The following is a 72,089-nucleotide window of genomic DNA, read 5'->3' as shown; positions in this document are numbered from 1 at the left end:
AAAGAAAGTTATCAACAATACTAGAGATTATGAAATTCTAGAGGTAATGCTAGGGATGACAACAAGGCGAGGCACAGACAGATTTGATCCTTCCTATTCTTGCCTCTGCAAAAGACAGGATGGGTACAGATATAAAATTAAAGAAGTAAGTTTAAAATTTTAATACTTATTTCATTCCCATCAAGCTTTATTGGATTCGGTATACCAAATAATTTACTATAGTTTTTTTTATAATTTTACTTTACTTATGAAACCTATGAAACACAAAGAACCTTTTGTTTTCTCAAGGATTCTATTGAGTTTGGAACAAAAGGAAATTAATTTGTGAAATTTATGTAGTGATGAGATTAAGAATAGATATATCTTTCATTTAAAAATTTCCATACTAATTGGCCGTGCTATGAAAGAAAGTTATCAACAATACTAGAGATTATGAAATTCTAGAGTTAATGCTAGGGATGACAACAAGGCGAGGTACATTCATATTCTTGTCTCTGCAAAAGACAAAATGGGTACGGATATAAAATTAAAGAAGTAAGTTTAAAATTTTAATAATTATATTCATTCCCATCAAGTTTTATTGGATTCGGTATATCGAATAATTTACTATAATTTTTTCTATAATTTTACTTTACTTATATATTAAGTTTTAAATTGTATTTTATTCAAACAATATATAAATTATCATGAATAACAAAGAAATTAAAGTTAAAAAATTAAGAACTCAATTATATTTTTAAGTTTATTATTTAATTATTTAACTATTAACCTAGTTGATTTATATTTTAAAAAATTATAACAATAAAATCTTATATTGTGACAAAAAAATTATAAAAAAAAATGTAACAACCACAATACAAGTACAAGTATAATTTAACATTCATCTCTATTCCCACTTAAACACTTCAGGTAATACCCGTATTCATATTCGTACCTAATCAAAGTAGATATTTCCCATCAAAGTTAGAATGATTTTAGAGCGAAACTCACAAATACAAGATTATTTATCATGCCTAGTTAATGCTAGCAAAAGAGATTATCCATTATATACCATAAAATATTAATAATATAACTTTTATTTAAAACTAACTTTGTTCGTTAGTCTGATGATTGTTATACATTCTTAATTTATATACTTAAATTACATAATAATTATCTAATTTCTTCTAAATTTAATGTTTCTTTTGACTTAAAAAAATAGGAATTTAATTTCTCCCGAGATTTTTATCCTGAGAATGCTAAAGTTATTGAATTTACACATTAACCAATAATGGGGCATTGTTGTTCACTAGAAATCTGATGACACCATCAAGATATGCTGTTCTATAATCAGACCTAAAGGACCCTCTTGATGGAGGGTATGATTCTGCCAATGCGCCAGTCTCAATGGCAGTGGAAACTTTGATTTGGTTTCCAAGGCCAACACTAGAAATAGGTCTTTGGATATTTTGCATTGCAAGTACTAGAAACCGTGCAAATGAGTCCCAAGGCTTCACTTCGTTTCTCATTGAAAAGTACCTAAATCTAACATTGCCAAACTTTTTGACGTTGTCTTGTACCCATCTGTTTGCGTTGTCTTGGCTAGATGCTACTCTTTGGAGGTCGATGTTAGGGAGATCTAGCAGCAACTCAATGCTGGAACCTCTTAGAGCTTGGAGGACTTGTTGGTTTCGATCATAGATTCTCATCCTTCGGAAATCGTACTGTTTAGAAAGGGACACTACTTCTTGTGGTGATGGCAGATTGTTGCCAACTCTTCCGTAGCATACACCAGATGGAACAAAATGGCACTAAAATGGTGAATTGATAATGCTACTTCTTATGCATCAAGGAAGTCTAGCTAAATTGATTAATAGTGTGTTTGAATTCATATTTAGGTAATTTGATTGATCAAACACAAAACAAATTACTGATTGATCAAACACAAATTCCAAATACTATTCCAAACATGCACTAAGTAATGTATATGAGTTATTATAAAACTTGTACTTACACTTTATGCATAGGTTGAACTAGGTTGTGATACTTTATATTCAAACTTATTCATTATTAAAAAATAAATTTTTAACAACGATTATTATTAACATTCAATATCAGTTTGAAATTAATGTTAAAACTACCGTCGTTAAAAGTATCATTTTTTAAATCAATTATGAAAAATGATATTGAAATTCACTATACAACATCAATTCTCCCCAAAATTGATACAACATCAATTCTCCCCAAAATTGACCTCGCATAGTAAGAAATACACAAAAAAATGCAAAAAAAAACATTAGTTCTAAAAAAAATCAATGTCTTATAGTACTTGATGTTATATCGTGCATTACAACATCGATTTTACCATAATCGATGTTGATTTTGCATTTTTTTATTTTTGTTAACATTACCCAAACATGTAAATTGAAAACAAATGTATGGGCAAGAATATTGTAAGTAAAATAAAATAATAATAATAATAACAATAATAAATACAAAGAAATATGCTTAAATTTATTGAAGGGCATCACTGCAATGGGAACCAATTGTTCATCTATATAAATCTACCACACTACTTATTAATTCAACACTTTGTGTATCCTGAAAGACAAGTAGATCACAAGCTTCACTTGTGTATTGTACTTGTCAACAGACCTATACAACTTGCCACGTGATTTGGAAGATGTTCAAATCAAAATTGTTTATAGTTTTAGCCTTTTAGAACAGAAAATGTAAAATTTTAAAGGAAAAACGACATTGTTGTTAGCACTCAGTCATTCCACACAGTTTTACTCCCTACAAGATTCCATGTATTATTTTTATCCTGCGTTTATCCTAGTCTCGTGATACTGGGGAAAATAAGAATGAGGTAAGGGCGTTAAGCACTCATACAAGATTAAGACATCTATCATTTGCTCCACTCTTAAATAGAGTCAGAAACAACCTAATAATGATCTAGATCTCAAGAGGTAATAACATGTGCATATTAACATTTTACTCAAAAATCAAAATGTAGATTTGAAGGCATTTATAGAAAATGACTAAACCACAGGAAAATTTTAGTTAATAATTGACGTCCAGTTATTTTAAACACCACATTTGCAATAAATTTTAGGGTAAATCTTTAGCATTCTAATATTTTAAGAAACTTCTAATATTTAATAATTTAGAAGTTGCTATTTGAGTGTTGTATATATAAAGCACTACGCCAGTAAGAAGAAACTATATGTTAAAAACAACATAAAGGATTAGTGAAACCCAACAAAAGCACTGACCTAACTGATACGGAGTAATTCTCATAAATTTGAATCAACAGGACAACTCCCCCAGATATATGCAACCAAAAACAATTTTATGATAATCAAATTAATTCATTTCCAGAAATGCCTTACAATTTATAATTTTCACCAATAAAAAATGGAATATGGGAAGAAATCAGACATACATCTCATATATCCTACACTGTTTTCGTTGTTCACCATCGTGCCTGAAATATTTTCCTGAAAACGGAAGACCAACCAACAACTCAGAAACTATGAAAATAAATTCTCAGCATTAATTTGGCATAGTTTTCAGGGAAAAATAAATGGTGTCCTAGTTTGTGGGTGAAGGTCCGATAGGATTTAAAGGAGGCAGAAGTGGAAAAGGAGAAAGAAGTAGGTTTTTGTCCAAATCTCACTATGAACAAAAAGACAACAAAAAATTATTATGTCTTAGTCTTTGAATACGAAATGACTTAATAAGAAATAAAGAGAAAAATGGGTATAATCAATAATCATTTGATTATTATTTATATTTTATTCAAATTCATTTTTTCACAATTCTCTGCCCAAGAAGTGGGGTTTCACTGTCAAGAAATTGAAGAGTGCAGGATAATGACAAGAAATAAATTAGATAATAAAAGAAGGAAATTGATAGTACATACTACATACCGATTAATTTTTGTTTGTATACTTGCTATTTTATATATAAAGCACGGGAAATAAAAAAAAAACTAAATATATTTATGTTAAGAAATTAAGGAGGAAAGTTTTGTTCCTCTCATATTTCCTACTCCTCAATAAACAATTTCATAATTTTCTTCAAAATATTTACAAGCTACCATCACACACTAATTAAACAGAAACTGAACAACAGAAGAAATCTACAATAATAATAAAAACTTGAACAAATTTTTTAGGGTACTAGATGAACATTCACCAACTTTTTTAGGGCAAGTTTTAGTGATTATGTAATCCCAACCATATATATGGTGAATATCCCTACTCAAGTTTTCAACAACTGACCCTTCAAGCTTGGAAAGTCTAGATAAATTGTTTCTTCAAATTGCAAGATAAAGACTCCTCTCTCATATAATTATTTGAACTTAATTACTATAAAAATTGAAATTAGTTCCAGAACAATCTATATGTAAATTTTAAAAATTTCATCATCAAAATTTAGTGAACCCAGAAGTAGTGAAGGAAAAAACAATTTTCTATAATCATAATTTAGTCACTAATTCATCCAATTTTAGGTGCTTATCCTTTTCCACAAGCTTCTTGAAAAACCAAAAGGCACATCCAAAACATCCAACCAATATCAAACTTTTACACCACCAAGCTATCAGCAAATATAGCACCTAATAATTAGAACTTGATAAAAAATAAATAAGAATTCTGCACAAAGGGGTATCCTAAGCCCAACTACATCAAGATATGTTCATCAAAGTGAAGAGGACATACAAGAGGTCCACTACTCATATATGATGACATGGAAGGCATTTTTAGCCTAGCCTTAAGCCAAAACAACTCCTAACCTTAATCATGTCAATCACCTCAGCAAAATCCAACTATGCTCAATGGAAACATATTTGATTTCAATGTTAACAAAAGCTTCCAGCACTCCGTGACTTTGTTTCCATGTGCCAAATCATAGATCGACCAAAATAAAATGGTATATTCTATTTTGTACGTAGTAGAACCGTATTAACCCAACCAAATAGAATATTTGCCAAATGTTGTAAGACACATTACAAGAAAATAACAGATGTTGTGTAGATCCTACATTCTTCTTTTTACAAATTAAAATCACTCACACCTAAGATTATGATCATGGAAAACAACTTTTCTTCTAGATAGATTTTATTTTGAAGGTATTGTATCAATAATTATCAAACACTATTAGTACTTCTAGAAAAAGAAAATAAGAAAATAAAAACAAAAATGAGTTTTTTCTTTTCTTAGAAGTGTTTCTAGAGAAATTTATCTAAATATGACCTCAATAAAATCATATTCTAAAGTTATTTTTATTAAGAGAAACATTTACCATCACTATTCTCAAAAACTAAATGGGTCAAACCAACTCTTGATGGCATCGATTTCAAACAAATATTTCTACAGGCAGTGTTATTAAAAAGCGGCCATGGCAGAATGGTGTCGCGGAATTTCGAAAAAACATCACCAAATAGCGGAGGCATTGCGGGTTGCATATGGCGGCGCCATGGCGGCCGCCATAGCATGGCAGTCATGGCAGAATCGCGTTAATGGCGGAATAGCAGGTTTTTTTTTTAAAACATGCGCGACAGGGGTTGGGCTGACCCGACCCAACCCTACCCGAGTTTCTCCTGCAAAAGGAAACTCGGAGCGCGAGAACAAAGCCACGAATAGAACAGTACCACAGTCTTTAGCGGCGCGATCAGCAGCAGTCTCCAGCGCATGAACGGTGGCGACGGCGACTCACACGACACCCGCACACGACGTTCTCGAGCACGACGACGGCAGCAGGCCAGCAACATGACGCACGACACATGCAAGAGACCCAAGCAAGAAGCACGTGAGAGAGGACGCAAACGACCGAGCGACGTCAACGGCGACAGCAATGTTCTGGTGCGTTTTTTTTTGTTGTTTTTTTTTCTATTTGACACCCGTTTTTTATGTCTAGAGCTTTTTTTTTCTTTTTCTATTTGACACCCTTTTTATTTTTGACACCCATTTTTATTTATTTTTTCTGTTTGACACCAGATTTGAACTCTTGAATGAGTTTATTTGGTGTTGGTACTTGGTTATTGTATGAACTCATGAAACTTTTTTAGTTTATTTGAATGCAATCCATTGTTTTATTAATTTTTTATTTATATTTATGTATATTTTTTTTTTGTCCGCCATGACGTCCGCCATTTTCTGCTACGCCATCCGCCATATTTTTATGGCGAATTTTTGGCTTTCCACCATGAACCGCCATCCGTCATTAACAACATTGTCTACAAGCAATGAAAGGTTAACCTACACATTTTAGGAAAGTGAACTCCAAGAAGCAATATGGAACTGTGACAGTAGTAAAATCTTGGGTTTAGACGGTCACAGTTTCAAAATCTTTCAAGTTTTGAGATCAAGTCAAAAGTGATATCTGCAACATGATGGCTGAATTTTACTCTAACAACAAACTAGTGAGGTGATGCAAGTTGCAACTCTTCCTTCGTTTGCTTAAATACCAAAAAAGGAGAATTCAATTCAAATAGAGAAATTTTGACCAATCTCCTTACTAGGTAGCATCTACATGGTTTTAGTGGAATCATAAAATTGATAACTGAAAAAAGTTTCTTTTGGGGATACAAGATTGAGGAGGAACATATTAAAAATTCTACAGTATACATATGATGGTCCTCTGATTGGTGACAACAGTACGGTGAATACAAGGACAATCATATTTTTTAGTTTGTGTAGGGGCTAAAGGTAAATTTCTACAAGAACAATTTAGTTGGTATTAATTCAAACTCAGAAAAAGTGACAGAAAAGGATAATTATTTTGAATTGCAAAACCATTGATCTACCTAATTAATTAAGCACTTGAAAATCCGTTAGATAAGATGAACATGTTATCTTCTTAGAACAAGTATTTTGTTTTGGAGATCATATCACTAGATATCCTCAATTATATCCTTTCAACTGGTCTTCCAATATACTTTGTGCCTATCTACAAAGTTCCAAATACGGAAATTCACTCTCCTACTACGATTATGGGGAAATTTAAATATAGCACTAAATGTATAAGGTAAGGGCATACGAGTTTCAATTGTTTTAAACAATAACCAAAGAAAGAAACACAATTGCATCAATGCAGGACAACGAACCTGGTTGAATACCTAATTTATAATGTGGGACTGCAAGGTGTACTGATTCAAAGAGTGCATATTCTATAAATATCAGCTATTTGGAAGACCATTAAATTTGAACATATATTTTGTTTTTGTTTTTTAATTTATTCTTTAAATGTTAACAGAAAAAAATAAACCATGAATCAATTGAAGCCAGTTTTAAAGAATAACATGGCTGGTGTACATGTGGTGGATATTTCATACTAATAACATGATAATTCAAAAAATAAATAAATTACTATAATGACTAAACAAGTATATTAAGTGCAGTCCAGTACTTTATGTGAGAAATGTAGGAAAAAGCTAGTGCTAGCTCTTATAAATATGCTACTGTTAAGGGTATTTCTTCCAATTATAGGTCATGTGTACAATGCTTTAAAACTCATTGAACGAGGCATTATACATATTGACTACTTATGCATATGTCCAAGAAATTTTCTATAAGGAGTCAATATGTGCAATTTGGTAAGTTATAAGCACAAGGTTTTCATTATACGAGAGTTATATGCCATATAGAGGGATGATCTCTTAAATTTAATTAAGCAGCATGGGCAGCAGCAATAACAACAAGAAGAACAAGCTAGCCAAACAACACAATCAGATTGCAAGCATTATATATGAAATAAACTCAACTTCTTATCACAATCTTATTCCAATAAAGAAATGTCTAACGAGGCTTAAGGGAACTAGAAGGTACTGAAACAAATAAAATTACAAGTAACTCTTCCAATTTGTTAATTGATTAGTACTTACATGCATGTGCTTGCAGGTCCAGTAATGGTTGTCTTCAAGACACAACGCCTCTACCATAGCTGAAAGTTAACTATGATAAACATGTAGTACTAGCTAGTAAAAGAAGAAAGAGATTATATAAAGAGCCTGCAATTAATTTGTGAATAGAGCTTACCTTTTTTACTCTCTCATCCAACTTGTTTTTGCTCTCTGGTTAAGTTGTATATGCGTCAATATAATTTAGAGAAATTAAAGAAATTTTTGAAATCCACATATCACTCAACTTCTCAACATAGCAGCCAAATTTAGAGAAATCAAATGCCGTGCCAATTTATGCAACGGGTGTGGTCATGTTCTTCTGCGACTGCTGGTAAACCGTAGCACCGATCTCGATGCTCCACAGTGTGACGTTCTTCTCCTGCGGCGCCAAAGGCTTCTGAAAGGTTTGAAAGTAAGTTCCATTGGGCGATAAAGCCGCGGCGATGGCATTGGGGACTTCAAAAGCCCAAATCTCTTTGGCGGTTCTGCGATCGTAGACGCTAATCAGCAAGTTCGATTTTGTCGCCATGAGCTTGGATCCGTCGTCGCTGAACTTCGCGTTGATGCATTTCACTTTCTGGATGGTCTAGAGAGACAAGTCTTCTAGTCCTCGAACTGAGAGAGCAAAAATGGAAATCAAAAGTTAGAGAGAAAGAAATTGAATCGAAATGTGTTGTGTTGTGATAGTGAATACCTAATATCTCGAGAGGTGGTGAGTGGTTATTTGATGCCATTGGAAGCGGAACGACGGAGAAATTGAAAAGCCACAAAGCGAATCTAATAGCAAACCTGGTTCGAGAGACATGGTGACGCGGTGGCGGTGACGCGGAGGCGGTGACGCGGTGGCGGTAACGCGGTGGCGGTGATCAACAAGAGAGTGGCAACAACGGAGAAGCGAAGGTTCGAGAGAACGAGAGGGTTTCAAAGTGAGCCAACTTCATAGGTTTAGAAATATTAAAAACCAACTAACAGCTGTTTTTAAATAAAATATCTACTCATTTTCTTATTTAATTTTTTATAATTGGTAAAATCATAGATGATAAATTTAATACTACATGTGTGTTCAATGGCCATTTTAAGGTTAATATTCTATCTATATATTTTTTTAATTTTTAACATTTTTTTATTGTTACAATTGATACACTTTATTTTATATTTATTATTATGTATTATATTTTTATATTTTATAGTATAATAATAATAATCTCTATTTTTAATTTTATTTTATAGTGATTAAAAATATTTTATTAACTTTTTATATAAAAATCAACTATTTTAATAATTTTTAATTTTTTATATTTTAAAAAATAATTAGCCAATTTGCCAACTTGAGAGAGAGAGAACCAATTGATACCGAGTGTCATACTTTTACACTTGCTCAACTTAAAGAACTTTTTTTACATACAAAATTAATCAATCATTGAATTGATGGTACTATAAATTAAACCAAGTTTATAAAAATTTATGTAAATAAAAAATCAATTACTACTTCATTACCCAAAAAAATACCTTATTTCCCTATAATTATATTAAAATTAAGAAAGATAGCTATATATATCATTGCTATAACATACAATAAAAGTTCAATTTATTTGAAATTTCACGATCATAAAGATAATATATATCAAATGTTTTAATGATTGGACTTATTAGTTTCTTATTGTATAAAGAAAAGCAACTATTAAGTGGTGTAAGAGTAAAACATTAACACCTCAAGTAAAAGAACAAATAATATTAAAGAGAGAACAAAATTATATTGTTTTTAGTTACACAGTTCAATAAATTTTTATTAGATAATTTTATCTCGAAGTTTATCATTGGGTAAAAATTCTTATCATATAAACTATGTGTACGAAATCTTATATTAATATAAAACTATTTAATAATTCATTGATATTAATAAAAAAATGTTGCTATATGTACTTTTAAAATATAAAAAAAAAAACTCTTTAATCATTGTTTATAAATATTTAATTTGATAAAATTTAACCCAGAAAAGTAATATAAAAGTTCTTCCCCATGTACAAAAAAAAAAGTAATATAAAAGCTAATTCAACGATTTGAATCAAATAAAAATTACATCACAATAAAGTAATTTATAGTGTAGTAGACTAATAGTTTATATGTGTGTAACTCATGATCTTTTTCTTGTCTCTATATGTCAACGTTATAGTACAAAAAAGTAGTACAACTTTTCTAAATTAAGTGATGTTATATATAACCTTAATTAAACAGTGATGCAAAAGTGCCCAGCGTGGAAAATAAATAAGACTGTTGTGCCCGTATTAGTGATTAGAAGCATAAACAGGAGGAGTATTGAAGTCATGGAAGAACTTTTTCCAGATGAATGGGATTGAGTCATTGATAATTAAAGAGAACAAAATAGGTTAAGGAAGAAGAAGTTATGCAATACAAGGGAATGACAATTTAGGCTCCAAAACTAGTTCGTATATATAGATAAACTAGTATGAGAGCTTTTATAATGTTAGTGCAAACTGATTAAACTTTTGAATTTTTAGTTGTATTTTATGTTTTCTACAAATCATTATGTTTTATATCTATTATTTATAAATTTGTAGAATTAGAAGTAAATAATACAATTAGAAGTCATTTTGGTAACATTTATAATGGAAGTCTCAAATTTTTTGAAATTAAATGAAACAAATGTACCAATAACAACATGCAAAGTTTTCCAAAAATTAATTACCTCCAAAATAATCAGAAATTAAAAGCATCCCAAGTATGCAGTTTGCAAGAAATAATATGAAAAGAAATACATGAAAGTCAAATGTAATAAAATTAGAAATATATACATGTTTGTTATAATAAAGATGTTCAAATAGCTAATAACTTTACAAAATTATAGAATTATAATCTAAAGCATCAATTATAGAATTATAATCTAAAGCATCATATGTGGTATCATAAACCACCAAGAGTTATAAATAATAGTTAACAGAGATTCTTACAAATGTTTTTTAAATACTAATCCAAAATAGAGCAAAATTGTTTTTTGGATTTGAAAACTCAAAAATAACTTCTTGGCTAGCTTCCAAATTTTATTCGGCTGCAAAATACCTTCATCCATAACCTATTTTTGAATTTTTCCTCCAATGATTATAGATAATGTTGCATTGTGTCGTCCCTTCTAGATTGACATGCATGAAATTTGTATTTTTCATGAATGAATACATAAACCTTGACATGTCCTTAAATTAAGATTAAGTTGATATGAGATATATTAAATATACATAGTATTGAATCCAACATTGTTTCTAAATTTTTTATGGATTACAAATTCGTATGTTTATGAATATTTAGAAAATGAAAGATTTAGAAATAAATCAAAAAGTGTTGGACGTATAAGATTTTCTCCCGGTAATCCTTTGAAGTGATTGTTTGTTCAGCCATGTATTGGGCCAAAATGCATTAGTGAGATAGATTTGTTTGAGGCATTTTCTAGTTGCACCATCAAATTTATTGATACACCCAGATCTAATACACCAAATACAAAAAATGCCCTTACGCATAGATTGGCAATCCATTTTCGTTCATAATTGTATAATCATGGGCTTTGGTAACAATAATTTATATTGGTTAACAAATTTTTTTCTTGCACCCAACATATCATTTTATATACGCTGCAGCTAAAGGAAAAAACCAAAAATACACTTATAAATTGTGGATACAAATTAGTAAATCCAAGGCTATTTTTTTAAAAAAAAGTTATGGTATAATTTTTTTCTATTTTTATGTGGGTGGAGACAATATTGAAGGAATGCAAAGGACAAAGGAAGAATTGAAAAAAAAAATGAAGGAAATCATGTGTTAGTGGAGATTTAGAATTTTCTCCAAAAGCATCCACTATAAAAGATATATATGATTGTGTCTTCTCGTGAAGTTAGTAAAATGAAAATAAAAAATTAGAAACATAAGTGACATTGTTATATACACACTTCTAATATAAATCAGGAAACATTGTATGTAATCAAATCAATGATGTTAAAAGGACTTGAACATTTATATATTAATAAGAAAGGTTTTATATAAAAATGGTCAAGCATAAATGAAGATGAAAATGTTCAAGCAATGAATAATATAAAGTATGAAACTGTTATGAACACAAAATATGTTGTTGTGTCAACCTGTTATGCACCCACCTATTGTTCTTAGACAAAAAATTAAAATTTTTAGGTTGCAAGTATCAGTTTTTTGCTTCACATTCACAAAAGTCCTAAACTAATATACTAATGTTGAAATTTTTTTAACAACTTAATGAATAAACAAATGTAAATAATATCTTAAATTCAGAGAATTTTGGAATTAAGTTTGCATGTAGTGATCCTTTAAGTATAGAACACAACAAAAAGACATAGACTACATATATCTAATTTTGTGAATATTTTCTTTATTAGCTCATATTGATGTGTTTTGTTTGACCCTTTGATCGTATGCATATATTTTTAAAATTGACTCCAATTATACTACACTATTTTCATCTATATTTCATCTATAATATCAATAATGAAGAAGTCATTGTCCTATCTATTCATGTGTTACAACCACTGTCCTATGGCAATATCTTGGATGAGTTGCATCCTCACAATTTTTTTACGTTTACATTACTAAAAAATTTTACAACTGTTGAAGTTCAAAATCAACCAACATCTTGTTCAACTCAAATTGATGTGTTTTTAATTTACTTTTTGAAATTTATATCCATACTTTGCCAGAAACCATAATCCATTTGATTACTGTGTTATTAACACTGTTGTTGTTATTAAGACGGGTAAAAATCATTTGTAAACTAAAGTTGCCACCCATTATGAATTTTTGGTTAAAAAACAAATACATTGCTAAACAAATAACATTAACTTTAAAAATAACATTATTTAAAGTCGCATAAATTCCAATCAAATTTGACATTAACATAGTACATTATGTTAACCATCATCAAATATTGTCTATAATTTGATATCAAAATACAAAACATAAACTAAAGCAAAACAAAATAGTCATCCCTACATAACTCCACTCCTGCAGCAACTATAGTCCACTGAACTGAGATCAAATATTCTCAACCTTGATCCTTTTCTTAAAAGATTTTAGTGGCCAATGCATTTCTGAACATTAACTCTGCATCAATTCAAAACCGTCTGTCTTCCCTGTTGGTCTAGAATTTTCATTAGTTTTAACATTTTCAAGTTGTAAACTTTCAAGTTGCTTATCTGCACCTTCCATGTTTTCTGGTCATGACTGTATTTGAGTTCCAAATATTGTTCCAAAAGGAATCAAATCTCCAAAATTATTGTTATGAGCATCATTTTCCTTATGTTGGGTTGCAAACTCACTTCATTCGAAGTCAATTCTCCTATACCTAATTAGAAATAGTAATTGTGATTAGTGGGGGTTAACTCTTCAGAATCCTTTGATAAATCAGTTGCTTCTTTTTCACAACATTGTGAATCATTTTCAAAAACATCTATAAACAAACACAACATAACCAATCTAATCAGTATATAATCCAAGTTAAGGTAACACAAGCTTCTTTGAAAACACATGCTACGAATATAAGCATTTAGATTAGTCATAAAGGACTTGAGATTAGATCAAAGGTGTGTCATCAACCAAACCTTCTTTGAACAACTCGATAATAGATAAATCAATACAAATTTACTCTAAAAGTTTTCTCCAATTGTGAGTTGCATCCACTATTAACCTCAACTTTAAAAAGGAAAGACATATTCACCAAATTAGTGATTTTCCTTGGAAAAGTTCCAATAAGACTTCTCTACAACAGAAAATTGCATTGCAATGATGATATTTCAAATGAAACAACAATCTAATATATATTCATTACCTTTTAACAAAATCACTAAAGTAACTATAAATTTAACAGACCTTCTAGCATGTTTCAAACATATTAGCACATGACTTGTTAAAAAGGATGGTAACATCCCAATCATAAATCACAAAAGTCACAGAATCTGATTCATCAATAATATGAACCTTAATACGATACCTAAAAATATAATATAATCAAAAGACATATAATTATTTATTGGTTCATTCTACAACAAATCAAACTTTACATTTAGTTGGAAAGTTATACAACTAAAGTCAAAGTAAAAATTTTAAATAAGTTGCACAAACTTTACCTCAAAACAACATTTGTCACATGTTTATTGCATTTTTTCACAAAAAAAATCTTTGAATCAGGGTACACTGATTTATTGCATGTGCAAGCAGTATGTCACCATTCCTCATCATCTACAACATGTTTCACAATACCAAAAACTGCAAAACATGTATCCTATCATTTGAAAAAAAAATAAGTATCATAAATTACTCATAAATAAAATCAATTTTTAGTATGTCAATAATTTTTACCTCAAAGAAATCTTTAAGACCACCAATCGTTGTCCTGATTGTATTATGTAGAAAATTCTTTGACATACTTAATGCAGTGGAATCAGTTATCTGACTCAGATCTAGAGAGGGTGACTCAAACATTCTTGAAAAAATATGAACAACAAACATGCACAAATTAAATGAGACAATATAAAATGTTATCATTATTATGCACTTATGTATTTTTAAGAAATTATCTTGTTGTCAACTCCTTTACATCTTCACATTTAGCATTGAACACAACTCTTGTTCCACACATACAATTTTGAAGATGTATTTTGTCTACAAATAATAATTTTTAAATATTATTATAAATAGAAGATAGCAGTTTGCATATTTTATTTCACAATAACTCTTTTACAATTAAAAGATAGAATTCAAATACATTGGAAACACTTCACTTTGGCTAGATGAACTATTATAACAGCATTTTCGACTACTCCAAATGCAAGAAATGCATTAAGTTTATCCAAAAATGGACCAAATAAAGTACACTTTATGCATGCTAAATCTGTTTTTCAAAAAATATGACAAACAACAAATACTTATTATTTAATAGAAAGAGTAAAATACCATAGAATAGAATAGAATTGTAAATACCAACACTAAAATACCACTTACCCATCATCCTCTATTTGGATGACATTCATCTTTGTTTTCCTTCTGTTTCTCTTCATTTTCTCTTAGTCCCAACACCCATCAAAATACCCATGACATCTATGCAAATGAAACATTTAATTTAATTATTTGCATTCAATAAAAACCTTACCAACTAAATAATAAGTGTCATAACCACCACAAACAATGTCTTTTATATGTACAAAATCATACACAGAGTCTGAAACACTTGCATTGTCCACCAATGCAACCTTAGTGGAGCACTGAAACACAATTTTGTACTTGTGGTGGGTGATTCTATATATACCTCTATTCTCACAGTAACACCAAAAAACTGAATAGAGTTTCTCTTTTTGTAAGGTTTTGTCAAACTTATAAATGAGAGTTCGCTTGATAGAACCATAAACTCTATTTCCCTACATTCAAAATAGACAGCAAAAATTTTACAATATTATAAATATCACAAACAAAAAATTGTAATTTTTGAAATGAACATACCTTTGAGTCCACCAGCACCATCTCCATGGAAAATGGTATTTTGCTGTTAGATGTTTGTTTATTAGCCGAAACATCTTATACCATCCACAAACGAACAACCCTAACCATGATTCTCCAACTCTCTTTCCCATCATTGATCTCAAATACTAAGTTATATTTGTTTATCATTTTCTAAACTATAAAACAATAGAGCTTAAACTAAAACAGAATATATTTATAATGCAATTAGATTTTCATCAAATTTCAACAAATGCAACAGAACTCACAAACAAATTTTTACAAACTAAAACAAAGTATATTTATACATGAACATATAACAGAAAGACATGCTTAGAATTCGGTGAGAACACAAACGAATTTGAATTTCAAATTCAAATTAAAAGATGAACATCAACATTCACCTCTTCAATAAAACTCCATTTGCATGCATCAAAAGATTACGCTAGACACCCAAAAATTATCATTTGTTGTGTGTTTTTAATATGGCACACACAAAGGGTCTCTTGCATGGTACTTGTTATATGGTGTTGTTGATATTGTGCTTTATTTTTTTACCAAACGTAGTCAATAAGTTACATCAATTTTTGTGCACGACCAAAATGTGATATGCATGCAACAGGAAGCATTGCCGTGTTGTTTTGTGGCAAATTTACGGAGGAGGGATGGTTTTAGAAACTATTTACTCAATAGGGTCTGATTTATAAGAAATTACGGGGGGGGTTTGTTTTCTACGTGGGTGCCGCCATTGACACTGGCGGGAAGCTTGAACCGCCAGTGGCAATGGCGGGATAGGGGCTGACTAGGAGAGAGGGGGAGGGGTGCCGCCAGCAGCAATGGCGGGATGGGAGAGAGAGAGGTCCCGCCCTTGGAGCTGGCGGGACAGGTGAGAGAAGGGTTGCAGGCGGTACCGCCACTGTTGGTTGCGGGACAGGGGGAGAGAGAGGCTTGTGTGTGGGTTACGTGAATGAATGAAGGCTTGGTCTGCACCTTTTTCTGAAAAGCCTGCACACCTATGTTCACGTGAATGAAGGCTTGGTCTGCACCTTGCAAGCAATAGCTTTCAGGTTCTGAAAAGGCTGCATATATAGCATCTTAACGTTAAAAAAAATTTGAACGTTGGGGGTGGGGTTTAAGTTTTGGGCTATAAAAAAAATGTTGAAGTCATTATTCTTTACGTTTACGTTTACACAGCTTCCTTAGTTTGCTTTCTCTTTCTTTCTTCTTCTGCAGTTTGAGAGATTATTGTGTTTGTGTTCTTCTGTGCATTCATCTTTCAAGTGTGCTTCAAGTGCCCTTAAATTCCTGGTATGTATTTTCAAAGTAAATATGCTAATATATATTATAAGTTTAAGTTAGTTAGTATTATAAGTTAGTTAGTATGTAAATAGTAGGTTAGTTATTATTAACAAAAGTTCTAAGTTTAAATTAGTTTGTATGAGTAGCTATTGTGTTATTATTTTTTACTTATTAATAAATATTCCAATATTAGATTAGTTAGTATGAAAATATTATTTGGTTAGTTAGAATTAAAATTTTATTTAGTTATTCTTATTGTATATATTGTTAGATGTTATTTGGTTATTGTGTATAATATTTTAGTATTAGTAGTAATTGTTATTTGGTTAGTTAGAATTAAAATTTTATTTAGTTATTGTTATTGTATATATTGTTAGATGTTATTTGATTATTGTATATAATATTTTAGTATTATTAGTAGTAATTACAGCATAGCATAGAATATTATTATTAATTTTTTTTATCAAAGAATGAGAATTTTATTATGAATTCTAGAAATATCTGTAAAATAAAATATATTCTAACTCAAGAAATATAAAATTTTCTAAAATAATTATTCTTTCTTATCAACTTGTTTCAATTATTTTTGTAAATTTATTTTATTTGTGTACTACATATATAATTAATTGTATTCTTAATTATTCATAGAATTAAAATATATGATGCAGGGGTTGACAAACTAATTATTCTTATGAGTTTTAAATAAGAAATTATTTTATAACTTAATCTCTAGTAAAAAAAATTGTATGAGTAAGTATAATTGAAAATAATATATATATTTGTTTAGTTAGTATAAAAATATTACGTGTATATATATTTAGTTGTTGTGTATACTCTTAAATTTTATACATGTGATATTAGCTTTGTAGTATTAGGTATATATTTAGACGGATGATAGTTTAGTCTAATAAATATATATACATGGATGATACTTTAGGATCAAATAAGTAATATTAGATTTTTTAGTATTAGGCACAAGTTAATATTATCTTTAGGTATATATTTATAAATTTTAGACACACCTAAATTTTTAGTTTTTGTAATATTAAATATTTGACACTTAAATAAATAATTGTAATATTAGACACTTGACACACGTAAATCTATCTTTTTAGTATTATAATTTTGTATTTTAAATAAATGAGATCATAATTTAATATTATTTGAGTTAATTATTGTTTAGTTAGAATGATATATATATTATTTGTTAGTTTTAATTTGTATGTTATTATTATTTGTTTTAGAAAATTTAAGTGATTAAATATATGATACATAGTACATTATTATTATTATTTTTGTATATATATTATTGAAAAGATTTTTTGCATTTCAATATTTGTTTGTATTATAAATAATTTGTTAGTCTATATTTTATTCAATTATTTATTTGTTAATTGTAGAAAAAAAATTACTAATAAATTAAAGTTTTCTTCACATATATTTTAATTTATGTATAGAATATATTAAAAATTGCCGAGTTTGATTTTTTACAAATTTATTGTTATATATTTAAAGTTTACTAATAAATTAAAGTTTTCTTCACATGTATTATATTTTATTTTGCAGCAGCAATGACATCTTCATCATCATCTTCATCACACATTAACATTAAATCTGGCCCCATCGATACTGATGTATTATGGATGCAACCTAAGCATGTTTCAGAACATGTTTGGAATGGGGAAGAAGAAAGGAAATTGCATATCAGACGAGTTGTCCCCACGTATCAAGGGGAAGAACAAATTCCAGAACAAATTTTTCCTTTTCTTCAACAATCTGGTTTCGGGTGGATTATCAAGATGGGTTTCTTAAAAATAAATGCCTCACTAATTAGTGCTCTGATAGAAAGATGGAGGCCGGAAACACATACGTTTCACATGAGATGCGGAGAGTGTACTATCACTCTACAAGACGTCTCTGTGTTGTTAGGTATAAGTGTGGATGGTTTACCATTAATCAGTCCAACAAATCTTGATTGGGCTGATTTATGTGAGGAATTATTGGGAGTCAGACCACAAGAAGGTGAAATTAAAGGTAGTGTAGTTAAATTAAGTTGGCTGGCTCACCATTTTGATCAAATTAATAATGACGACGACGAAGAACAAGTAGGAAGGTTTGCCCGTGCATGGATACTGAGATTTATTGGAGGTGTCTTGTTCGTTGACAAAACCAGTAACAGAGTTTCGGTAAGGTACCTTCAATTTTTACGTGACTTTGAAGAATGTGGCAGATATGCATGGGGAGCTGCCGTACTTAGTTTTCTATACAGAGAGATGTGCAGTGCCACCGATTATAAAACTAAATCAATCGGAGGTATGTGCATCTTACTACAATTGTGGGCATGGGAACGATGTCCCACCTTGGCTCCAAAGAGGACTCCTTCCCACATAGAAAATACACCACTAGGGCACAGGTCAGTCATTTTTAACAGCGTCTTTCATTTTAATAGAATAAATGGTTTTAGGGTATATTAAATTTTATTCTTTGTAGGTGGCTGCGACGTGGAAACCAACATATCGGCAATGATGATGTGAAAGTTTTTCGTCGCAAGTTCGATATTATGAAACGTCATGAGGTAAGAACCATGCTATTGTATTTGTAAAATAAAAAATTATATGTCTTATTTTACTACAATGTTCACAACTATGTTGTTATATGCAGTTTGTGTGGGAGCCTTACCCATCAACCGTTATGTCATTCTTGCCTCCCGTTTGTTTAGTCGGAAGTCTCGCGTGGTACGCGGTGGTGCCACTAATTTGTTTCCAAGTTATTGAGTGGCACCAACCGGACAGAGTCTTGAGACAATTTGGGATGCAACAACCAGTTCCAGAGTCTCCTTCACAACCCCTAAACATTCATGGCATAACATTAAAGGGGAAACATGACGAAAATTGGGGGCAATTGTTCGCCCCAATGATTCAGCAGTGGAATAATCGGCATGCATTTAGGGTCGACGCTTATCCCCGACAAGAAGGCCTATTGAGTTTTAACTCGGACTACATGGTCTGGTATATGCGAAAGACAAAGATGTTTGTTGACCCAGAAAATGCAAAGACGGCTACATTGGTATTTTTTACTTTTTTTTCAAATTTTAAGTTTAACTTTTATTTAATGATGGCCATTAATTTTGTTACCGTTACAAATGTAGGGTGAAGTTGCAGAGGCATTACAATACATGGTGTCTCCTCAAGGGAGGAAAACATGCACATTTGATGATCTCGTGCCTTATGTGGAAAAAATTACAATTTTATCCGAAGAGCAAGAGAGAGTCACTGAGCCAGTGTCACATGGTCCCGCATCAGAGCGTCAATTTCCCGCACAACAGTTTCACATGCTTCAGTCAAGTATTGAAACTCAGGGGATAGACAGAAGAAGGGACACTGTTGAAGCGGAAGAATATTCCCAACAAATGGCGGAGCGTGGCCATGGAATGTATTACACGCCACAAACATTTGCTGAGTATCCGACACAGATGTATCAGTATCCTTTTCAGGGTCATGACACTGATACTTCTGCAACCCAGCAATCGTTCGGTGGTTTTGCGGAAACACAAGCTCAATTTTCATGGCCCACAATGACCCATTCACAGCAATATCATGGGCCAATTCCAACACCTAATGCCCCGTTAGGAACACAGTGGAATGTACCGGGACAAATACCTAATACAAGTGACTTATTCGGTGTTGATTTGCGTAACGCATTTTCTGCGGAGGCTGACGAAGAAGAAGCGGGGAGGCATCGGGGCAGAAGAAATCCTGATCGCCAAGCACGAAGATGGAATCGACCATGTGGCACATCCTCACGGCATCACGGACACCAAAATGAATGATTTGCATGTCTCTGTTGATTAAGGCTTTGTTGTATATTTGTAATTTGACATTCATGGCGTAATGTATGATATTCAGTTTATTAAGGCTTACTTATGGATAGAATTTATGTCGCGTATCAAACTATAATAATCAATGAACCCTAAACCAAATAACAAAGGTAGCCAAAGGGAAAAAACTAATGTTTCTAAGTAACGATGAATTTCAATGTGAACTAAACCCTAACCCATAAAACATAAAAAGTATCCCATGACCCTTAAATATGAAACACTAACCCTAACCTATAAAATATAACCACTTAGCCCTCAATTGTTCCGAACTAAACCCTAATCCTAAAATAAAAACCTAACCCTAACCCCTAAACATTAGCCCTAAGTCAAAAATGTTCAGCACTAAACCCTAACCAAAAAATAAAAATAACATAAACCTCACCCATAAAAATTAGTCCAAAACCCTGCAATTTTCATAACTAAACCCTAACCCTAAAATAAAAAAAACCTAAGCCTAACCCTATAAAATAAGAATTAAACCCTTACCCTTAAAAAAAGTTATTTTATTTCAACTTCTAAATGTAATTGTATTTCCCTAAACATAAAATATTAGAACTAAACCTTCAAATAAATAACTTTGCCCTAACCCCTAACCACTAAAAAAATAAGAAGTAACCCTAACCCTTCAAATTCAAAAACATAACCCTAGACCTAAACTAAAAAAAATTAGCCCTAACCCATAACATATAAGAAGTAACCCCTAACCCCTAAAAATAAATAAGAACTAACCCTAACCCTTCAATTTTAAAAAACTTAGCCGTAATCCCATAGTTCTAAACACTAAAACCTAAGGCTTAGACCCTAAACACTAAACCAAAATACTTAGACACTAAACCATAATGACTAAGTCCATAGTTTGTCATTGTAGATAGTTAAAAAAACTAAGGTAGACAAAATACTTACACACTAACGTTTCTAACTAACGATCAACACCAATGTCACTCAACCTCGATTGATCCACTCCATTTATTTCAACTTCTAAATGTAATTTTATTTCATTAGAAGCACACATTCAACAAAAAGTAACTGACGATTTCATTGAAGACCAACAAGTAAATACATTGAACAAAACCTAAAGCAATACAAGATCGTCATGTAACATACATAAATCAATTAAATGAATTACTCCCACGGTCAGATTGCATTGGACATCGACGCCTATTGTGCCCTTCAGCTCCACATCTACTACATTTTTGTCGGTGGTCAGATGGTTCGACCCAATCCATCTCATTCCTTATCCTTGTTGATTTTGGCCGACCTTTCGCACGAATTGTAGTTGGGTCAGGGATTAGTGTCCATGCCTCATCAGAAGGAGGAATTGCCGCTTCATTCCCAAGAGGCCACCACTGTGCGGAGTATGCTTTTAAGATGTGTTCATTGGTGTAAACAACATCTATATATTGGTAGTAGTTCATGCTCACGTAACCACAAGCTGCAATAATGTGTGAACATGGATAGTGAAGCGCAGAATACCTTCCGCATTGACAATAATGGTCATTCAAGTTAACTACCCATTTTTGTCCGCCACGTTGCGTTATAGGATTGAAGGTCTCCTCAACTTCAAACCTTGTCGAGTGGATATCGTACACGCGAACGATGTGCGAACAAGCTTGTTCTTGATTTTTCCGAAGTTCTGTAACAAGCTTAGAACAATAAACTTGGCCTTCTCTTAATTTTCTTTGGGCTTGGCGACCACGATCAACAAAGTACTTTCGGCACCTACTATATGTTGACTTGACCAACGCTGTTATTGGAATGCTGCGACAATCTTTCAACACCTTATTCACACATTCTGATAGGTTGGTTGTCATGTGACCATATCGTCGTCCAGATGTATCGTAAGCCATGCTCCATTTTTCCTTTGAAATGCGATCAATCCATCTTGCTATGGCTGGACTCAGTTGACGAAATTTTTCTAAGTTTTGATCAAACACATGCTTGCAAGGAGTGTACGCTGCATCAAATTTGTTATCATCAAAAGTTGTACGTAGACATCAAACTCAAATTAAATTAATGTATAAAATCAACCTTACCCAATTTCTTGAACATCTCTTTTTGTTTCGCGTTGTTGAATTTGCGATTGAAATTGCTGGCTATGTGTCGGACGCAGTACACATGATAACCGTGGGGAGGTTGCCAACCAAGATGTTCGTTAGCGACAACAGACTTTATACTCGCGTGACGATCAGATATTAGACAAATTCCATTCTTATCTGTGACGTGTTCACGCAAGTGGGCCAAAAACCATGACCATGTTGTTAGCGTCTCGCCTTCGACCACGGCGAATGCTAGAGGAAGAACACCACCATTTCCATCTTGCGATGTGGCCATTAACAGGGTCCCACGGTATTTTCCGTATAAATGTGTGCCGTCAACTTGTATGATTGGCTTACAGTACTTAAAAGCCTCTTTGCATTGACCAAATGTCCAAAATACTCGATGAAACTGACGATGTTCGCGACTTACCCTATTACCAACAATAAAATCGTCATGTAGTATTTGAAAGTATGAGCCAGGAGAATGATTTTGCATGTGTGTTAGCCATGACGAGAGTTTCGCATACGACTCTTCCCAATCGCCATATTCAATTGCAATCGCCTTTTGTTTGGCCATCCATGCTTTTCTGTATGAAACCTTATAGGAAAATTCACTATTTATCCTTTCTTGAATCAAAGAAATTTTTATTGATGGATCTTCTCTGATCATGCCTGTAATTCAAATACTAAAATAAAATTACAAATTAAAATAACAAATAACACAAAAGTAGGATAATATGAACATAAAAAACGTACCTACTACGCAAGTCGCAATTAAATTTGAATCAAGCTTCTCATGGTCTTGTGTCATAGTCATATTTAGACATGTGTGCGGTCCACCCCATTGTGTCACTTTCCATGCATCAGTTTTTTTGGATAAAATTGCCCTCATATAAAAAGGGCAAGGAGACTCTTCGGTGTTGTTGGGGCAACAAACGATATATTTGTGTGATTTCGTTTCAACAACCTTAAAAGTTTGATGCACCTTCATCACATATTGTTTCAGTGCATTTTTTACCGCATCTTTACTGTCAAAATCCATGCCAACATATAATTCTTGTCCAACATTAAAAGTCGTTGGCATGTCCAGACCACAAATGTCCTCCTCGTCCGGATGACTCCAATTGATATTATTATAATGCATAGCATCATTCCAAAATGGATTTTGAATTTGTGGTACACCTAATAATTTTAAAAAAAAAATCATGTCAACAAACTACTCCTATTTAGTTACCATTAAATACAATTCTCATAAAAAGATAGATGTATTCAACTAATTTTGTATCTCACAAACATTTACCTTCGGTTGGGTGAACAATTGAAACTGGTTCAACGATGTCAGTGACTTCATCGTCTGTATCAGATATTCCATCATCACTATCATCTTCATTGAACGACTCTTCAACGTATGAGTTAGATGCAAGGTAATCGTCATCATCATCATCTTCATCATCATGTAAATTACTTATATTTCTTGGCAGTTCCGATTCATGATGAGATACATTACGTCCACATGACGTAACAGAATTTGCAGCATGAAACATCGAACCACCAGCAACATCCTTTTCTACATACAATTCTAAAACTGACATTTGTTGTTGTTGTTGAAAACTTTCGATCATAGTTTCAACATCTTCGTCATCACAAATTTGCAATGCAACATATTTTCCTGAAACTAAAAATCTACAACTTATAGTAGAAATAATTTCATTATTTTCTAACTTTACCTTATCTCCAATTTTTTTTTTCAAAGCATTGAAACTAATTCCGCGTTTAATCTGAATGACCTTTTTACTGCCTTCAAATATTACACCATCACTGTCTTCATATACTCTTCCATTGAAATACAACACTGTAATAATTGAATTCATGATATACCTACATCATCAAAATTAATAATAATTAATCATAACAATAGGAGTTTTAAAATAAATAATTACTCATACTAATTTTATAATAAAAATTCTAATTAAAAAAATTAATTCACTTAAACTTTGCCTTCAAATATTAGTCTAACAAATAAAATCATTACTTCAATTAAATATCAAATATTTATTTGCTTCCTCTATTAAACTTAAACTTCACATTCATACTTTATTCTAAAAAAAAGTACTCTAATTAAATAATTTATGGAAAATTCCAATTTTTTTCAAAAAAATTCCAGACAAACACAAAATGGAAGGGTTATAAATGAAAGGATTACACTTAAAAAAAAAATTCAGACAAACACAAAATGGAAGGGTTATAAATGAAAGGATTACACTTAAAAAAATTTCAGACGAAACATGGCCAACACGCCTAGGCGCCCCCATATTTGTATCTTCGAAGTCGTTTTTCAGTACTAATTAACGAGAACAACTTACTTAACTCAAATGACATATATTCGGTAATGAAGGATATATCATATATATATACATATGACAAAATTAGTAGGAAAGTATACTATCTATATATAGGAATGGAGGACACAGATAAATAAGGCGTAATTTTTCCTCCATCTCTACTTAATAGTCTCAATGGTTAATTAATTAAATTACATGCGTGTATATGTAAGGCAAAAAATACTCGGTGAACAACTAATTTGAAACTTAGTGAGACAAGGAGATAAAAGAAATATATACAATTCAAGTATAATAACTAATATGATATATGTGATAAAAACAAAGAGATACAAAATTAGTGAGTGTTAAAGAATTGATTCAACTATATTTTTTAATTTTCTGCACTAGTGATTGCTTGGAGAGAAAAAATATTCACCTACTATTTTTCGAAAATTGGACAAGTATTAGACCTGATCTAGTATAAAATAATCTAAAAATCCAAGTAAACTTCTTTTATGATTATTAAAAATCAATAAATTACTAATAAATATAGTCACGAAAAATTGTTATTCCCATGTTAGTAAATTTAAATGACGGGACTTTTAAAATTGGTAATATTTTTCTTATTGTTTTTATAATTAAAATTACAATTTCTTTTTGTTAACTTATATTAAATTTTATTACAAGTAAAATAATACTTCTTACTCAGACCAAACAACAAAATACTTAAGAAATAGCATGTAATTATTTTTTGTCTTAAATTAAATTATATGTCAAATAATAATTCAGACGCAAAAACCATTAACAAAAAGGCTTACAAATAATTACTACTAATATTTTTTAAATTTAAAATGTAATTTACAAAATTAATACACTTAAATTTGAGCTTCAAATTTCATTCTAACCATAATATTTGTTACTTCAAAATAAAAAATTTGTACATCATAAATAAACAAAATGATAGAAAACTTTAGTTAAATAAATATAAAACATCCTTACTTACTATAGAATCAAACTTCAAAACTGCTTCTTCCTCTTTCACAATACTCTCTTCGTTCTCAAATCTATGCAAGTGCAGAGTGTGATTCAAGTTTGCTCTATTTAAAGAATTTTTTTAGCAAAAAGCAAGGTACACCATTATTAAAGTAACTCTGTATGGAAGTCACCTCCTACATGCGTAGCTGATGCGTAGCTGATTAAGCTGTCATGCATGCATGTCATTTATGATTTCTCTATCCAATATAGTGCCCTATTCTCCTCCCTAGTCTGCATAAAAAAAAATTCAATGCATGTGAACCGTAACTGCATCAGGCTTGAGTCTCATCATTCAGCATCAATTCCAAGCTTCAGTCCCATCAAATCTATGCAAGTGGAGTGGTTTAAAATTATTATTATTATATAGAGAACTGTATGTTTGGTTTATGGGAAAAAAAGTATAAGAAGAGAAAAATAAGGAAGGAAAAGGAATACAAAATATATAAATCCTTTTTTTTTCAAATTGTATGATAAGAAAGAAATAAAAGATAAGAAAATTAGTATTGTTCTCTTCTTGTTTAGTTGTATAGAAACAAGAATAAAAAATGTGTTCAAAATTATAAAAAAAATTAAAACTAAAAAGATAAATCAAAATGAGAAAAAAAATTGTTTAATTTGTGCATGAAAGAGTATATTTTTTTTGTTTTCCATCTTCTTTGAACAGAATAATTTTTTAGTTTATTCCCACAAAAATGTTTTCAGTCTTCTAAATAAATAAAAAGGTAAACGATGAAAAAGATACCCTCACCTTTTTCATGATTTGGCTTTTCCTACTACTTGAACATTTTGGAAAAACAAACATTATTATCTCTCTATCTCTCTTTATACGTGTGTCTATATGAATGCTGTATATAATAATATGATAAAGATGTATTAAATGAAAAATGAGAAAAATTAATTTTAATCATTACATTATAATTATAAAAAGTTGATGCTTAAGATTAAAACTTCAATTTTTAATACATGATTATGAAAGTGAGAGAGTAATAAAAGTTTACATTACGTGAACATAGCCTTCATTCACGTGAAGATAGCTGCTGCAGGCTGTTCAGAGGTGCAGACCAAGCCTATCCCGCCTTTCGAGCTGGCGGATCCTCTCTCCCCCTGTCCCGCAACCGCCAGTGGCGGTACCGCCTGCACCCTGTCCTGCCAGCTTCAAGGGCGGGACCACCCCCTCTCTCCTATCCCGCCATCTCCAAGGGCGGGACACTTCTCTCTCTCCTATCCCCTCCCATCCCGCCATTGCTGCTGGCGGCACCCCTCCCCCTCTCTCCTAGTCAGCCCCTATCCCGCCATTGTCACTGACGGTTCAAGCTTCCCGCCGGTGTTAATGGCGGCACCAACGTAGAAAACAAACCCCCCCCCCCCCCCCGTAATTTCTTATAAATGAGACCCTATTCAATAAAAAGTTTCTAAAACCAACCCTCCTCCGTAAATTTGCCGTTGTTTTGTAGCGTGAGGGTGCAGTTGATTTTGGTTCAATTGTAACTTTGTAGTTACTACCTCAAGAAACAAAATAGTTGGATGTCTTTTATTCTCCAAATACACCAAATTGTGACACGTGTATTTTTTTAAAACAAAATTGGATAATTTTTGGATCTTAAATGTTAGTATTATTGATGAGGCGGCTTGTATATTGAACCATTAGATTTTTTTTCTCCAATTTCTATGGCGTCAATCACACTACTGACGTCAAGCACCTGCAGCCACTACGTACCTAGCTAAGCTAGAAGAACAACAATAACAGCTTTCACAATATGATCGATGGATATCTTAGTGATTTGTGTATCGTCGACTTCACACGTCAAGTTCCCTCTCTCTTGTTAGTGTTCAAAACATTTAAGAATAATGATAAATGCTCATCCAATGAAATAGAGTGGGGCAAAAAAATGACGAAGGAAAGAATAAAATGTAGAAAGAGCGCGATAATTTTTTTTCTTATAGACCATCAGTATTATATATATATTGGGTGGAGACAATTATGGATGGTAAATTTTTTTTCTTCTATTATTTAAACGATATATGTGATAAAATAAAGAAAAATATTCAAGACTATATGGAGTATGTAAATGTGTTCAAAGAAAAAAAAATGAACATATTGAATATTAGTTTTCAACATTTAATTAATGTCTTCTTACCCACAAGCTAGCCACGTACAGTTCCCTGGCAAGGAGGTAACATGCAGATTAGAAAAAAAAGATGGGTTTTGGTCTACCATTTTGTGAACACTGATGTATTTTTTATCCTTTGTGGAAACTAAACAAGCGTAGCTTCCATTTTCAAATATATGGATTAAATTTGATCTATTTATTTCATGTAAATTTATTTTAAAGCAAAAGTCAGTTTTAAAATTTATTTAAAGGTTTATTTTGTAATAATGTGTTTAAATAATTTAATAGAGTGAAAATAAGATGAAAGACGAAAATAAATATTTTTCAACATTTAATTAATCTTGTTAACCGCTAGCTAGGTAGTTCCGTTGCAAGGAAGTAACATGCACATTAGAAAATAAAATGGGTTATCAAAACGTTTGACTGTATTTGCATTCATTTATACTTTTTTTTAATGGATATTTGGTTCTTGTTTTGTATAGTATTTCTATTTTTTTATAAGTAATTAAATTCATAATTAAGACTATGATGAATTCCATATTTTAACCTTTTGTTATTTCTCAATTTCAACATAATAAAATGTTTCTTTGTTGAATAGAGTTTATATCTTATTATTCATATATAAAGATTAATTACCATTACATAAGTGATAGCTTGATATTCATATACTACACTGAATTATTTTTCCACCGAATAAAAAAAAATACTACACTGAATTAACAAATTATAAGATAAACACGGTTAAGAATTTTGAAGAACCAAACTCAATTACTTTCTTTCAATCAATTATGAAATTAAGAAGTTTTATTAAAACTTAATATAGCATCTAAGTGGATCTATATATTGACGTAAAATTAAGCCTTAAATGTAGAAGTTCAATTGAATTGTTTGATTTTAGACATATATTCTCTAACTTTGGTTTTGTTTATATAAAATTTTCTATAAGCACTTAAAGGAAAAGGAAAAAATAAAATTAATTAAATTTTTCTCAATTTAAAATTATCTTATATTTAAATCAATTTATAAAAGTTCTATTATTTAATTTATCAAAAATTTTATTTTTACTTATGCATAAACAAATTTTAATTTATAAAAAAATCGATTTAATATATCTTCTTATTTTCTTCTTTTATAAGTGTTTATTGAAAAACATATTCAAACATATTCTTATTTCAAAACTTGTCTCAGCTCTTAGGCTTTATTTCAAAAAAAAAATTGTACGTTAAGAACAAAATTTTAAAAATCCAATTCAATCCCCTTTTTTTTGTATTTTTTTTTTTTACTTTTTCAAAAGGATTTCTCTTTTAAAGACATTGATGGATCATCTTTATCGTCTTGCATGCAATTCCATCCATGTCGAAAGTACTCGGGCACTCTGCTAGGCTAGCTTTAACAAGACATGGAGATTGAAGGTTCCTAAACATGGAAACAAACAGAGAAAAGTTTCGAAAATATCACCCAAAAAAAATCTACATGGTTTAGCTTTCTACTATTGTTTAGGACCACACCAATACTTATTAATTAAACAAAATCTGGAACCACATAAACCAAAACAAAACCACTACGAAAAGAACATTTTTAATATAAACATTTCTTTTATATGGAATCACACATACTATTTAAAAATAAAATAAAAAGATGAAACATTTTAAAGAGAATCATAAATAAAGAATAATGCATGATATAGTTTTTTTATCATTCAGAAAGCTAAAGACAAAATACAAAGACACTAAGATATAACATGAAGATTGTTAAAAGGAAGCTAGGGCACTGGTGCATGATAACTAGAAGCATTTTTCTAACCAGAAGATCCGCAACAACAATTATCCTGTTTGTAAGTGTGTTGGATCTCTTGTAATAAAACTTTTGATGTGATTCACCAAGGGGGCATACATGCATGCAGAATGTACGTATGTGATTATGTATTTATATTATTATATAGAACAGGAGAATACAAAAAAAAAAAAAAAGTTGTAGCATCTACACATTCATCTTTTACTTGAACACTCTTTCAGGGTTTAACTAATAACAACTTAGAGGAGCAGCGTTAGGAGTTCGTCCTTCCTTTGTGTCGATGAGAGAGAACAATTGGGAGAGATGCCTTTCCTATTTTTGTCTAATAAAATTTCGGATTTTAGGATTTATATTTGTTTTATCGTCATGTGGCACTAATTACATTATTATGTAATATTCGCGTTGTTGCGTAAGTTTAATTGAATATGAAGAATATAATTTAAATTTGTAAACAAATATTTAAACAAATAATAAAGATTTATTGATTATATTATATTATATATATATATATATATATATATATATATATATTATTTATATAATATTTAAGATAATATGTTTTTTTAGTTATTAATAATATCGATCGTAAACTATTTTAACAAAATTATGATTGAAAAATTGAAATATGTTTATTAAATGCAATATATTTATTTAATTTCCAAGTAATATAATACATTTAAAATGAATTACTTTTTATATTTAGTAAAATGCATTTGATAAAAATGTTCATACATTATCACTGTAAAGCTACTTTGAATTGCCTCCTGTTTGGCGCTCATCGTACAATCTCTCCTTTCCACTAATTTCGGCCAAATTAGTTACAAGTTAGAAATTTAATTTAAAATTAAAAAATTAATTTATTAGATTAAAAGTGTTTGATAAATTAATTATTAAAATATTTAAAAAATATAAAATAACATAAAAATAATAAATTTATGATTCATTTAAAAATTTATATATATATATATATATTACTTTAAGTCATGTTTAAAAAATATTAGAAATTACTGAAAAGTTATTAAAAAATTACTATTAAAATAAAATTTTCCATTAATAAAAAAATTAAAAATTAACTGAAATTTATTTCCTGTCATAATCTTATATTATCATCGTCTCTACCCTTCCAATTCTCGCACTTTTCTTTGTCGTCGTGTTTAACGCACCTGCTTTAATTACATTCATCACAGGTTGCGCATGGTTCACCCACTGGCTTCGTTCGTTAATTTTATATTGTACAATTAATTTTTAATATTAATAAATTTGTATAAAAAGTCATACGCTGAATAAATGTATATTATATTTATGTCTAATAAATACTATAATAGTTATACTATAGGTAAAATTGATTATCTAATAACATTTAATGTGATGTTTTAAAAATACTTGATTCTATATATATATATATATATATATATATATATATATATATATATATATATATATATATTTAAGAGAAGTTCCTACCCCTACTCCCCACGCAGGTATAGTTTTTTTTTTCAAACGTAAGTTAGGCATAAGAGTGAGTATGGGAATAATATTTTTGAAGTGAAACTCAAATGTGAAAAAAAATGTAACCGCCTAATAACAATATATAGCTGACTGGACATAGGTATCTCCCTCTCTCTCTCTCTCTCTCTCTCTCTCTCTCTCTCTCTCTCTCTCTATATATATATATATATATATATATATATATATATATATATATATATATATATATTAGTATATTAGAATACTAAATCACTTTTAAAGGCATAAGATGTGTAAGGTATGTTTGGAAAAATCTAAATCTATTAGTAGAGTACTGTTTCAAAAAAAATTATTAGTCGAGTAGAAATGTAATTTACATACTAAGTTATGTTATAAATTGTAATATTAAAAAAAATCAAACTCCAGTAAAATGTTCAGGTATATACCAAATTATTGCAATGGGTATATTCTTACCAAATTATACCAAGAGGGAATATACCATCGACTGACAATACACAAACAGAACATTTGAGTGTTCAAGATATAAAATAGAGAAAGAAAAAAAAAACAGGATATTTTAACTACATAAAGTACCCTTATAATTTCGTTTTGTTTCAAATTAACGCTTTTCGTAAAATTGACGTAAAGTTTTTTGGAATGAGTTGGAAAGGTTATTTTATTTTTAATGGAAACGTGCTAGACGAGCGGGGAAAGACTTATTATTCTTTCCCCCTAAAGAGAAAATGAACACTTAAAAAGGAAGTCAAATAGCCTGGTGTATTTTATTCTTTTTGGTCTCGTTAATTGACGTCCTAATACATTCCACTAGAGAAACAAAAGTCCTAATTACAATGGTTAGAAGGAAAAAAAAATCCTAATAAATAACAAGACATCATCTTTTCTCAACATTATGTTATGCCAACGAATAGAATGCTACCAAATAAACCTAAAAAAACAAGGCCATACATTATGATTCGTTTCATTCTAGCTTGTCTATAAATAAAGTGCTACCAAATAGACTTAAATTAAGTTGAGACCACCTTTTCTCGACTACACAGATTCTGCAAGCACATAAGCTCTAGCAATTCCCTTCAGAACAACGGCACTAATGAAGTCAACTATAATGCTTGCAAAAACTGGCAAAACAAAATTTTCATTGCATGAACCATTTCAACTTCCAACTTGGGGAGAAAATCTTCACCTTGTATATCATTGTCTCTCTCAATGTGTATAAGAAAATACAATCCGCCACTATTTTCCATTACAATGGCAACCAATGTGCCCAAATGTCTCCAAAAATAGAGAACAGATTAGAGGTATAAAAAGAACAATGAAAATGCTAGCAAAATCTCCTCTGTATGATTTCTACACTAAGCCTACGATCTATACCTGAAATTTACATAAGCGCTTGGGTAATGATCGGGAAAAACCCTAAGAATCCAAAAACTGGAATGCTCATCATGGACAGCCAGAAGAGCTTCTATGGTTTTCTTGTTTAATTTTTCCCCACAATTCAAAAATCAGATTATCTTCAAAATAAATTCTGGCGACGGCAATGAGTCAGTCAAAAAACTAGGATATAATAAGGTCAGTATGATCAAGGCTGGGCGGAGACAATGGTGGGATTGCAGACGGGAGAGAGTCATCTATAAATTCCAAAATTCTTCTTGCAGTTGCTTGGGATATTCCACCAGCATCAATTTTTCTAGAAGATATCACTTCTGATATGGAATTCCTAGTAGAATTGCTACTCTTGACAGATTTTAGAAAATTGTCTTTTGATAACTTCGTTTGAGCAGCTTTTGCAATCAGAGAGCTAAAAACACCAGATTCCTTCAAACTTTGAATAATAATCTGCAAAGATAAATTTTGGGTGGAAAAGTTAAGAATGTTTTCTAATAACTATGCAGATGATAACTGTGTAAATTGCTTGGAGAGAAACCAGAAAGCAAATTCCAGGCTTGTGAACTTACCATGGGAGCATAAATACGAGCCAAGATACCTCTCCTCATAAGTTTCATGTTGAGTGCTTTGTCAGTCCACACAACGCGTTCACGATACCTAAATGAAAATAAAAGGCACGTTTAAGAGACAATAAATTAGGACTTGAAACCAAATCAAATATGTAAGCTTGCCATGCTGTAAAATAAAGAGAGCTACTTTTTATGATAAAGCATATAAGGTTTATCTTGCTAAGCATTTGCAAATATCCATTACATGAACAAACTATCCAATTATCATAATTTAAAAAATAAAAATATTGTCCCATTGTAAAATATTATTTTCACAGTAGTTAGTAATATTTTCTATTTACATTGTATGATGTTTATGCAATTAGTGACACCTATTTTTCCTTTGTGTGTGTGTTGAGGGGTGGAGGGAGCTCCACATATATTTAGAATTCACTCTCCAATGAAACTCGTAATTAAAACTACGCCTATAAAGAATGAAATCTAAGACAGTAGCCTCTGCTGCTGTATTGTGCCAATTGCCAACTAGAGTGTCCACAGCATATATTCAACAAAAAGTTCAACTGCTTGTCCACCTCCAACCCCCCGCAATAATAATAAGACCAATACCTTCGTAACCCCGCAATAATAATAAGATCAATACCTTCGTAAAAGCTATGTAATAGATTTCACATCGCTACTTACCATTGAAGCATTTCTTCCTCAGTTGCAGTTGAAGCAATTATGAATGCCTACATCAAACATAGAAGAGTTATGTCAGACTAAATATAACATACACGAATAAAGTGCCCCCCCCCCCCCCCCCCCCCCCCCAAAAAAAAAAAACTCCCACAAAATGCACATAGGCTAACATGCTAGGAAGTAAAGAACAAAAACTAATTCTGAAAATAAAAGGAGGGAAGGGTATTCAAGAACACAACTAGTTAACAAGAAATAACTAATTCTGATTCTAAGAAAAAATCTGAGGGAATCTCACATAACCATGCACAAAAATAACAACTAAACAAAAGTTTTGTTCTGATTCAACTAGGAAAACTGAGTGGCCTTAAAGACACATCAAAATGTCAAACCCATTAGATAATCTTTAGATTATAAGAATGTAATCACAAATAATAATTTACTTATTAACCTAGAAGAAACTGGTAATAAGTATAACTAGAAGGGACTAGAGCGTGTAAAAGACAACTAGTACTTACAGATCTATCAAAATCCAACATGAAGCATCTTTTAACATCTTCTTTTGTAGGCTTGCAGCCACATCGATCACGTCTTGAAGTCAAATCAGAAAATTTGGTGTAGGTGTAATGCAGAACAGCAGCTTCTTCCAATTTTATCTCACTGATGAAAGATTTGTTGTACAGGTCAGTGTAAAATATAGACAAAGAAATAATGCATTCTTTACTATTAACATTGGGGCTTTAAACATTTTATTCAATTGATTCACGGGCAAATTAACAGCAGTAAACAGCTACCAAGTATTTCAGAAAAAGATCAAACTGAAACAGAAGCTAACAGTGCACTCTCTAACACCCTTTTTTCAAGTTTCAACACACTATTGTTGGGTGAAATTTATGTGAGACCTACAAAACAATGAAGGCCTGTACAAGATAGCATGTTTTGCTGGAAGTTAACTCAATATGAGAATAACAGTTTACAGTAAGCTTGAAACCAGCGTACCCATAAATTTCTTATGATTCTTTCAGCAGGCCAGCTAGACATTTTTTAAATTCCAAATTACATGCAGATTACCTACCCTTAACTATAAAATATTGTTGGTAGTAAAAATGCATATATGCACATGTATTTTCTAATGCACAATCATAAATGAATGGCAGGCAGGACCAACATACTTAGGTGTCTTCATATAGTTGTGCCATCTGTGGGCACCATTAGGACGGAGATGATCCTGAATTCTAGCTGCTGATTTCCCATTTCCATAAGTAAGAAAATAGTTTGGATTGCCACGAGTTGCTTCTTTGTAATTTCCAAAATATACATCCTTGGGAAGATGGTCATAGTTCTTCTTGAACATTGAAACCTATGATAAAAAAGAGTTAAACATGTCAATAAATATACTAGGTTTCAAAAAGGACAAAAAAATTTGGAACAAAGAACAACAATCAACACCATAAACAAAAAGGCTAGACATGGTAAAAATCTGGATCTACAACAATAGCTTTTATCCGAATAGATGCTTTTCGTTCTTTATTTAATTATAAAAAAACAACCTTGGAGATTGTAAGTCTGAAACAGCCACATCACAAGTTCATCAACAACATATCTTTAAACAACCAAATACCACCGATATGAAAGTGCATGCAAAGTGGATTAGGTTTATGTTTATATACTTTGTATATTAGTAAAATGTAGATACTGCTTAATAAATTTTATTCTAACAAGTTGTTAGTTTCTGAATCATATAATTATACCAAGTCATCTTCTGCCTTATTTCTGTTCAATAGGCATCATTAAAACTTAAAAGATTCTGCCAATGAAGTATAAAATTGTAAATAATGCATCTTAATTAGCTAAAAATAAATCATAAACATTACATAAAAGGTTCTTTGTAAAATACACACAGAATTCTTTATGAGTATGAATACCCATGCATGTCTGCTTTTGAATGTCTACAAAAAATGTGTGCGCAAGCAAGTTGAGATTGCCTCATTTCTTTAAAAGATAGCTTTTAAAATGTTTGCAATTCATGTTCAGTGAGTATTTTATTTTCCACACCCACAATAATATGGCACAACAAAGGCAGCAAACTTCTGATATTTAATAGATCCCCCCCCACCCAAATAAAAACAAAAAGAAGTTACAAACATGAACTAAATTTATAATCATCTTCAAACAACATCAATTGAATTATCTGTTACCTCACTGAAAGGCTCCTTGATATCATCTCGTTCCACACTGCTTTCCTGAAACAAATAACATTCCAGAACTAAATTAAGAATATCAATTAATATCAAAAGGGAAAAAATAATACAGTTCAATCAACTATATCAAATGATAGTAATTTCAGGATCTATATAAAATTCATGCACTCACATAATTTGGAAAAATGACCATATCAACATTTCCAGGCACATCAGCTAACAACTGTCTTAAAGAGTACTCTTGTGTTCCAGCTGGATGCATCAGCTCATCAGTGTCCAGATGAATGATCCAATCCATTCTAGAATCCTAAAGAAAAAATTTCGTCCAGACAAACAAAAATTAAGATCATAAAAAGATAAACTACAATGTTGAAGGTACAATAATAAATAATCCAATAAAAGAAATCACAATTCATACCCTTGCCATGACAATAGCCATTTCCATGTTCAAAGATTGCTTCACAAACAACTCATAATTACATGGTTTGTAGAAGAAGGTTGCCAACCATGTCTCATTCCATATTCGGCTGAAATAATAAAGAAAAAAGAAATACGCAAATAAGGAACAAGTCATCCTATCAAAAAATATTTGGAAACATTTTGGAGAGGTTGCGAAATTTAGCATATAATTTTAAAATCCATAAACTCCATATGAATAAAATATCTATGAAGATTATTAGAAACTACTGATCGCAATATCTTAAGCTGTGAGTGAAACAAGAAGCCAATAATGGATTTTATATTTAAAGTGTTAAACCAACCCAACCTTACTTCATCTTAGATGTGCAAGTTGTATCTTATTCCATAATTCTATATAAAAGAGAGCAAAGTTCAGAATACATGGCTCCCAATATTGCTAGGGTGTTCTTCAAGCCTAGAATCCTAGCACTGTACCAAGAATGCAAGGCTTGCCTTCATATAATCATTTTATGAATATGTAAATTACTGACAGGGTAGAAATCACAAAGACAAATGGGTATTTATAAAAAAGGAAAGAAAATTAATGAAGGGTAAAGTTGACAATTACTAAAAAAAGGTTTCATGTCTGAGAATTATGAGATAACAAGAATGGGCATTAAATGACAAACAAGAATAAAGCAATAGAGCCCTTGACCAATCAAGCTTTGATCTAATTCCAAATGAATCATTTTACCCAAAAAGAGTTTAATTAACAGTTCAATCCATGATTCAACTGTTCAATGTTGATTTTCATAACAAAAGATAAAGAATAAAAAATAAAACGAATTTGTATGCGGATCAGAACTTGAACACATCAATGCTTTTCATGACAGTAAGATCTCATAAGACAAAAATTATTTGATCATATCCATTATTCTGAATCTCATCCTCATGTCCCCAAATTGGTAAACAGTCAGATAAAAACAAGCCAGAACAAAATTTCCATAAAAAACGCAAGAGACTATAGCAATCCACGTCAGAAACAGTTATTTATTGGATAACCGAAACACAAACCTCCACCAAAGATCTGAATCAACAAACTAAACACAAACAAAGCCAGATCCAGATCGCTTGTCAAAATTCAACCTTAGAAAAACATCCTAGCACATAAGTACACTTTAATAAAACAGTCAACACTGTCGAAACAAGTTGTTTTTATTTCATTCAGATTTCAAATCCCATACTCTACAAGTTCCTTTGAATCAAACGGTCACAACACTCGATAAAGCAAAAAAAAAAGAAAAAAACTTTCCTTTCAAAGTGAAAAAAAAAAAAATACCTTTTAGCTTGCTGCTCCTCTAACTCCCTTGTTCTATATACAATCTTCACCCCCTGATTCAAAAAAAAAAAAAAAAAGGTTTCAATCAAAGATCCAATAAAATTAAAAATAAAAAAAAAATAAAAAAACAGTGTGAAGAATATAAGAAAAAGAAGGGGAATTGAAGTCTCACGGGAATGGTGTCTAAAACCCTAGTGACATTAGGCGAGGCAGCCTTCCCTTCGACGAAAAGGATAAAACTTGAGACTCCGATGACCTTGTGGTAGAAGATCCACGGCAGCGTCTGCTCCAACCCCGCGGAAGTACTCGTCGTAATACATATCTGAATTCCAAAAATAGAATGAAATCAATGAATCAGGATTCGTAAATGATGAATTTTTAGAAATAGGGGAATGAATGAAGGGTTTGGGTTTATGATGGAATGGGAGGGACCTTGGGGGAGAGGTTAGAGGAGAAATCTAAGGTCCAGTCGCGGAAGTAAGGGAAGGAAGGGTTGTGTGATTGGTAGAGAGGGTTCTTGCCGCAATCGGAGGAGTGGCGGGAGGGAGTGGTGGTGGTGGTGGTGGCCATGCCGGGGAACTGATCGTGATCGGGTGACCAGCGGGTGACGGGGTCGGTGACCCCGCCGCGCCATTGGAGGAGGAAGGCGAGGGTTGCGAGAGTCAAGGGGAGGACGGTGAGGAGTAAGAGGAGGCGCGAAGAGGGTTGTTGTTGGAGGTGGTGTGATTGTCTGTGGGAGTGTGCACCCGCCATCGGTGGAATGAGGAATCGAACGAACAGAGTGGAGGAGGATCAAGGTGGTGGGTGCATAGATGTCAGATGAGAAACAAGAATGTTGTTGTTTGTTATATATATATATATATAATGTTTGGTCGGGTGCGTTTGTCTGTGTGTCGTGTTTGGTGATGGGAGAAAGAAAAAAGAGAGACGAGGACGACGACGACTCACTCGAAACTGAAATACACGTTAGGAATAATAATAACAACAGCTCTCAAGAAGCCGTTTTGTCCTTGTTGCCATTTTTCACTTCTTCAACCCTCAGTTTTTAACTTTTTCTTTTAAAGAATAAATTAATATTTAAGATACTGCAAGTAAAAAGCTGGAATAGCTCAGTTGGTTAGAGCGTGTGGCTGTTAACCACAAGGTCGGAGGTTCAAGCCCTCCTTCTAGCGATTTTAAAAAAAACCTAAAAGTGTTCAAAGTTACTTTTTTTAATGCGTACAAATTCATATTTTATTACAAATTATCAAAGTAGTGTGTTTTAAAAAAAAATACCTATATGGCAGTATAAGACAAGTATGTGAAAGTCAATTTTAGTTTGGTGTAAATAATTTATGGTAGTTTTTAGTAAAAAAAAATTATGCAGTACTATTTTAGTAATTTTTTATGGGGTACTATTTTAATGAGTATAAAAAAAATTGATGCAGTGTCATTTTAGTAATTTAAAAACAAAATACTTCGTTTTAGTAAAAAAAATAAAAGCATTAAGATCTTCTGTTCTTTTTTACTTTTTGTTTATGACAGGTTTGAAAGGGATTGCAAAACTGTGATCGCCTGATGGATAACTTTCATCTTTTGAATTCAGATTTTTTTTTAAAAAAAATTCGGTTTCCTTTTCAATTGAGATTTGGTTAGAAGGTGAACGAACTATTGGAGATGACACCTATCGATAGGGGTAACAGCATCAAATGTAGTAGTAGGTTTGCTGGAATTGGAAATAGCATCTTTAAATTAAAAGGGATTACTAATAATGATAACGATATATTAATGTTACTACATCATACATTTGATAATTTGATTCAAGTTTAAAGCCAATGCAAAATGTAAAGGTAAAGATGTTTCCTAAATCATGAAAGATATGATATCCACCAATCTTTATGGTACAAGAACCCATACTTACACATATATAGGGCCGAATGTGACAACAACCATAGGCAATTGACATTGAATAAATGATTCAAAATTTGCCTCAAAAGTTTTCATCTTCAAAGGATTTAAAGTGGTGGATAACATGTCACTTTATTGAACCTTCTTCCGTCTTTAGCACGAGGTGCATCCCATACATACATGTGGATTTTCTGGGAGATTCCAAGAAAGCTAAAAATGCAAGTATGAAACTTCACTAAAAACCATATAAGCAACTCTTTCATCTACCTTTTTAAAAGCTTTGGTGTCCTTTTTTTTATTTGGAATTAACCCAACATTTCCTTGACCACTTTTTTTTTTATTAAAAAACCGTGGTTTAAAATTGCGATTTCGAAGAATCTGGATTTGCAAAATCTTGTAACTTGTAAGCTTTTTTTTCCCCTCATATCCGTTGGTTATGCCTTCATTAAAATTAAAAACCATATTAGCAACTCTTTCATTTACCTTTTTAAAAGCTTTTGTGTCCTTTTTTATTTGGAATTAACCCAACATTTCCTTGACCACTTTATTTTATTAAAAATAAAAACAGGGTTTAAAATTGCGATTTCGAAGAATTTGGAATTGCAAAATTTTGTAACTTGTAAGCTTTTATTTTTCCCTTTGATTTCCTTTGGTTATGCCTTCATCAAAATTAAAAACCATATTAGCAACACTTTCGTTTACCTTTTTAAAAGCTTTTGTGTGCTTTTTTTTTATTTGGATTTGGATTTAACCCAACATTTCCTAGACCACTTTAGATGAAAATCACAGTTTGAAATTATGATTTCGAAGAATTTGGATTTGCATATCTCGTTTTCTTTTACCCCTTGTTTCATGCCCGTGGTAAGATGCTGCCGGCTATACGCGGCAATAAATGTGCTGAACGAATGTATTCTTTTTATTATTAATAATAAAGAAAAAGGAAATAAGAGAATTACACACGTACAACAAAAATTGTGTCCAATGCAATAGCAGTTACACAAGATAAGATATCATCAAAATAAAGTTCTAATGTGACCAATGTCAAACGGTGGAAGCTCCCTTTTTTTACAAGAATATCAGCACACTAAAAAGTGACTTAATAAATACAATTATCGTACAAACGGATGAAACCAAAGTGATTATTATTCAATTAAATGGATAATAACTAAGGAATTTATCACTATAACGATATGTCTAAACTCATTAGTCTATACATAACATAACATAACCTATTTCATTGAGGATAACAAAGAGTTCAACATGCATGTTTGTAGTGTGATCATAAAATCCGAAAAGCCAAAATTCTTGAGAGTCTATACCTCCAAAATTTGATGGCCTTGGATTATCTAAAGAATTTTCATCAATATTCAACTTGACAAAAAGAGAAATAGGTACAAACGGTACAACATTACATGAGGCTCTTGCAGAGGAAGATCATCCCCTGAAATGAATTTGAATGAACTGACTTTGGCTTGTGATCGGGTTCATCTTGTAAATCTGCATACATCCTCGCCTTCCAACAGTGGTTATAGGTTTTCCAAATGATCTAGAATGCAGTCCCAGCAAATATAAAAGGAAGACAAAGTTCTAAACCCAAGTCCAGCTTTCTTCACATGTATTTAGAATGGTAGGTGTCCAACAAAGCCACCTAAAAACAAATTTCGTTGTTTAGTAATAACATGTCGGCGAAGGATAAAAAAAACTTTTGAGCTTGTAATAAGAGGAAAATTTTCTATAAAAAATTAGGACACTAAGATTCTTGTAGTTAATAGGTATAATTATCTTGTTTGATACTCTATTATCTTCTATTTTTAGTTTGTTCCTTTATTTATGCTTTATCATATTCCTATTGAAGTATGAACTTATGATGTCATGCATATTATCCCAAACTCTACATTTGGACCGACCTAGTGGTTTAATTTTTTTTTTTTTGTTATTTGTCTTTTTAGTGGTTCTAAATTAGTCTAATTTATTAATTATGGTGGTAAAAAAAACTGTCACGATTGATATTTCTTACAAACAAAAATTGTCATAATTTATAAATTAGATAAAGTTGAAACTAAATAAAAGATAGAAAAACAAAATTTAAAAAAAAGTTAAAAGACCAAAACAAAAAAAAATTACAGCTTAAGAAATAATTTGGCCTAATTATGCCTAACTATAATAACAGAAAGAATATCCATGTTTGCCTAAAGCAAGAGAATAGTAAATAGTAGTGGCTTATGGACGGAAGTTATTGGGAAATAAAATGTTGAATTAAAATTAGTTTTCATTCATTTTTAAACTTAATTTCTATAGTTTTTTTCTTTCTAACTGGTCATTAGATGAATTTTAAAATAATTACCACTAATATAATACTATCACGTAGTTAATTGTGTAGATTTATTTTTCCAATTACTTGGTGTTTATTTAGGGAAGAAAAAGAAAAGAAGTGCCACCTTTTTGTGGTAGTATATATTAAGAACATCTCTTAAGTCTCCGAAAAAAAATCTCTTAAGTGAAAGTGAAAGATTAATTCATATTTGAGTCATTGATTTCATCAAAGTGAAATCTTTCCCTATGTATATGGCTAGAATAAAACTCTAGTTAATGCATTTGAAGACTCAATTATCTATTTCTTGTAAGTACTTCTCTCCTTTAGGCATGATCATTAAATTTAAACAAATGATCCTAAGTTACTCTATAGTTAATAAATTAAAAGGAATATAAATAATCATAAAAACTTGGGTTATATTAAGTAAAATTAACTGAAAAATTAATTAAAAGCTAAAAAATTAACTTATTAAATCATAAGTATATGGTAAAACTAACGGTTGAGGTAGTTAAAAAATATAAAATGATTAAAAAATAATAGAATTATTATTTATTTAAAAAGGATAAGTAAAAAATTTGATAAATAATTAAAAATAAAAAGGAAAGAAAATATTATTTCAAATAGCATTTCAAAAAAAGTTAAAAATTACTAAAAAAAATTGTTTACTGAACAGTTAAATGAGTTTTTCAATTATTGAAAAAAATTAAAAATTAACTAAAATATCTTGTCAAACATAATCATAATTAAGTATACTAACCAGGATTAGATCTAATGAAAGAGGTCAGTCTTTGATAATGTGGTGAACCAAAATCCAAATCCCTTATAACAAAGATATTACCATGTCTTGAATAGGATTGTATCCAAAGGAGAATTATGGGGGGGGGGGGGGGGGGGACCTGGTTCACTATAAGAGAGAAAATTTGTAATAAATTAAAATTCATAATAAATAAATATTTTTCATAATATAAATTACATTTTTTTATTTATGATAAAACAATTTATATTATGATACAAGGCTATTCTTAATTATTGAAAATTTTTAAAAATAAATTTGAAATTTGGTTTAGTAATAAAGATGAAAAGAATAAATTGAAAGAGATAAAAGGTTAAGATGAATTTCTAAAAATTATTTTTTTGAATAAAAATTATTAAAATTGTTTTCATTGAATACTATTCATAAAAGTACTCTTATTTAATATAGCTATTCTAATTTATATAGAAAAAAGGATATTAAAATTATTTTTTTTAATTCCTCAATAATATACTTAATTGATAAGTTAAAATTTGCAAAATTATTAAATTGATTTATTTATTTTTCTGGACCGCTCCTATTCAATTGATAGCAAAGTCAATATGGATATAATATAATATTGAAAAGTGAGGAACGTCACGTGTAATTTATCTATCATCTGTACATTTTTGTGCTCCTTCAATGGAAAGCGAAAATTAAAAATTTAGTTATTCTTATTGTTACTTATGTCTTAGTCTCTAAATTTTAGGTATTTATCTTTTTCAATTTTTCCCGACTGATTTTTATTGTTTGAATGCATAATATATGATTTTTTTATCACAAGAGCAACTAAAAACATTTTCAAAATTATGATAAAATAACATAGATAAACATAAAAAAAAAATTTAGAGGAATGATCAAATTATATCGGTGTAACTTTAATAATTAATATATAATTTTTATAACTTGATATAGAATATAATTTTTATTAATCCAACCATTGAATTATATTTAGGTAATATCAATATCGAATTATATTTAAGTAATATCAATATCGTTTGTATCAAATTTTGTTAAAATTAAACAATATTAAAAAAATAATTAAATAATTTATATTTTAATATAATTTAAAATGTTTATTTACATTAATTTTAATTTATATGAAAAAGATAACAAATAATTTTAAATTAATAAAAAATTTATATACGTGATGTAAAAAAAAATTATATTCAATGGTAAATTTTAAGAAACTATTATATTTAAAACAAATACTACGTTCTACTACTTATTTAAAATAAAAACTGTTAAAAATAAGTTTAAATTCTAGGAGGTTTCATTCAGAAATAATAATTCAACAATCTTATCAATGAATTATAAGATTAATTTGATGAGAAAAAATAAATAAAAAGAAGAAGATATCATGATTCAAATTTTCAGTGACAAAAAATTAACAACATTTGTGGATGATAATAAAAAATCAAACAAGCTAAATGTCAATCAATACATAAGATGTGATTGAAGATGATTGTTTTGTAAAAGTTCTATAAAAGATTATTTTAATAAAGCGACTTTCTAGTTGCTCAACAAGATTCACATCAAAGCAACAAAATTAAAATTGGAAAATTAAAGCTTTAAGATATAGAGTTCTATAGGTGGTGTATATCAGTATATGTTGTTCTGCAATTAAAATTTCGATAGGTATATTTTATAATATATTTTAATATAAATGACATCAATGCAAATATCATAGTATATAAAATATTTTTATTAAGCTAAGAAGTCTTATTATTATATAATTATTCAAAATTTAATATATATATATATATATATATATATATATATATATATATACTCTTTAAAATCATATAAAACACGAAACAAAATTGAAATAATTAGAGAAGTTTAATATAAAATTGTCGTTAAAATATATTAAAATAATTTGTAAAACTTGAATCAATGAAAAATAATTTCATCACCGGATAAGAATGGCAAAATACATCCCCAGAAAAAGATGCTTTAATTGAAGCGACCTTCTATTTATCCCTTTTGCATCAGCATACGTGTTGGTATGGTTAAACATGGCAACAAAGGAGATAAAAAGAAGATAGGAAGTAAAACCATTATTCATTTTCAAAAGGTAGTTATGGGCTCTTTTGGTTATTATTAATCAAATTGAAACAGCTACTGCGGCTTCAAGAATACTTTCCTCTGTATAGCCAAAAATAGAAAAACAGAGAATTTTTATTTCAAACCTTTTTCAGTTTTTACTTTAAAAAAATCACACATTTATGACGAAAAGGAGAAGGCAAGATAATAACAAACACACTAACCCATTCCTTTAAAAACTAAGGGTTCAACTCAACTAGTTATTTAATGTGTGTTTTCTTGATACTAATATTGTTAATCAAATATTCATTCATGTGTTCATAGTAAATAAGACTCATTACTATTCTCATTGACATCATGCCAGAGTGAGATCTCTTGTGTATGTGTATACATGACTTTTTTAGTATTCCAGACTACTTATTAGACACTACCAGTCCTATGATAGTTTCTTCAAACTTAATGAACATGGTATTTATTGGAATACAAGTGTGAGGTGAAGTCTCACATTAATTATGTAAAAATGAGAAAATTGAGTACCATATAAGGGAAGGTAAGACCCATAAACTTGAGTCTTAAGATTTGGGATTAAAGTATGGTCTCAAGTTCACTTATTTGGTTGCTCATAGTCCATTAGTGTAAATCTTCCAGATGTTTACCCCTTTCAGTTGCACAACAATTAGTATCAGAGTCGATGGTTCAACTTGGTGACCGGTTCAGACGAAAAAGATGGTAAATCCTTGGCTTGGGGATCCCTTGTATCGAAATCTTTCTGGCGATAGGTTTAGGCAGCATGTCTCGTGGGTGAAACGGCAATGCAAGTATCTAGAGCACGTGAGCTCTAATGGCCACCATGAAAATTGCTTATGCTCAAGGAGAAGGCTACCATGTGAAAGAGACTCACACTTGAGGAGAAGATTATTAGAATACATGTGTAAGGTGAAGTTACATATCAGATAAGAATACGAAGATTGAACACCATATAAGTGAAGGCAAGTAAGATGACGACAGTGGATCCTTGGTCTGAGGATCCCTTATATCAAAAGTCTTCCTAACGATAGGTCCAAGTGGCATGTCTTGTAGGTGGAGAGGCGATGCAAGTATCTAGAACATGTGGGCTTTAATGGCCACCATGGTATACTTGTGGATGATAATGACTTTTGGTTGAGAAGGAGGCTATCATGTGGAAGAGACTCACACTTGAGGGAGAGATTATTGGAATAAAAGTGTGAGGTAAAATCTCACATCGTGTAAGAATGAGAAGATTAAGCACCATATAAGTGAAAACAAGACTCATAAACCTAAGCCTTAAGGTTTTGAGTTAAAGTGTGGTGTCAAGTTCACCTATATCATTGTTCATGATCAATTAAAGACAAGAGAAATATTCACAATTGCATATTTAACACATTAAGACATACTACATCACAAAATAATCATAGTTAATATACAAAATGATACAATATTCATGCTTATGCAACAAATTCAACTCTATAGAGATTTTTAACCATCCTGCTCCAATGTGTTCTTTAACATGATGTAACATAAAGCCCAACACTAACTAGTAGGTCAAAATGTGACATATGTCATAAACCACATAGATGATAGTGATATTGATCATATAGCAATTAGTGACATTATTAGGATATCCTTACAATGGTATTTGCTACCACAACATAGAATTTGCAATTATCATAGTCACATGTGAAGTCACACATTTGCATATCCTCAACCTTAAGGCTAGACAATGGTACCTCCATTAACCTTTCCACACTAGTCCTAGATGAAGTGTATATATGCGTATACTCTCAACATGCAATCAAGAGATCAACAATTAGACTCTCTTTTGAAGAAAAACTATAATAACACTATCCTTATTTTTTAAACCAAGTTATAGCCCAACAATCAACTCCCTGGTCTCAACAAGTCTATCACACCAAATGTAACTCTCCAGAGAGTACTAAGCATTCCTAACACCTTATATTTACTTTCTTTTAGGTTATTGTGTATAGGTATAAAATACTTATTTTTTTTATTCTTATATATAAGACTCAATTAGTTAATACATCAAGATTAAAAAGTGATTAATTGAATTGATAACTATAAAATTATTTTAAATTTATAATTTTTTTCCAAAACTATTATTGTCATTAATATTTTTCTCTTCTAATGATTTATTAATATACTTTCTTTTTTCTTTTAATAAAATATATTTCTTATCTAAAAATAATTATTACAATGAATATTATAAATTGGGTCTTATAAAAAAAGAACTACTAATCTCTATCAAAAAATTAATTAATTATCTTTAATAAAAAATATTATCTTAACAATTTTTTTCAGTCACAAAAATATGAATATACTATAAACTTTACGAGAAAAAAAAATCAGATTTAATTCTACTCAGAACCACATAATGTTAGTATACCAATATATTACTTGAACTCTTCAAGTAAAATAAAAGAAAACTATAAATTGATGAAATAAATTTATTTATTAAACATTTTTAATTAAATATATTTGTAAAATATTCAAATAATTAAAAAAAATTAACTACAATAACCAATCAAACAAACTCTTAATAATATTTCCTATACCGCTTTTTCGATTATAATTATAATGTATCATTCGTTGCCCTGATTTTGTTGTCAAAAGTTAAACTGTATTAAAAGTGTTTAAATTAAACGATAATTTCTTAAAGAATAATAGTTTAAATACTGGTCAGTCTGAGGATAAAGATAACAATGGTGTCAATGCACAGGTGGGATAAAGAAGCCAAAAAAAGCTCAGTCACTAATGTTTGTCCCCAGAAGCAGCACATCATCACATGAAACATGGAATTTGTCATGGATTTTCTATTAAAAAAAACATTAAGCAACGTACTGTTATTGCACTTATCATTGCTTAATGCTTCACTTGTCACTTTTCTACTATTTTCTATTTTTTATTCAAAACAATGTCCCCTACTAACACGTGTTATTCCTTTATTGAGGTTTTTTAAGGGATTCCTTAATTGAGTTAGATTTCAGCCTATCATGTTATTTTTTCGCTAATAAGTTTACTCTGATTAAATTTATAATGAAATTTCTTGAATTTTTTCTAAATTGTACATGATATTCTTTTCTTTCCATTTTTACATTTACAGCAATCTCAATCGTTGAGATATACGATGCAACGCTTTTCAAACAATTAAGAAAGATTAAAGTATAACGAATGAAAGGGTTAACATTAATATTTTTCAAAAAATTAAGAGGTTAGTATAACAAAAAAAAAAATGTCGCGTGCAATCTATTTTTTTATAGAAAGTATCAATGCAATTTACTCTTTTTACTTTCACACACGTTCATTAATTTATGGTAAGAATGTCTTTTTTGAAAAAATTATTAAAAGTAAAACAATTTTTTTTGTAAGAAATTTAAGCCAAATTACATGAACCAAATTTTTTGACAAATGTGTTATAAAATTTTTTAGATATCAAAATTGTTTAATTGATGAATCAAAAGTGAATTTACACCTTAGTTATATATAATCATTTAAAAAATTAAAAGAAAATAAGAAAATATAAGATTGATCGAATAATTATAAAAAATATCACGAATCGAATTTTTCCTATCAATAAAAATTAATAAATTATCAATTAATATTTAATAATAAAAATATTTAATAAACAAAATTGATATTTATTAGGAATCCAATGATAGGATCCGACTAATTTACAAGGAAACTTGGAAGTGGCCGGGAAATTCCAAGAAAGGATGTACAACTATGTTTATGCTGTCACGTCAACGTTGATTGAGACTTGAGAGATCCGGAATGCTCAATTGAGTTATAATCCATGGTAACTCCAACACAAACTTCTAGGATAATTACAACGGTTATTCCTAATCTCAAACCTACCATCATTTGAGTTATACACGACCAATTTGGAAGAATCAATTTTGAACATAGCAATACCATTTTCTAAGATGCACGGGGTAAAGTGAAGGCCAAGCATATTGTTCATCGTATGTTTCCGTCGCAAAATCGAAGGAAAGAATCGTGTCTTGCTTACCACTTATTTTAGTTGCATTCCAATTAAGAGTGTCACTCACAAATATTCAAGTATGAGGTAAAGTCCTGCATCAGATAAAAGTGGAAAAGTTGAGTATCATATAAGTGATGAGAAGACATATAAACTTAAATTTTAAGATTTTGAGTTAAAGTGTGGTATCAAGTTTCCTTGTGTAGTGACTCGTGATTCACCTTAGCTAATCCATAAATAGTTATTATCATAAAGAATAAAAATCGATGTTTTCTTAATTACTTTTTTAATAGAAAATACTAATTGATTAAATAAAAAACAATTTATTTTATTATTCATTTAGATTTATGAACTAGGATCCATTTATACTCTGTGGAATATTATATTTTAAAAAAATCAATTAAATAATCTAAAGATTGAAATTGATTCACTTAAAAATTAAAAATGTTAAGTACCAAGTAAATGAGATGATTCTATCATTTTTAATTAAACTAATTAATCAAATCAATTAATGATTTTCTATAAAAAAATAATAATTAATAATAACATCAGATAATATTTCTAATTATTAACATTTTTAACTTTTTAAGTGAATCAATTCTAATATTTAGATTATTTAAATTGAATGATTGAAATTTGATGTAAGTATAATGTTTTACACCTTATATAAATGGATCATAACCCTAGATTTATAATATAAAAAAATGTTTATTCTATTAACTGGCATTTAAGGTAATATTAGCATTACAGGAGCAATTTTGAGTTTACAAAAAAAGACTATGGCATATTGGTCATTCAAGTTTCAATTTTAAATGTTACTTAATGCCGTTACATGAAGGGAATTAAGAGTAACGCCAAGAGACAAGGTTATCCGGCATAATGAGTAAAACACGTGAACTCAGGAAGTTTCAATGTAATTTGTTCTATGATAAACAAATAAATAATAGATTATAAAATATTACAAAATGTTATAAGAATAGAGTAACTTAACGTCAAAGAGAGGAAAAGTATAAGATTTGGTTCAAATTCCAAACTAATACAATTTCATCCGAGTTAACGAATGGAAAAAAAAGATCAAACTAATTCCAAAATAAAATAGAAAAAGCATGTAGATATGGTCTAACTGTGCATGAAATGAATATCTTTGCAACTCCTAATCCTAAAGGCCTAAAGCCTAAACCTGATAAAACCATTAGTTATTTACAGTATTTGGCAAGTCATCCTCCTTAAATTTGTGAACCAGCTCTTTTCTTAAAAACTAGTCATTTATATAAATGAAGCGGAAAGACTCTAAAACTCAGATTCTTATATACCAAAATCATATGGATTGCATGTCACATCCTTATAAGGACTCTGCAAACTGTGAGGCCTCCAAGTCAAGCTCTTGTCTCATGACACAGTTCATAAACCACTCGCTACTGAAAGTCCATATACCTTTCTGTGCAGCTATCATTGCTTCTTCTGTGTCTTCTTCGCATGCCACAAAGATTGTTGTTGATGTTTCGTTTACCGTTTCTAGTCCACTGATAACCTAATACAAAAATAAGTGGAATTTGATAACTAGCGAGCTCCAAAATAACAGAATGTAAATAGATGTATGATGTGAATAAGATGAATCATGGAATGAAAATTTTATATATGGGCATAATACACATGCAAGACGCTTCTGAAGCTGTTCTTTATGTTAGGAAAGAGTAAGGGACTACATTCAAGAAGCATAAAAAATGATAGAGGATGTAATTAGTTTAGATAAATAGCAGAAACCCATATGTTGAATAGCAAGCACACCAAGGTAAACTTTTGTGGTTAAACTTCATAACGACCCAACAGTAGAAAACTTTCAATCCATAAACATTCTGACATAAACTTCCGTTGACACTTTTCACAGGGCTTTTGTAAGCTTTTTTGGAAAATGTTGGACTAATATTTCAAACAGGGAAATATTTGGCTATTTGCAAATGTAATTTTAGCAGAAGCAACTTTTATTTAGATTCTCCATTGGGTGATTACTTCATTCCAAACTCAATTTTAACTAAATTAATTCTACAAAATCATACACATCCAAAATCAATTCTTTAAATGCTTAAGCAAACAATAGATAGTAAAACATGACTTAGGAAAGAACTAGAAATCAAAATAAATATATAGTCAGACATCTCGATTAAGAAGGTTTCAAAGCTAGTTTCTGAAACTAGGTTGAGTAAATTCATTTTGTCATCAAAGTAGAAGCCTAAAGAATATTATTATGTAAGAAAGATAAGCATTTTTAAAAGCATTGACACCATGTACGAAAGATAGGCATTTTTAAAAGCATTGACACCATGTGACAATAGTTACCCGTGTTCAAATGTTTCATGCTTTTAAGCATTTCTAAATGATGGGAAATGCCATATGCACTGTTTCAGGTCTGCTTAAATTTAAGTTTCAGTATTTTTCAAAAAAAAAAATGAGGTTTCAGGTAATAAAAAGAATAGGACTTACATTACCACCTGCAGACCTGACAATTGCAGACAATGTTTTAGGAGTTTGAACATGAGCCGCAATACATATATTATAACCCTTAAACAAAGCATCAGGGCTAGCTTTTGCCCGGAGAACTGCATTTTTTAAATCAGATTTGTACTTCAGCAGATAATCTGTATCATTCAGTATGTGAGGCAGTTCATCTGCAAATTCATTTTTAAAATTAGTGCATATTCTACCTTAATAATAATAATTAGATATAGATAAGAAAGTTTGTTAGACTTTACCTACAAATCTTCCTTGACGATAACTTTCTTTTAACCAACTTGATGAAATCACCCAAGCACTGTGTAGTCAACAATATCTCCTTGTTATAAATAGTCAACATGATTAATTATATACAAAAATGTAGTAAATTATATATTGATGAATAATAGGAACAACTTCATAAGAATCAGACTATAAGAACGTTATCGCCTTATCGGCATGTTTAGATTTGATTTGATTATTTTTTAGAGTATATTTTTTTTTCCAATAACTTTCATTTTGATTATAAGATGCCAAGATTTCAACTAGTTTAAAATTAATAGTAGATCTCAACTATAAATAAAATTTCAGTATGAAACTAGGCAAGCTAACATTTGAAAAATATTATTTTGAACCTACCCTGAACAGAGGGCGGTACAGAAATTCAGAGTCTTCCTCACTTTTCCTGTGACAACGTGTGTGGTCATACTTCCATCATGTGATATACTTCCACCAAGGTCTTCAATCACCTATACATAGAACAAATGTCTAATGGTGTTAAGTTAAAAAAAGAAATATCTAGATCTCAGCATTTGAGTTAATTTCCAGGTTCTATCCTATTACTATGAAAAAATAGAAAGCTTCAAACAGACCCCTTTTTTTCTGCCAGCAGCAAAAATCCAATGTTGAAAGGCGAATGTCAATACAGTCAAAAGGAAGAGACCAGGTCTCTAAAAGGACAGTAAGAAAAAAGTTGCCCATCAATTTACCAAAGCATTTATAAAATGCTTGGGTAATTAAAACATACCTTCGTGAGCTGTGTTTTCTTAGCATCATCAGCAATATTCATCAACATAATTCTAAAGCATTGTTTAGTTGATGGAAAGTCTATGTTGATGGGAGCTTCTAAATGCAAATAATCCCCGATACATTTTTCAGAACTTTTTGTAATTGAAGGATCATGAGGGACTTCATCAAAACAAGGATTGGCCTTATCAGTCTCGAAGATAAAACCGCAGCTAGAATCTGGTTGATAGTCAACCATCTGGCTCCCCTTCACCCTTTTTGACTTCAATGAGGACAAAGAGGCTTCCCAGGCCCTCTTTGCACCTTTTGTAGATTGAGAAGAATACTTCACATTAGCATCAATTCCATCCTGTGAACTTTCTGGACTGGCCTGTCTATCATCATTTACTTTGGCAAAAGGAGAAATGCCAGTGCAGCATTCCTTAGCATTGTGACTGTCAAATCCTGTTCGAAGAGTAAGAGATTACAACAAAAATTACATAAAACCGTCAAATAGTCCCTATAAAAGATATTTTTTAACTACTTTTTTAATTACAAAAGGATATCATTTAAATTATAGGCTTAAATATGTTTTTGTCCTTGATAAATGTCCAAATTTTATATTTGGTCCCTATTAATTATTTTTTTATTCTTTGGTCCCTAATAAATTTAAAATTGTTTTTGTCCCTAAATTTCTTTAAATAACACTTTAAATAGTTAAATAAAGTAATTTTGATAGCACTTTAGGGACCAAAACCAAAAATATAAATTTATCAGGGATCAAAAACAAAATTATAAATTTATCAAGAACCAAAGACTAAAAACTATTTAATATTGACCAAACACAAAATTCAGTCATTTATTAAGGACCAAAAACATAAGTCTAAATTATAAAATATTCACATTTAGAAGTATGGGAAACACAGATTGATGCACTACCACTGAGTTTGTCATATTCTGTTGAAGATCCTTCTTTCACCAAAGCTTCATGTTGATTTTTACTTGATTCTGTTCTATGGGAAGATTTATCTGGAAATTTCAAATCCACATGTAACTTTCCCGAAAATTCAAGCTGCTCATCTTCAGCAATGGCAGATGTAAAGGAATTCTGATGAAACTGTGAGGGGAGATACTTCACAGTGTTAGCATCGTCAGCTAATAATTCTTTCCCTAGGTGGCAAACCATGAGAGTCGAACCACCAAGAAAGCATAATGATTTTTGAATATCAGCTTTTATGGGTAACCTGCGGGCCCTTCCTTTGGTACCCACCTGTGCTATTTCTACAAAACCCTGTTGTTGTAATTCACAAATCGTAACATCAGAGAACTAAGGGAGCATCTTTTACAGGAACCAAATTATGATTTTGATAACTGATATTTTACTATTTAAACTGGCCTCTTTACATAAATGTCAACTTTTTTTTCTACAATAAATAAATATGTAACTGGAAAAATAAACAAGGAGGAATACTAGCATGATCACATATCTATCAAGTATTCAAAACTCAAAAATGAAATAAACAATCATTTATAAAATAAATAAAAAATAAGTTTATGATCTGCTCAAGATTCCAGAGAATTTTCATTTATAAATTACCTGTTTAAGCCAAAATCCTTCTGATTCTTTGTCCCCCCAGCATAAAATAGAACGAACACCAACACTTTGAAGTCTCTTCCTTAGCTCTAGAAACATTAGATGGCCAAAACCCTGCAGGAAATTAACAAATAATTAACTGAGCTAGAAGAAACCTTATTTGAACTCATGATTACCACGATCACCAAACCATGTAAACACAGACAACATATGACATGAGCAAGAGAGTTAGGAAAAGGTTCAACATGTCATATAAGTTGCCACAGCTCAACACAACAGAGATACACATAAAGGAGAATAAACAACATCCAAATACAGTATGCCATTAGACTTCTTTAAGAAGCATTATCTTGGCATCAATGTGAAAATTCAAATAAGTTCCAAAACCTGAGCTGTAGATACAAGATGATCATGTAAATTTTCACTATTTAGTTTGTATTAATCCTGTTTACAAGATAAATTCTCATGAAGCTATCTACTTCAGTTATTACAAGATACAAAAAAAGAGAGTGAAAAATGAGAAAATTACAATAGAAAATATAGCAGAATCTTTATATATAATCTTGTAACCAAACCTACGAAAATGTTTCTGTAATTAACCATTTCAAGTTTATTCTTCAAACTGACTCCCAATGTGACATTTTCAAAAGGAAAAAGAAAGCTTAAAACCTAAATAAAGAAGAATGTAAAATTTAGGAAAGACCTTCCGTTGATAGATTGCATTGACAGCTGCAAGTGGGATCTCTGCATATTCTGTATCTGCAGGGATGATTTGGTATGTAATTGCAGCTATAACCTGAAAAAAGATAAGTTAATCATATTTTAAGATGTAATTATATATACTACCATAGTTCTCTAATTTACACTGCAAAGCTTTGTTGTATAGCTCACATTAGTAGATGGTAAGAAACATTTTTGTTCCTTTTATTTCTATGATTTCTAAGCTTGACGGTTGCTAAGATGAAAAGTGAGAGTATTGGAAAACATCAATCAGGGAAATTGATGAGACAATGTCAACTTGCTTATATAACCAAACATTCCATCAATAATGATGACTAAATATATCATGTAATTTGATTACCAATCCAACAGACTCCACAAAATATTAGCTGAAATTGTTAAGTTTTCTCTTCAAGAAATATAGGCATGCTCTACTATATATTGTACTCAAACAGACTACAGAATCTCAGGACTAAACTTGCTACACTTTTTCTTTAAGAAATTGAAACATGCTTTACTATAATTTGTAAACATACTACAATGACCAAAACCACTTTCCTTAAATTTAATTTATAGGATGGGATAGGATAATGCAGCAATGCAGCATACATTGCTTATAGCTGCTTCCTAGAAGACCAAAAAAATGTAGGCTTAGAAATATAACATGGATAGAAAACATGCTCCAATTTGTGACTTAAGTATAGTTGTCTATAAAATATATACCTTTCCTGAATTTCCAACAGAAGTGGATTTGATAAGTAGTGTACGATATTTCCTGCAAGACAAAACCTACAGTTAAACCAGGTAAATTAAGTTCACAAAAACAAATATACAAACTTGTGAATAGATACTGTTAAAATCATTGTAGTCAATGAACTAGCAGTAACACAACCATGGAAGCATTATAAACATGTAAAAGAAAGGAGAATAAGTAGCTTATACCCATTAGTCACACATCTCTCAAGAAACTTTGATTGCTTTCCTGTATTCGCGGCATAATTCATTCCAGGTAGCTCTGTCGTATACATCTGTAATACTTCCTGCAAAACCATTTACAGAGACATTTCAGATGAGGGAAATTTGCCATGTAAGTGCATTTGGAATAACTTTTTTACAGTTTATTTTAAGACTTATCTTATGATCTGGCCCTAAGCTATTTTTCAACTTACTTGAAAAAAACTCATTTTCTCATCAATTATAGAAACAACTGATACACACATGCTTATATGATAAGCATGTATTCAATAAGTGCTTAATTAAGCTATTTACCCACTTGGACCCTAAATGTGTCACACTGTGGAGAAAGAGGAGTTACCTGAAGGTAAGATTTGCTAATAGCATCAACATCTTTAGGATTAACTAGCACGAACTCGTGTTCTATGAAATTATAAACCAAACAGCAAACATTGCAATCACGTTAATTAGTATGAGTTATTAATTACATACTTAAATAAGATTAATGCTACAGAAAATCACGTGTAAATGTAGCATTTTACCTTTATCGCCAGACCTCAAATCCTCAGAAGCGCTTCCACGGTTTGGAGCCACTGCTGCTCAAAGGAACATTAGCAAAAAAAATCGTTAATCAAATCAAACAAACTCAAACGACATTGCGTTTCTTGTGGTTTCAGTAATACCTGACACTTTGATCTTCCCGCTTCGGGGAAGAGAGATTACGACGCCGTTTGAATCGGAGTTGCAGGTGAAGCGGTTAGCCTCGACCGTAATCTCGCAGTTACCTGCGTAATGAGAAGGTGGAAATCAAAGTTAGGAGTGAGCAATGAAATCGAAGGCGTAAATTCTAGGGTTTGAAGAATCACCAATGGAGATTGGAGACGAAGGTTTTCGTTTTGGCGCCATTGTTTTTTATTTGTATTTGAGTTTTAGTTTAACTTGAAGTAACCCAGAGTGAAAGGTTTATATAGAAAATGCATGGACTGTGCGCGCCGAGAACATTTTTGTCAAAATGAAAAATGAAGGCAAAATTTTATTTTAAAAAAATGACATTGTATTTAAAATCTAATTTCAATTTGAAAAACCACAAAAAAATGCACTAAATAAATAAAGTATTTACAGTGAAAAAACAAATATTTGGTAAACGTGTAAACCAATCAGTAAAGTTATGAAATCCGATCCGGATCAGTGACCCAGTTGAGATAGTAGGTCAGTGGGTTACTGATTCAACCAGTGGATCAATAATTGATCCGATTTAACCCAGTATATATTAACAATTCAAAATTATATATATATATATATATATATATATATATATATATATATATATATATAATTAACATTATTTGATTAAGAAAAATTCATTCATACTCCTAATTCAATAACACAATTACATAGGTCTTGAGTTTTTTTTAGGAGCTAAGTAATTTTTTTGTTTTTTTAACGCAAAATAGGTTTTATAAACCGGACCGGGTCACCGGATTCACCCCAAACCGACCAGGTTTGATCGGGTCATTTTACGTTAGATGCACGACTGATCCAATAATTAAATTGGTCCGGTTGGACTGAATTTTTGAACTATGCCAATCAGGATGAAACTGTTCTAGTTTAACTATAATTTTTTATAAAAAAAGGTATACTTAAGCATTTAAGATAAAAAACAATAAAATATTCTTCTAAAATTTTAGTTCTGTTTAATTTGTAAGTTTTTATGTTGAAAAGTAAAATGATATACATAAATTTTTTTATTTATCTCTTAATTTTAATATGTTACTAGTAGTTTATTTTTTATTATTTAATAATGTATTGTCACGTTATTATATTTTTTTCATAAAAATTGTATAAAAGCTCAACTTTTAAATTATATGTTAATACATAATTATATTCTAACTTTACAATTTAGATTGACACACTGATTTATTTTTAGGAGGGACAAGTAGTATTTTTTAATAAGTTTTTTCCAACACAATAAAAAATAAATAAGAGGATAAAATATATAATAAAACGAGTAATGTAATAAAAAAATTTATAAAAATTCTAAGCATTTGATGGTCTACTAAAAATATTAATTGTTTTAACTATATGTGTCTTATAGGTTTAACACTTGATAGATATTATAGAATATCCTTTGAGAAGGTATAAAGCACCCATGTCTTTAAAGTTTCATAAAATGGTCATGGATTATCCTTTCAAGAATCCATGCCAATTTTTAAGATAAATTGAGTTATGATTATACACGACTATGATAGAACGATTAAACATTAGAGGTCGATCGACGACCAATTGTCTAATGTAACATTAGTGGCAAATCGTGTTTATGTTTCTAGTATGCCAACCCCAAAGAAGTGCACCACCAAGATAAAGCTTTTTAGACACCCTTCCAAACAACCCTTGACACATGACAAGATAAGCAAACAACAAATTGTAGGAGTGTAAGGACACGTTAAGAGGCACAACCCTAAGGCTCTAACATGTTATGGAGGCAATGTGACACTATCATATGTTAGTCATAAATAAAATTCCGCACTTGATATTAGTTAAGTGAACCCTTGTTTTTTATTTCATTAATATTATGTTTGAAGTTAGTTTTTCCAAAAAAAAAAAAAAACAAATAAAGGATTTATACAGTTCATTGATTGTCATTAGTTACACTATATATTAATTTTTTGTCTTCTTTATTTTTTTTTCTTACATGATTCAATTTTTATTAATATAATTTTTTAATTAAAAAATACTCACTCCAAAAACAAAATAAAAAAGCAACTTAACATATGCTTTGCTTTGCCTTACCCTCTTCAGCATTCGCGCTTGGGCACCTGAATAAGTCTATCTCTCAGACTCAAGACTTGACAGCCATGACTATGTTGTTGTCCACAATCATTGTTCCTTCCACCAAGCTCATCATCTTCAACAACAACAACACGCAAGAGCGTGCACTTCCAACTTTTCGTCATTTCTCAGGTAAATAAATTCAACCCTTTTCACTTGTATCAAATAGCAACACTTTTCTTCCCTTTTCCTTTATTTTTCCGATACCCATTTGCGTTTTTATGTGCCCTGAACTTAGATTCCAGCAAACGCTTCGAGAAAGTGTCGTCCTTTATTGCTTTTGCGGTGAACGGTGGCTCCGCTCATGTTAAAGCTACGCATAGGAGAGATGGTAGTAGAAACCCGCTTATGAGTGAGGGGAGAGATGAAGATGAAGCTAGAGGACCCATTTGCCCTGGTTGTGGAGTCTTCATGCAAGATAAGGACCCTAATTTTCTCGGGTATTACCAACCAAGGAAGATGAAAATGGAAGAGTTTTCAGAAGAGGAGGATGATGATGTGGGGTTTTTGAATGGAAGTGAAAGTGAGCTTGGAGAAGAAAGTGAAGGGTTAATAGATGAGTTAGATTGGGATTCTGATGATTTGGAAGATGAGTTATTGGGTGAAGATGATAATGAGAAGTTGGAATTGGATGGGTTTACACCTGCTGGAGTTGGGTATGGTAACATAACTGAGGAGTATTTGGAGAGGGTGAAGAAGAAGAAGGTTTCCAAAGCTGAGAAGAAGAGGATGGCTAAGGAGGCTGACAAGGAGAAAGAGGAGGCCACCGTGTGTGCCCGGTGCCATTCCTTGAGAAACTATGGCCAGGTGAAGAACCAGACGGTGGAGAATCTCATACCTGATTTTGATTTCGATAGGTTGATTTCGACGCGGCTGATGAACCCTTCTGGGAGTGGCAGTGCTACTGTTGTTGTCATGGTTGTGGACTGTGTTGATTTCGATGGTTCATTCCCTAGAACTGCGGTGAAGTCGTTGTTCCAGGCGTTGGAAAGAATTCAGGATAACTCGAAGAGGTCCAAGAAGCTGCCAAAACTTGTTCTTGTGGCCACAAAGGTTGATCTCCTTCCGTCGCAGGTTTCTCCTGCAAGGTTGGATAGATGGGTTAGAAACCGTGCAAGATCCGGAGGAGCGCCTAAGTTAAACGGGGTTTATATGGTCAGTTCGAAGAAGGATTTAGGTGTGAGGAATTTGTTGTCATTTGTGAAGGATTTGGCTGGTCCTCGTGGGAATGTGTGGGTGATTGGAGCTCAAAATGCAGGGAAGTCTACTCTGATCAATGCGTTTGCAAAGAAACAAGGAGCTAAAGTTACGAAGCTCACGGAAGCTCCAATTCCTGGCACAACGCTTGGGATCTTGAGAATTGCAGGAGTTTTGCCAGCTAAGACTAAGATGTTTGACACTCCAGGGCTCTTGCACCCATATTTAATGTCAATGAGATTGAACCGGGATGAGCAAAAGATGGTTGAGATACGGAAGGAACTTCGGCCTCGGACATACAGAATTAAGGCAAGTTACTTATTGCTATTGCTGTTCTCTATCCTGGATCTAAATTTTCAGGGGTGCTTTTATTTTCTTGCTCAGATTCAGTATGCATTGTGCATATTCATAAGACTTGAGAGCTAACAGAAATTATTTAAGTATTATGTTTTCTGCATAACAATTATAGCCATTTTTTGGCATTTGACGATTCTGAACCATAAATATGCACACTGAATCAAGACTGCAAGGCTTTTATGCATTGGCATGCATAATTTAGAAAAGGAGTGAAGTTCTCACATGCTGCTTTTGATTTACAGGTAGGGCAGGCTATACACATTGGTGGCTTGACAAGACTTGACCTTGTTGAAGCCTCTGTTGAAACAATATATGCCACAGTTTGGGCATCACTAAATGTTTCTCTTCACATGGGGAAAATAGAAAATGCTGACGAGGTTTGGAGAAATCATGTTGGTATCAGACTGCAGGCAAGCCTTTTCTTGTTCTCCTACCAACCTAAATATGTCTCAATATTCTTTGATTACTGAGGAGGTTGAAAACTGTATTTTTCCATAGATTGTCCATTTTTATTCCATTTGATAATTCTGCTCATATCTAATTCCGTCATAATAAATTCAAGTAACCATTGTAATCTACATAAGCTATGGAAGATTTTATATTTACTTGGGAAGAAGGGCTTTCCTACACAAAACAATAGAAAAGAAGACTTTGCATGGTGTCTGTAGGTTATACTTAGCTAGTGTGCGCACCAAGAATCTAACAAGAAACATAGTTTTAGTTTCCTTTAAGGGGTGGGAGTTGAAGAATGATGATAGGGGGAATGTGCTTGTGCACATTTGTGAATTGTGAGTTTTGAACACCAAATGCAAATGTTTCTGGGAAATATTGGCATAGAGATATGATGAAATCATCTTTGTTTTGCAAACCAAATATCATTAGTATTTCTCAAGAAACTAACAAATTACCATGTAGGATAGAGGAGGACCTTTTGTTAATTAGATAAACATAACTTAAAACAACCAAACTTTTGTCAAATCCAAATTACGTGAAAAAAAAAAAACTATCACACTTTGATTAACATTGTAGTAGATATTTGCATCTGAAAGAGCTTAATTTTGTCTTGATAAATGAGTTTGCTCTGATGGATTATCTTAAGCTATAATGATTAATGAGTGACTGATATGAAGCTAAGTATGGTGATTTTGGTGGAAAACTATCGGCTTCTTCAGTCAGAAATTATGATAAATTTGATTATTCCAAAGTAAAAATCATTTGCAAAGGTTTGGGGGATTCAAGCTCTTGAACAGTAATAATCTTCTAAGTTGGGAGAAGTTTGTTTTCACAAAATTTTCGTGTTCTGATAATTTTATACTTCTAGTTGATTTGGTGTTGGAAATACATGGCTTCATTAATTGGATTCACTTGTTGGCTAAAAAAGTTCACATATCCTTGTTACTGTAAGATTGAAAAATGGAATCCCTTGACTCATTCTGATTTTATTCTGCAAAGAAATGCACTCGTAATGCAAAGACATTCCTGGTTGAAAAGGGGAATGTAGTACTGTAATTTTTTTTTTTTGTAGATGAAAGAATGTTTGTTTATCATTGAAGTTCATCAGTTATTTTGAAATTGTTCCAAATGCTAAGTTATATTTTCAATTTGTCTTCAAGTACAATCACCTTTTATTCCCTACCCTACAGCTAGAAAGAGGCCTATGGTATAGACTTTTATTTATTTTTGTTGTTGCCACATACACAAAGCGTGTATTGGGTAGCAGATAGTATTATTTTTTTATATGAAGAAAAAATCAGCACACATTTTTAGGGTTTAAATTCTCTTAAAAAATTATGAAGTCCCATATTATGTTTTCATATGTTTTTTGGTTTAGTTGGTCCTTGTATGATTTATAAAAGTTGGATATCTGCTAGGATTAGTTTAGAAGCTTAGGAGCTTCTTGTTTGTTACTGATAAGCGCTTTCTCTTTGACTGTTTATTAAATTCAGGTTTCCTATTAATTCCATATATGCTTTTATTTTTGCTGTGGTAACGTTATTTTAAAATCCCTAGTGAACCCGAGGGTACTAGCTCATTATGCTTAATGTTCTGCATCAAAGTCTATGGCCCAAACTTTTTCTTTATAGATTATGTCATACATTAAACCAAGCTTAATTGCATTTTTGGTCTCCTAACTTTTTCAATTTTGTGAACTTCATCCCTCCATTTATTGTTCTCAAATTTGAACCCTCAACTGTTTTAATTGTAATTTTGGTCCATCTATTGACTTAACATTCAGTGCATAACGAAAATGCTGACATAGCAATATAATAGAGTGTCACATCATCATATATGTGCTGGTGCGTCAATGCATAAATATTGGATGTTAAGTTAATAGATAGACTAAATTAAAATAGTATGGGATCAAATTGGAAAAACTAAAAATGAAGGAGCGAAATTAACAAAAACAAATGTGAGGAGTGTAGGCTTGACTTGGTTTCAGTCAGTTTTATATACAAAAAAACAAAATTGTGCTCAATTCATCTTTCTTCAAAAATGCATGTTGCTACGTTATTACTAATTTTAATTTAATTATATTCTTATTCCAGCCTCCCACTGGTAACGACCGTGCCGCCGAACTAGGAACATGGCAGGAAAGGGAAGTCAAAGTGTCTGGAACCAGTTGGGATGTCAACACCATTGACATAGCAATAGCGGGTTTAGGTTGGTTCTCATTGTGTCTCAAAGGTGAAGCAACCACAAAACTGTGGGTCTTCCATGGAGTAGAAGTAACCTTGAGAGAACCTTTGGTGCTTGACCGGGCGCCATCACTTGAGAAGCCAGGATTTTGGCTACCAAAAGCAATATCTGATGCTATTGGCAACCAAACCAAACTTGAAGCTCAAAGAAGGAAACAACAACTTGAAGATGAAGGTACGGAATACGTGGGGGCAGGGGCAGAGTTATCTGCATGAAAAGAATTTTGCCTGATTCTTTTTAAGGAGGATGGTAATTGAATTGGCGTGTTGCAAAGGCAATAACATGTTTTTTTGCAACTAAAGCTTCTACGCCCATTTCTATCTACTGGTTGGTGTGATATGATAACCCCCCACCAACAAATACACATAAATGCATTGCTCGCTGAATAGGTGACACAGTGGGTGATTTATGTAATTTTGACTTTTGAGATGAATCGTAAGACCTGGTCTTTAATGTACATAAATTGGTGAGTTATATTTGTGCAAAAAAAGTTCGAATATAATTCATTTATTTGTGACCGATTAATTAACTACTCTTGGACTGTGTTTTGTCGTGTTCCATGAAGGCCTTTTTTTTATGCCCGTTTACGTTAAAGTTAAAATATATTTTCATGAAGTTAGATTCAGTTTTGATAAAGAAAATCATTTAAATAAGAGATTTTATTATCTCCAAAGAGCTAAGTACGGAAGAGGTTAAAAAGTGGATTCAATCTTGGAGCATCAATGAACAATTGCTTGTTGGCAAAGTTTATGAATATATTAGAGGTGTCAAATCTACTGCTAGTTGGTGTTCTGTTATATGGAACCGAGCAATCATTCCTAAAATATCTTTTATTATGTGGCTTGCTAAAAAGAACCGTTTATTTTTGACAAAATTGCTTTTTTGAACAAGGGTTTCCTATGTTCTCTCTGCCCTTTATGTTCACATGAGACTGAGTCAAATGCTCATTTGTTTTAGCATCTTGATATTTTTCTTACAGAAAATCTCTCCAAGTTTGCGCATCTGTTGCATTTGTTTTAGCATCTTGATATAGACCTTCATGTATTAAAGAGACTTTTGATTTTCTCTAGCTGCATAGTATGTCCCATTTATTATTGTATCATTTTGGGTTTAATATAATTTACATTTTTTCAAAAAAAAAATATATTTTCTTATTTTTTTTTTCATTCAATTCCAAATAACTGTAGTAGCGTGTGTTTGGATATCACTAGTGAATTGATTCTGACCCCCATAAACCGTGGTGTGACCGTGGAAAATCAGAAGCATTGTTGTTTTGCCGGCACCGTGAAGTGTGGTCACCGCACCGGCCCCCAAACGCACGCTAATTCAGATTAATATAATATCTCTATCACAATAGTTTAAAATTACTACTATCAATTGGAATAGCTAAATGACGGTATATAATATCGGTAAATCTGGATTTAATCCTCCACGAAAAGTCAGAAATTCTGCATATTTTGAGCAATTTAAGGTGAAAAAAGGAATTGTTGCCTCGGCAAAACTAGGATACAGTTAGCAGTAAAAAAGAAATACTGGTGATAAAGTAATTTTATCAAACTCCAAGCAGAACCATGGGTTGGAGTTTGGTTTACAAAGAAAAAGTTAAAATGCCGAACGCCGCCAGGCAATTACGAAGTTGAATGCGCCAATTTAATGTTGTTTTTCAAATATCATTTTAAAGTTCAGGACGGTGGTGAAAGCCATAAGAAAACAAATCTCAACAGAGAAGTCATTTTACATTTTTTTTACATTTTGTAATTTGAATACTTTTAGCAGCTTTTACAATATCAGTACATGAAACAGTCACATTTTTTTCCATCTTTTTCCTTCCCTATTCACCATAACATTTTGGCAAAAGCAAGAGAAGGATAGATTGAAGGTTTGAAACCTTTGCCTATACAAGAAGTTACAGAAAGTTGAAGCTACGGATAACATGATGCAAACATATCATCTAACTGACCTAAAGCTAAGGCCTTGGGTCCAGTCTCTTAGGTTGGTAGGTAGATTCTTTAAATGGGTTCATCTCTAAGCCTCATGCAGTTACTTTGGGTCCAGTTTCTTCTGCAAAAATCAAAACACAAACTCAATCATTAGTTGAATCATTGAAACAACACAACACAAAACTATTTAATTTGAATTTTGAATTGATGCCTGAAGCCTAATGAATTCATTATTCAAATATTCAACCCTTTTTACCTTGGGATTCAGAAGATCTTATAAACTCTTCAAAAAGATCCTCGCCAGCATCAAGATCAAACGAATCAGGAAGCAAATCAACGACATCATTGCCATCAAACCCGTCGTCCTCGCCGTAGAAGGCTCCCTCATCGTGCTGCTGGCTTAGCCAGTAGTCATGGTACCATGTCAGCGTCGTCACCAGCTGCCACCATTCCGGAGAGAAATCCTCCACTTGGCGAAACGCGGCAGGAATGTAAAGAGGGGCGTTAGGGTTCAGTGTTGATCTTCCTCCAGAGACTAGTGCCATCTTCCTCAACTTGATTCAACGGTTCTGATCCTTGTTTTTTGTCTGCACCACAACCAAATCAACAAAAAACAACTGTTAACAAGAAACAAAAATTATGAACAACCTTTCAAACATCAAATTAACGCTTTTCGAGTATATAAACATGGATCTTCACCAAAACTACATCGATTCAACACTTCAGTTCTAAAATTTCGATATTCTATATAGAGAGAAATCATCATGATTGATTCCATCAACTTCTCAAAATATGCAAGATATTTTTCTTTTTCGGTGAAATTATGGACGGTGTGAAAATAAAATGTGGTGATCGCGATCCACTAAATATCTGGAAATCGTGGCTATGTTTTGTTTATGAATCGTAATTTTCGCAACACTTTTTTCCCCATGGAACAACATAAATCGATCATACATAAAAAAGAAAATGAAAATTGAAAGAAAAAGGTCAGATCTCAAACAAGAAATTCAAAACCGTCTCTCTGTTGACTCCTTTGAGTAAAAGATCCGTCTTACGTAATGAAATATTCAAACAACAAAAGAAGAAAAAGAAAAAGAACGAGAAAATAAAGCGTTGCCTGATTGAAATTTCAAAAACCTAGAAATTCAAACAAGAAAGAACCAAATCCATGAGTTCCCAAGCATCAATCAAGCAAATCATTCAACAAATCACCAATTTCGCAGAATTACAAAACAAAAACCAGCAAAGAAAAACGATCGCTCGAGATTTTTCATTTTTCGGAATTTGTTTCCCTTCAATTTCTTCAAAACACAAACGAAAAGAAGAAGAAAAACGAAATTGAACTTGATCGAAGCAAAACCTCATAATCGTGAAGAGATCAGATAGAGAGAGAAGAGAGAATTACCTAAGAAATTTCGTTATCCACCAGCGAGAGTCTCACGCGTTGAGGTGAGTCGCGAGGGCGCTATTATATAGAGGGGGGCGAAAGGATCACTCCGAAGCTACGGTTCGGGGGGGAAAGTGGGGCCCACCGAGGTAGGTTGGGTGAACGCACCGTCCTGTGTGCGTCTTGGTTCGGACACAAACGGTGCTGAGGTCGAGGGTCAACTCTGCGCGTATTTTTTTTTTCCTTCCTGCCCCTCTTTGTTGACCCTTTTGACCTATTTAATTACTCTTTTCACCACCGTTTCATTTCTACTTCTGCGGTTATTAATGGTTTTACAGTTTGTTGTTGTGCCTTAACCATCCAAAAAAACTCACCCCCAAAATTCTAGCATTGGTTCATTTGTTAAACTGGTCAAATATGTGCTCTACACGCACAACATTGGCTAAATTAAAATTAACGAGTCCTAGCACGTACAAAATGATGTATGCCATCCAATGAGGTGAAAGAGTTGGATGCCGTGTTAATTAGTCTTATTTTCTTCTTACATAAGTAAAGCTTATTTTAATACTTGAAAATTATGAGGTTAGTCTTTTAGATTTAACTTTTTCTCACGAGGCTAAATCTTAGCAACAAGTCGAGAGTCAGCATATGAAAATGACTATCTAGTAATAATGTAGGTTATTAAAGGAGATGGAAAATATTATAATCCATAAGTAAATGAACATTAAAACTTTAATTGTTGTCCTAATTTATCAAGGAAAAAAAATGTAAATGTATGAGTGTAATAAGGTTGTCCTCCCCTCCAAAACCTCCATACTTGGAGAGGATGAGATTAGAATAATAATTTTTTTTGGACAAACCGATGATCAATAAAAAAATCTTTTATAGAAAGGATCAATTAAAATTGTTGATGAATTATTTATTTATAATTGAGTTTGAGGATGGAGATAGCTTAAACTCATGATGTCTTGTCAATGAAAATATTTTTCAAGACTTATGAGTGTCGTGAAAAATATGTTATTCTTGTGAAGCCATGGGAAAAACATTGAGATTTTATACTATGTGGATGAGTTTAAGACAATGTGGATTATAGTAAGAGCAATTAAAGTGGTAGATGTAGAACATGAATTTTGTATGGTAAAGTTTGATCTAGCACAAAAACTTTGAAAGTGTCATTTGGTGAAAGGTTTTGTGGATGATGTTTGATCATTACTTTGTTGTTTGGCCTTGGGTTCTAGATTTTGTATGCACTAAGTAAAAATTGATAGTACTATAGTTTGGATACAATTTCTAAGTTTAGCAATGGACTATTACAATGAGAGTATTCTTTTGGCTTTAATTGCTACAATGGAAAAGTCTCTTAAGGTTGACATCAAGAAGATTAATACCTCAGGAAGATTAATACCCCAAGAGGTAAGTTCTTTGGTATATGTTTTGAAATTAATTTGAACCAACTAGTAGTTGAGATGGTATGCTTTTGAAATTACTAGTTCAATGTTGAATATGAAGGTCTCAATCTATTGCACAAGCAATGTGATTTGTATAATCATAAAATAAAATCATGCTTTGAGACACATAAATATTCATAAAGGGAGAGGGTTGTTTGTCATGCAGGAGACGATGACATAGATCAAGTCCATGGAGATGCTACACATGCAAACCCTAATGTTAATGAGGTAATTATTGGAATTAAGGACATCAGTAAGGAAAGAATATTTGTATGGATACTAGATTATGGTCACAAAAGGAAAACACACGTGGAAGTCAAATATTTGTATGGAGACTAGATTATGGTTACAAAATTTAAGTGGGTGTTAATAGTACGAAGAATAAAAGAAAATAATTGTGTGTCAATAAACATCATGCATTAAATGATATTGAGGTTGGTAAAGCTAACACTATTTCCTATTATCACAATGCTAATAAAGAGCACTTAAACATTTTTATGATCAAGTCAATAGGGGGAAGACAAAAAAGATTGTGTAATGCTTTGAAGTTGGTTCTAAAAATGTCAATGCTTATCCAAGACAATAATTAAGTTTTTGGGCACTTGGTCAAGACCATATCCCAAATTGATATCATCGAGCACAAGTGGCAGCAAGGAGAAACCCGAAAATGGTACACTTATGGATATGAATATTGCATCTTTTGCTTCTCAAAATAGGGTGTTTGTCCGTGCATGTAGTAACATGATAGTGGTGATTGTGAAGTAGTTGCACCTAGTAGGCTATACTTTCTAGATAAGTTTGATTTAGTACAAGACTAAGAATATGTTATTTGTGGGGAGCCCATAGATGATCTTTTATCATCGCTTTGTTGTTCAACCTTGGGTTATGGATTTTGTATCCTTTAAAGTAAAAAATAGTTAATAACACTTAGTTTTGTTACATTTTATAAGTTTGTGTATGGAGTATTATGATGAAAGTGTTCTTTTGGATTTAGTTGCTACAATTGAAAGACCTGTCAAGGTTAACTTCGAGATAATGATGCCTCAAGAGGAAAGTTCATTTTGTATGTGTTGAAATTAATTTGAACAGACTAGTAGTTGGGAGGTTATGGTCTCAAAACCATTGGCTCTATGTTGAATATAAAGTTCTTTGTCTATTTTGTAAGTAATGTGATTTGTATGGTCACACAATAAGATCATGCTTGAAGACACAAGAAGATTCATAGGGGGTGAATGTTGCCTCTCGAATAAAAGGTGGTGACTAGGTTAAGTCCACAATGATGCTACACATGTAAACCCTAATGTTAATGAGGGTAAGTAATAGAATTAGTGATGTTAAGGGGAACAAAGATATGTATGGAGACTAAATCGTGGTTACAAAAGGAAAACAAATATAATGGTCAAAACAATTAATTGCTATCAAAATTAAAGTAGCAATTAATGGTGGCAAAAATAAAAGAAAACAATTATGAGGGATAAATATCATGCATTAAAACATACTCAGGTTGGTAGAACTAACATTATTTCCTTTAAGCATAATACCAAAAAAAGTGTGGTTACACAATTCTAGGAGTAAGTCAAACAAGACAAAAAAGATTGTGTAATGATTTGAAGTTGCTTTTGGATATGAATATTGTATCTTTTGTTTCTCAAAATGAGTGTGTTCAAACACTTGATATCATGACAACCATAATTATGAAAGTAGTTATGTCGAATAGGATGCATATTCTAGATAGCTGGAAGCCATCAAATCCAATTTAGGTAAGGTAGCATTACAAGTTAGCGAGTGACCTGGGCATATGTTGCATGGAGAGGAAACAATGGATATTGTGGATAAGATGACAACTTAAACCTTGAGGTCTCAAGTTGAACAATAAGACTCGATGTCCCATATTTTTGTTGATTGTGTTTAAAGATTTATATATTCTTTCATGAAAGGTTAAAGGGCTTGCAAACAAAAGCTCCTGGCATATGCATTAGATGATAGTGTGGTATAAACCTAATCTATTTTTCCTTTATGAAGCTTGTATCCTTATGCAACGTTAATTATAAAACAATTGCCAAAGTGATTATTAATAGATTGAAACCAATCATCTATGAGATTAATTATGTTGGTTATAGAAACCTTATCTCACCTTGCTTATGTGTTCTTACTATTGTCATTTATAAGACCTAAATTATCATCCTACTTTATTTGCACCCCTACTCTTCCCTTATCATCACTTTTGGCTCCCCTTACACCCTTGTCTCCTCCCTTAAGAGCTTATACATATATATATGAGAAATGACTCACTTAATCCAAGAGTAACTCTTTAAAAGTTTCATGATTGTAATAAATAATTAATCTTGACCTTAAATCTCAAGAAAATGAATGTTGAGAATAAGAAATAACTTTAAAAGAGTTACTCTTGGAGTAAGTAAATCTTTCTTTTTTCTCTATATATATTGTTTACTATGAATTTAATGACAAAAACACTTTTATGGTCCTTAATCATATTATATTCTTTTATGTAGGAACAATTTGAGAGAATTTATGGGCTACTTTAGTCATGCTTGATCAAGGAATGGTTACTAAGGATAAGGAAATTGATGCTTGGAACACCACACATGACACATTGAACATCTCATGGGACAAATAAACACCATGCATGCAGTCACTAAGGCAGGTTGTACATATCAAATGAGAAAGAAGATCCATATATGACTGGCTTGTTTTTTCATTTTATAGTTGATCTATGTTGATTTATTTTTATTTGACATATTTGTGCCTCGTATTTTATTTATCAAGTCATTCAACTTATAAAGTTATTTATGAAAAAAATACAAGAGTTAAATGTATAAAATGAAATTAACTCAATTAAGTCACAATATGAAAATTAGTTTTTGTAGTATATTAAAACATAACTTCATTATAAGAAATAATTTCGCAGTATTGAAATAATGCTGGTCTCAAATTTAAAAAAATACATTTTAAAAACTTTCTCAACGACTTTATCTCAAATTCACTTTTATTGTATTCTATCAAACACTACCTAATCATGCTATATACAACATGAGTTTATTTTTCAGCATGATTACTTCTTGAAGGCTTTCTTTAAAGAGAGATACCGTGTGCTAGATAATTATTGAAAGGCATTATTATTTGTCACTTCTTGGCATGTTCACCAATTCTATTTGATTCCATGCTACTTAATTCCATGTCTGATGACGTGGGAGCAACCAGGAAGCACCGATGCAAAATCTCCCTAATAATTAGTGTAGTGCACATGGCTTGCTTCGCGTGACCAAATGAAAGATTGGTTATATATATATATATATATAAGTGATTCTGCACCACTAAAACCAGGTCCAGCAAAAATCACGATCATACAATGTTTTATGTCATTCTCGTCAATTATTTATGTCTTGGAAAGATAGAACCCACTTAATGTATAAATGCAAATATTGTTAAGCCCTGCCATGTGGCTCAATTATTAACTTTGATTTAAATATTGAGATAAAGTTGTTTCGTTTTTTATTTTTTTATTTTGCTTGGTTCGCCTTAGATTGCCCTTGGAGTGGTAAACAAATATAATAGTATTATAATATATAGATTATGTGGATGTGGAAGAATGTACAGGAAACAATATAGTTTCTTAAATTGAGGTACAGTTTTTTTTTTCCAGTCTAAAAAATATGGTACAGTTTTTTTTGTTTTTTTTACACATTTTGAAGAGGTAAAATATTTATTATATTATAAATACAACAACAATTTAATATTTATTTCTTAAGTAGTTTAAAACATCTAAAAATGTATTTGGCCTTTCTTAACCTATGCACACTATACGTGAAATAAAAAATAATAAAAATAAAAATATTTAATTATGAGAAAAAAGATAATATATTGATTATATAATTTTTTTACATAATTATTCAATCACAATCCATCACGATAATGCATAATAAGTATGTTGACTTTTAAAATAATTTAAATAATGATTTAAATATTAAACTTTGTAATTATTAAATTGTTCAACTCACCATTTTATTGTTTTATTGCTATTTCAAGTATTATTAAAACTCACTACATTTATATCAACCAGCTATGTTTAGTGATAGTGTTTTAAAAGTATATTTAAGAGTAAAATTAGTTTAAAGTATATTTGATTACCCCTAAAAATATATTTGAGAGTAATATTTTTTTTTGGAAACTCAGTTTTACAAATTCAATCTGCAAACTTAAGTTTAATTAAAACATTCACTGGATATCACTTTAACAATTCTTTATGTAGTGACAAAGTAATAATTTCTGTTAACATTTTCTAAATATATTAGTATCTATTAGTAAATTTTAAAATATAAAGCTTTCTAAAATAAAAGTAAAATAAACATATAGTTAGATGATGGAAATATGAAGTTAAGAAAGGAAAATAGTATGCATGTTTGTTTTAATCACGTTTTCGCCTTTTAAAAACGTTTTTGTTGTGTGTGTGTGTGTGGGGGGG

The 72,089-nt window shown here is 31.2% G+C and overlaps 6 protein-coding genes and 1 non-coding gene across 7 annotated transcripts; 3 read left to right on the top strand and 4 right to left on the bottom strand.

The window, feature by feature from the left end:
* Positions 1–1,160: 1,160 nt before the first annotated feature.
* LOC100807153 (glucan endo-1,3-beta-glucosidase) lies at positions 1,161–5,335 on the bottom strand. Its single transcript, XM_041013946.1, has 3 exons — positions 5,287–5,335; positions 3,425–3,479; positions 1,161–1,755 (listed from the first exon to the last, which is right to left on the bottom strand). Exons 1-3 carry the CDS (start codon positions 5,333–5,335, stop codon positions 1,254–1,256), a joined length of 606 nt encoding a protein of 201 aa, XP_040869880.1. The 3' UTR covers positions 1,161–1,253.
* Positions 5,336–18,822: 13,487 nt separating this feature from the next.
* On the top strand, positions 18,823–21,125 carry LOC102669385 (protein MAINTENANCE OF MERISTEMS-like). Its single transcript, XM_006577606.3, has 4 exons — positions 18,823–19,121; positions 19,199–19,283; positions 19,370–19,774; positions 19,857–21,125. Exons 1-4 carry the CDS (start codon positions 18,982–18,984, stop codon positions 20,535–20,537), a joined length of 1,311 nt encoding a protein of 436 aa, XP_006577669.2. The 5' UTR covers positions 18,823–18,981; the 3' UTR covers positions 20,538–21,125.
* Positions 21,126–32,531: 11,406 nt separating this feature from the next.
* LOC100806614 (glycosyltransferase-like At2g41451) lies at positions 32,532–38,924 on the bottom strand. Its single transcript, XM_014773740.3, has 11 exons — positions 38,369–38,924; positions 38,109–38,258; positions 37,937–37,989; positions 36,617–36,725; positions 36,371–36,505; positions 36,196–36,240; positions 35,170–35,357; positions 34,516–34,657; positions 34,004–34,050; positions 33,323–33,410; positions 32,532–33,203 (listed from the first exon to the last, which is right to left on the bottom strand). The coding sequence occupies exons 1-11, from the start codon at positions 38,687–38,689 to the stop codon at positions 32,922–32,924; spliced, it is 1,560 nt and encodes a 519-aa protein (XP_014629226.1). The 5' UTR covers positions 38,690–38,924; the 3' UTR covers positions 32,532–32,921.
* A 110-nt stretch (positions 38,925–39,034) lies between these two features.
* On the top strand, positions 39,035–39,108 carry TRNAN-GUU (transfer RNA asparagine (anticodon GUU)). Its single transcript has one exon. It is a non-coding gene; the product is annotated as a tRNA-Asn (tRNA).
* A 10,807-nt stretch (positions 39,109–49,915) lies between these two features.
* On the bottom strand, positions 49,916–56,691 carry LOC100806087 (uncharacterized). Its single transcript, XM_003520457.5, has 14 exons — positions 56,618–56,691; positions 56,435–56,536; positions 56,294–56,347; positions 56,113–56,174; positions 55,740–55,837; positions 55,521–55,572; positions 54,781–54,873; positions 54,081–54,191; positions 53,423–53,774; positions 52,506–52,948; positions 52,118–52,227; positions 51,739–51,797; positions 51,470–51,654; positions 49,916–50,519 (listed from the first exon to the last, which is right to left on the bottom strand). Exons 1-14 carry the CDS (start codon positions 56,655–56,657, stop codon positions 50,331–50,333), a joined length of 1,950 nt encoding a protein of 649 aa, XP_003520505.1. The 5' UTR covers positions 56,658–56,691; the 3' UTR covers positions 49,916–50,330.
* Positions 56,692–58,540: 1,849 nt separating this feature from the next.
* Positions 58,541–63,363, top strand: LOC100805561 (GTP-binding protein BRASSINAZOLE INSENSITIVE PALE GREEN 2, chloroplastic). The gene is made up of 4 exons (XM_006576731.3): positions 58,541–58,712; positions 58,819–60,086; positions 60,377–60,544; positions 62,681–63,363. The coding sequence occupies exons 1-4, from the start codon at positions 58,607–58,609 to the stop codon at positions 63,044–63,046; spliced, it is 1,908 nt and encodes a 635-aa protein (XP_006576794.1). The 5' UTR covers positions 58,541–58,606; the 3' UTR covers positions 63,047–63,363.
* A 1,185-nt stretch (positions 63,364–64,548) lies between these two features.
* LOC100794414 (protein EARLY RESPONSIVE TO DEHYDRATION 15) lies at positions 64,549–66,406 on the bottom strand. The gene is made up of 3 exons (XM_003521109.4): positions 66,177–66,406; positions 65,028–65,358; positions 64,549–64,892 (listed from the first exon to the last, which is right to left on the bottom strand). Exons 2-3 carry the CDS (start codon positions 65,314–65,316, stop codon positions 64,864–64,866), a joined length of 318 nt encoding a protein of 105 aa, XP_003521157.1. The 5' UTR covers positions 65,317–65,358; positions 66,177–66,406; the 3' UTR covers positions 64,549–64,863.
* Between the last annotated feature and the right edge of the window lie 5,683 nt (positions 66,407–72,089).

Source organism: Glycine max, chromosome 3, assembly GCF_000004515.6.
Source record: "Glycine max cultivar Williams 82 chromosome 3, Glycine_max_v4.0, whole genome shotgun sequence".
Lineage (NCBI taxonomy): Eukaryota > Viridiplantae > Streptophyta > Magnoliopsida > Fabales > Fabaceae > Glycine > Glycine max.
This window is presented reverse-complemented; position numbering and strand designations above follow the sequence as displayed.

What these genes read in the sequence shown, in the direction of transcription:
- LOC100805561 (XM_006576731.3), top strand. Translation starts at nt 58,607, where the DNA reads ATGACTATGTTGTTGTCCACAATCATTGTTCCTTCCACCAAGCTCATC. An exon ending in AACTTTTCGTCATTTCTCAG is followed by an intron (nt 58,713 to 58,818) that starts GTAAATAAATTC and finishes CCCTGAACTTAG; the next exon opens with ATTCCAGCAAACGCTTCGAG. An exon ending in ATGTTGGTATCAGACTGCAG is followed by an intron (nt 60,545 to 62,680) that starts GCAAGCCTTTTC and finishes TTCTTATTCCAG; the next exon opens with CCTCCCACTGGTAACGACCG.
- LOC102669385 (XM_006577606.3), top strand. Translation starts at nt 18,982, where the DNA reads ATGTGCAGTGCCACCGATTATAAAACTAAATCAATCGGAGGTATGTGC. An exon ending in AATACACCACTAGGGCACAG is followed by an intron (nt 19,122 to 19,198) that starts GTCAGTCATTTT and finishes TATTCTTTGTAG; the next exon opens with GTGGCTGCGACGTGGAAACC. An exon ending in ATGCAAAGACGGCTACATTG is followed by an intron (nt 19,775 to 19,856) that starts GTATTTTTTACT and finishes TTACAAATGTAG; the next exon opens with GGTGAAGTTGCAGAGGCATT.
- LOC100806087 (XM_003520457.5), bottom strand. Translation starts at nt 56,657, where the DNA reads ATGGCGCCAAAACGAAAACCTTCGTCTCCAATCTCCATTG. An exon ending in TTTGAGGTCTGGCGATAAAG is followed by an intron (nt 56,175 to 56,293) that starts GTAAAATGCTAC and finishes ATAATTTCATAG; the next exon opens with AACACGAGTTCGTGCTAGTT. An exon ending in AGAATATGACAAACTCAGTG is followed by an intron (nt 52,949 to 53,422) that starts GTAGTGCATCAA and finishes CTCTTCGAACAG; the next exon opens with GATTTGACAGTCACAATGCT.
- LOC100794414 (XM_003521109.4), bottom strand. Translation starts at nt 65,316, where the DNA reads ATGGCACTAGTCTCTGGAGGAAGATCAACACTGAACCCTAACGCCCCT. An exon ending in AAGATCTTCTGAATCCCAAG is followed by an intron (nt 64,893 to 65,027) that starts GTAAAAAGGGTT and finishes TGATTTTTGCAG; the next exon opens with AAGAAACTGGACCCAAAGTA.
- LOC100807153 (XM_041013946.1), bottom strand. Translation starts at nt 5,335, where the DNA reads ATGCCATCAAGAGTTGGTTTGACCCATTTAGTTTTTGAGAATAGTGAT. An exon ending in AGTTTTTGAGAATAGTGATG is followed by an intron (nt 3,480 to 5,286) that starts GTAAATGTTTCT and finishes TTCCGTTTTCAG; the next exon opens with GAAAATATTTCAGGCACGAT. An exon ending in CAGTGTAGGATATATGAGAT is followed by an intron (nt 1,756 to 3,424) that starts GTATGTCTGATT and finishes ATGCTACGGAAG; the next exon opens with AGTTGGCAACAATCTGCCAT.
- LOC100806614 (XM_014773740.3), bottom strand. Translation starts at nt 38,689, where the DNA reads ATGGCGGGTGCACACTCCCACAGACAATCACACCACCTCCAACAACAA. An exon ending in AACTATATGAAGACACCTAA is followed by an intron (nt 34,658 to 35,169) that starts GTATGTTGGTCC and finishes ATCTTTCATCAG; the next exon opens with TGAGATAAAATTGGAAGAAG. An exon ending in GAGGAAGAAATGCTTCAATG is followed by an intron (nt 33,411 to 34,003) that starts GTAAGTAGCGAT and finishes ATTTTCATTTAG; the next exon opens with GTATCGTGAACGCGTTGTGT.